The following is a 72,089-nucleotide window of genomic DNA, read 5'->3' on the forward strand; positions in this document are numbered from 1 at the left end:
CACAATTTTGCTGGAGCAAATCTAAATAAGTAAATATTTGCGTTTTAAACCGCAAGTTTTTTATTCAATGTGCCAGTTTACTACTATTTTTAAACTGCAAGTTTTCTGACTTTTTACAAACATGAAATTGCAGATATTTGTTCCAATAATCTCCGAGACGCCATTTGTGTTTTGTTTTAACTTCATAGCAATGAAGTTGGAAATCTGCATGTGATGAAGCCAAAATCATGAATTATACAACAATTATTGAGTCTACGGTATGACCTGTAAAGTCCTTTTCTGAATGTCATATTTATTTTGGTTTGCTAAACAACTTTGCCAAATGCAGGTACAATTTGTTATGAATTGCTTGGTCCGAAACAAGATTCCATCTATACAAGACGTCAAGAATCTGGTGAGAGAGGAGTATATTCCGAAATCAAATATTGGTGATGGAGTTGATTATGGGATTTATCTCATGCGTTTGTTGGAGAAGTACAGAGGCACTAGAAAGGGTTTCCCTTTGGGTCTAAATGATGTAAGTTATGATTTCATATAGTATACATCTAGCTACCTAGATACAATTCAATCAATTTGCTAGTCTATAATGTTTAAGATATATTCCAATTTGTTTCTAGACACATGTAATGCTTAACATATATTCCAATTTGTTTTGTAGCACAACCAAGTTAAGCTTTTTCTTTGCAAGAGTTTGCTCTCGTTTGTTGTTTCGACGGTAATAAATCAAGGATAAACTCTTATCAAAAGCTGGATCTTTGAGTTTTGATACGAGGTATCACTCTATTCCTTTGAGTAAATATAATCATAAATTACTTTCTAATGAAGTTGTAATTTTCTTGATAAATTTAATTTTTTGTTTTGTCCCTTATTTTTTCTAGATTTGAAGCAGTTGACCAAGAGTTCCAAATGAGAAGGCGGTCACAACATCAATGTCAACGTCAACTCACAGGACACGGAACTTCTTGTTTTTGTAATGAAAAGGGTAAAGGCATCGAGTAAGTTGTGAAATCGATAACATATTTGCACAATTAAATTTTGTTGATGCACTTTTATGTTCTAATTATATTCATTTACGTTTAGACGAGACTCTTGTGAATACTTTGAGTGGATGGCGGTGTGTCGAAAAAACGAATGCAAAGTTTGCAAAATCGGCCTTTGGATAATGGATTTGGTAAGTTTTCCTACACCTTTATTAGTATTATTATTATTATTTATACTAATCTTTTTGTGATATTTAGAACATGATCATTTATATGTAGGTGCTTGATATGTATGGTGTGATCTGCACATATGATAGGGTGATATTCTCTACTTGCCAACAACGATCCGGGTAGATAATTAAGATTCAGATTCGAAAATGCAGGTTTTCAGATTCAAAAATGCATTTTTATACATGTTGATTCATATTTGAAAATGCAGTTTTTCATATGTATTAGTCCTCAATATCTAAACAATTTTATAATTTTCAGTTTGTTAAGCCCGCATTAAGGCCTCAGAAAGGGAATATTGTCTGGTTCCCTCATCTTAAGATGCACTACAAGCCTGAAAATGGAGCAACTATTGAAAAGGTAAATTTGTTGGGAATCTACCGGAAAAGTTGTTTTGGCGTTGGGTGGAATGTCATTGTATGACCTTTTCTGCTATGACATTGGTAGGTGTTTTTCACAACTGGCAAAAATGGTAGTCATTGGTTAGCTTGTGTGTCGGACCTCAAGAAACAGGAAAACTATATCTTGGACTCATGCAAGCCAAAGTTAGAAAAAGCAGATGATATTGAGGAGTATAATTCTTATGTGGAGGATATTGTATGGCCCCTACTTTTTTTGTTATATTTTTGCATTTTTATTATCAGTTAGGATGAAATTATTTTATTACTATTTTTGATAAATTGTTGTCATTCAAAGGTGTTCCATGTTGCAAGTCAGTTTGAGGGCCACAAGGGTTACAATCATCTTAAGGGCATCATCTTGTTTACTACTTTGTTGTTATCAATGTACCTCGGAAGAAAACACGTAAGTTTTCTAAAAATCCTTTATTTATTAGTCCGAAAATGGTTGCGAGTTTTTTAGTCTAATAATCTTAACAGTATGTGTAGTTATGATTGCGGACTATTTGTTATGAAGTTTCTGGAGGGTGCAATACACGATAGGAAATTATGGGAGGACCAAAACTATTTCAAAGTAAGCTTGCCAAATTAGCTAAATGTCAGTTTTTCATTTCTCTATTTATCGTATTTTCTTGTTGTTATCAATGTTTTTAATTTGCGAGAATATGATTGCTTATCGTCGACAAATTATGTTGAAACTACTCAAGTGGGAGAAAAATACTGCAAAGGTAATTTTTGAATATGTGGAACTGATAGATACATATATGTAGGTGAGATAGAATACATTAGTAGGGGTACACAATCTTAAATTGCTGGATAGACTTCTTTCAGTGTGTAGATACACACCTTCTGCTGTGTGGATACACTTATCTGGTCCACGAGGTTTTGAGGTTACAGTTCTTGGGGCTGTGCAGATACATCCCAGCTGCTGCTTGGATACACACCTGCAGCTGTCTGCATACACACCTGCAGCTGTCTGCATACACACCGGCAGAATGTGCGGTTACGCATTGTTGGCTGTCTAGATACACATATCAGAATGTGCGGTTACACATCTCTGGCTGCATACACACCTGATAGTAATTTCTGTAGTAGTTTAGAGTTCATTTCCCTTTACCAAATGGCAGATTTTACACAAATTTATTGTAAGACGTTTACATTTTTTCTGTGCCTTCATATATGTTGGGAGGAAAACAAACACAATTATTCGTGTTCGGCGGTTTTACACAAATTTATTGTAAGACGGAATCTTTAAATCACTTTTGTTTAGCTACTAATAGAGTTTGTGTTTAGATCCGTTTTACAACTATATTAGTGTAAAATCATCTTACATAAGACTAACTCCCACTTGCCATTGATTATAATGTCTACTTTCATCAAGTTGGTAATATTAATATAGATATAGAAAGTAGAAGTTTCTGAAACTCCAAATTTAGACACAACCTCGTGGTTATATTCTGTGGATACACACCTGCAACTAGTGTGGATACACATCTCTGGCTGTTTGGATACACACCCGCTGGTTTGTGAATACACAAACCCGCATGCAGATACACATCCCTCTTTTTTGTAGGCACTTATGTCTTGAGATGTTAATTTTATTTTACATATAAAATTATTTTAAACTAACTTAACGTTACTTTTTTCATGTTTTATGACCAGGTGAGTTCGTAGATGGGAGTGTGTTTTGAGGATGTGTTGTGCGTAGTGAAATGTATTTGAATTTAATAGTGTTGTGTTCAAACATTCAAGGAACATTTTTGACTCAATATTTCGAATCGGGTTATTGTGTTCAAACATTTTTTAGTGTTGTGTTCAAACATTCCATGGCTGTAATTGAATCCAAGTATACATTTTAGTGTTCGAATCCAAGTATACATTTTTTAGTGTTCGAATCGGGTTATTGACGTTTACATTTTTTCTGTGCCTTCATAGTGTTGTGTTCAAACATTCCATGGCTGTGTGGATACACACCTGCATCTGTGTGGATACGCATTGTCGGCTGTCTGGATACACATCCCTAGCTTTGTGGATACACATCCCCGGCTGGATACACATATTCTTTTTGCGTTCGCTTTGTTGTTCTTTCATTTAACAAACTGTGGATGTTACTCTTATTCAGTTTAAAGTGTGGAAACTCCTAATATTCTTATCACATTGATTACTCTTATTCACAAATCAAACCGAGAAGAAACTCGGCTGTAATTGAATCCAAGTATGCACCGGTTAAGGAAGCATATGCATGCATCCTGAATTCCTGATCGCTATATTGAAAACACAAATCGTCGGCAATATATGAGGGGGATTTGAACCCATGTGTTGTCATGAATCATGATACCTTTGTTTCAATCACTAGGCTAAAACCTCTTCGCTATATAGAACCGATATTGCAACAAATGGATGATACATAAGGCCATATGGGTTAATATTCATGTGCACCTTGACAGTAGAAACTCGGAACTCAGTTTTAAAACATTGATTAACAATAACTATTATGAAATCCAAGAATAATAATAATATAAGAAATCAAGATATAAGAAATGAATAAACAACTTACATATTCATCAATAGTTTCGGACTTATAATAATACTAAGTTCTTAATTCTATTAACAATTGGTACCCGACAAAGCGAACGGAAATTCTACAATCCAATTTTACCCAAATTCTAACTTGGCCGTACCAAATCCAAGCTGAACAAGACTCAATTTAATCTACTTATTATTCAAAATGTGGATTGTAGCCGATCTTTGAAGTTAATAAAATATAACCAACATAATAAAAAGTACAGTACAAATTAATAATCCGGAAAGTAATTGCGGTTTCAAAACGAATATCACCAAAACATCATTATCACCTTCAACCCAATCCACCGGGTCGTTTTCCCATGCAAGCGGAATTGTCCCGAACTCAAAGGAAGGCCCCTTCGCATACAAATATGCGACCAGTCCCAAATCATCTCTATTAGCAACCCATAAATATGGTCCTGACGGAGGTTTAACGTTTTTAAACCACCACCTCGAAGCTTCATTATTAGAAAAAGCGCGCTCCAGTTTGCGAGCTTGAAGGAAGCATTTGCGCTCATCTCCCGCTCCAAACTCAATCATTGCATGTCCCTTGAACGACCCATTGTCAGTAATAGCCGGGTGGATAGCTTGAACTAAATTTAATCCAGCACCCCGAATAATTTCTAATAATCTGTCAAGATCATATGAGAGAGTTTCCTTTCCAAACCCATCTCGTGTGCTTGGCAAATTATAAAGAATACACATCACAGGTTTGACGTACGATATTTCGGAATGGCGTCCAAAACTTTCTACTGAATCAAAGGATGCATCAGATTCATAGGATGCATCAGATTCATAGGATGCATCAGATTCATAGGATGCATCAGATGCATCAAATGAATTATTAGAAGACATAATGGTTGAGAGGGAATTCAGTATGGATTAAGTTTGAAGTTTTTTGAAACAAAGAGATTGTAAAACCTATTTATATAGAAATAATTAAGGCAGATGCAATGCATAGAGTTGAACGAATGAATGTTTGGTGTGAAACGTTGTAAATAACCACATTCATGGCACTTGCCACGATGTCTAGAAATGTCTAGAAATGTGTAAATGTGTGGTAAATAATTAAGGCAGATGAAATGTCTAGAAATGTGTAAATGACGGTTTAATCCAAAAAGAATTAAAACTCATTCTTCGTTTAATTCCAAGTGAATGACGGTTTCAGATGGGTCCTGTGAATGACGGTTTCGAATACGAAAAAACTACACCAATTCACTATTCCCATGGTTTCATCAATTTTTAAAATAAAGAACTTAATCTTCAATTTGTATTTATATTTTATTTTTAATTATGTGTGTCACACCTTGACTTTTGAGGGTACACAATAAAAGTTAGTATAATAATAGAGAAGCAAAGTGTTTGAACAGTAAATGTGAGACATTAGACAACCAAATAACACTTCGCGACTTGGACAATTCCTACTATCATGATGCGTTAATTAAACATACTTCTTAGAAGTCTTTACTTACTAGAAAGACCACTATTTAAAGTCAAATACAACATACTTCTTAGAAGTCTTTACATACTAGAAAGTTTTAGAATACTTAATACAACTTAAACTTTTTCTAGCTGAAATCAAACTGGACTCACTTTTGAGTGGCTCGACTTGGGCAATTCCTACTATCATGATGAGTCATTTCACCGCAAGCACGACATTTCCTCAAGGGCTTTGCATTTTCTTGTATCTTGCCTTTTCCTTGTTTGAAGTAATCCGTCTTCCTGATCCCTTATTCTTACACTTTTCTGGTGGTAGAACACTAGCTTCAGACGGTATTTTCGAGCCAATAAGCATCTCAATTTCAGCTTTCTTGTTTTTTGACTTCCCACGCTTAACTGAAATCATCAATTTCTCGTTGAAAGCGCGAAGAAGTTCAAGCAGCTCATCACCAAGTTCCTCATTATCTTCAACAAGCGAAACTGAAGTAAATACTTCCGACCACAATTCACTTATCTTACTTTGGTGGTTTTCTATTGACATACAATCAGCTAGGAGGGTTGTCCCAACAACATTAAAAATGGGACAACAAGTTGCATATTTTCCCCATCTGTCTAATAGATATTCCGTAGGGATATCATCAAACCCTCTATCTTTTAACACCCACAGAACATGCTTACAAAGTAACCCAATCCTTTCAAACATCTTACATGAACAAGAAAATTTATTACCACTTAAATCAACTGTGTATACCTTGTCTTTCTCGCGGTCCATTATTGAAATATGCTCATTGTTGTCTTCAGTTGTCCTCGGTGAAAGACCACAAGTAAAACACGCAGCTTGGAGTTCTTCTTGAAATTGATAAAAAACAGTGGTGGTGTAAAATTCAGAGGTTTTTTTTTCTAGAAGGAGAGGTGTTGATAATTTTGGAGAAGAGTTCTTATCATCGGCAGTCACCTTAGCATATTTCCAACGCTGCGCATCCATAGCCGATTGGAAACGCATCCAAAACTCAACAAGAGTGAGGTGCGGGTTTGTGAAATTTCCAAAGAAGCTATTTTCAGATTCTGACCTTGATGTTGTGCGCATAATCCCACCAAGATATATGTCTCTGAAGTAGGCAGGAATCCAACTTGAACGTATGTCAAACATTGACTTCAGCCACTCATGATCAGAAAGCTCATACGAAGAAAGGATTGATTTCCATCTCAATTCGAATTCTTGTGTATCAATCTCTCCATCCCAAACAATAGAATTTATTTCCTTCAAAAAGTTTGTGTTTTGGCAAATTGTCGGCCCGACTTTGTTTGGCAACTTTTTCATTATATGTCACATGCATAATCGGTGTTGTGTTTTGTCACCAAACACATCTTTTACAGCTTGATTGATGCCTTTGCATTGGTCAGTTATAATTGTAGTAGGATAGCAATCACCCATAGCCTTCACAAAATTCTCAAATAACCAGGTAAATGATTCTCCATCTTCTTTTTTTTTTTGGTGAAATGTGAGAGGTATATATATATATATATATATATCAAAAATAAGGAGTTTAAGCAATACAAACGATCAAAACCAGTTACATCAGGCCAATATCCTTAAGCCAATCTAGCTCTAGGATAGTAAAATTTTGTCTGCCTTTACCATGGATTCTCATCTTCATCTCTTCAACAATGTTTGATGCAACCTGCTGTGGCCTTAGGAGAACACCCTCATTCCTGCATTTGTTTCTATGATGCCAAATGTGATATACAGTTCCCACAATCAGTCCTGCTCGTACTCCCCTCTGCATCTTAGTGCCCATATCCTGCATACACCAGTCCAGTGCATTGCAGACTGGTAGCATTAACCCAGTTTCCTGTTGCAATTGCTGAACTACCCTGGTACTGTAATCACATCCAAAAAACAGATGATCCAAATCTTCTGATGCCTGTCCACATAGCCAGCAGCTATCATCAATATCCACCCCATACCTGATCAGCTTAACTTTAGTTTTGAAAGCTCCATGAGCAAGGAGCCAACCCATGATCTAATGTTTAGGGATCACCCATTCATTCCATATTACCCCTTCCCAACTCACCTTAGGACGGGTCCCCATAAGCCATTGATAACAACTAGCTGTAGTGAAACCAGTCTGTATATGCCATGCTCCATTGGTATATGCAGCAGCCAGGTCCTGCTTAACCCTGCAAATTCTCCTCCAAACCCAACTTGTATTAGCACTAGGTTGGTATTGCCACCAGTTCACCCCTTTCAGATGATTGTGTTTAACCCATTTGACCCAAATGGTGTCTTTATCCTCAGCTATCCAGTTGACCAGTTTTCCTATCAAGGCCTTATTCATTAGTTCCAGATTTTTGATCCCTAATCCACCCTCTGCTTTAGACCTGCAAACAGTTTCCCATGCCACCAGAGGAACCCTATGGTATTCAGTACTGTTGTCCCATAGGAAATTCCTGCAGACAGCCTCCACCTTTGCAATTATTCCTTTTGGCAAAACAAACAATGAAGCCCAGTAGGAGTGTAGAGTAGTCAACACAGCTTTTACTAACACAAGTCTCCCAGCATAGGAGAATTTTTTGGCCCCATAACCATGGATTCTACTACAGATCTTCTCAACTAGACACTCACAATCTTGTTTTTGCAATCTGGTAGTTTGAATAGGCATACCAAGGTATTTGAAAGGAAGCTTACCCTCTACAAAACCAGAAACACTCGGGATATCTTGCTTTAACCGATCGTGCACCCTCTCGAAATATGCATTGGATTTAGCAGCACTTATCTTTAGTCCAGTTGCTTTAGAAAAAGTAGAGTAAGACTGAAGAAGTAGCATAATGGACTTGGCATCCCCATGACAAAAGAGTAACACATCATCTGCAAACATCAAGTTGGCCAGCTGTACTTGCTTGCACATAGGGTGAAATCTGAACTCATACTTAGCAGCAGCATACTTGATAGTTCTTGTAAGATATTCCATGCAAAGAGTGAAAACAAGAGGGGAGAGGGGGTCCCCCTGCCTTAGACCTCTCTTGCCATGGAAATATCCAAACATTTCCCCATTGAGAGATAAGGAAAAGGATGCTGTAGTAATACATTGCATCAACATTTCCTGGAACTCCACTGGAAATCTTAATTCTTAAAGTAATTTTGCAACAAAGGACCACTCCACAGTGTCATATGCTTTTTGGAGATCAATTTTGAACAGGCATCTAGGAGAGGCATTAGGTTTCTCATAGCATCTAATTAGATCCTGGCAAATAAGGATGTTCTCCTGAATGCTTCTATTTTGTATAAAGGCTCCCTGATTAGGATCAATGATGAGAGGCAACACCTCAGCCAATCTGGCACATAGCAGCTTGGAGATAACCTTGTATACTACATTGCAACAGGCTATAGGTCGAAACTGAGCAACAGTTTGAGGCCTATCACACTTGGGGATCAAGGTCACATTGGTAGCATTCACCTGTTTCAGTAACTGTCTGGTCCTGAAAAAATCCTGGACTGCACTGATCACCTCCCCTCCAATTGTCGTCCAAGCATCCTTGAAGAATCTGCTTGTATATCCATCTGGCCCTGGTGATTTATTATCAGGGATACTGAAAACAGTAGCTCTAATCTCCTCCCCAGTAACAGGTCTCAATAAGAGTAGCTTGTGTTCATCCCTACATCTTTGTCCTTGATCAATGATTTTCCTGTGTATTTTAGTAGTAGCCTGGCTAGTCCCAAGAAGGTGCTGATAATACTCCAGGAATGCTGACTGAACTAGCTCTGGACTGTCACATATATTTCCCTTCATGTCCTCAATGAAAATCACCCTATTTCCATTCCTTCTTTTTTTGAGAATGCCATGGAAGTAGGCACTGTTGGTGTCTCCCTCTTTCATCCAGAATTGCTTAGCCTTTTGAGCTAGAAAACTATCTCTGGCACTACTCAATTTTTTAACTCCTGAGAAGCCTCAAATTCAGCAGCCAGTAACTGAGCATCAGTGGGATTCTTTCCAATTTGTTCCTGTAACTCATGAACCTTTCTCTGGAGTCTGTTAGTTGAGTGCTCAATATCAGTATATCCTTCTTTGTTCAATCTTTTCAACACTGGTTTCAGATTTTTGAGATTTTTAACTAGTCTGAACATGCTAGTGCCCAGTATCCCCTTATCCTAATTATTGCTGACAGAAGGCAAGAACTCCTTTGCTTCTCCCCACATGTTAAAGTACTTAAAGCATCTTTTTCTCTGGGAAATTTTAGTGCTGCTAATAATACAAGGAGTATGATCCATGAGTCCCTCAGGCAAAAAATGAGCATAAAGATCAGGGAGGTGATCACACCAGTCCTTATTAATCAGGAATCTATCAATCCTACTATAAATCCTCTCCTCAGGCTTTTGTTTGTTATTCCAAGTAAAAAGAGATCCTGTAGCATCACTGTCAATAACTCCACAGTCTGCAACACACTGCCTGAATGGCTCCATCTCACCAGATGGAGTGTTACCTCCCACCCTTTCACCAAAGGATAAAACACGATTAAAATCACCAAAGAATAGCCCAAGGACCACTGACCTGACTTGCTATTCTCCTTAAATGATCCCATAATGGAGCCCTATCAGTAATAGAGTTGAAAGCATAGACCATAGTCATATAGAAAATGCTTCTATTCTCAACAGATTCAACCCTCATATGAATGAATTGTGCATTATACTCTAAGAATTGTATCTTCACAGCTTGAGGTTGCCACAAAATCCAGATCCTCCCTCCATTGTGATGTCCATTATTAGTTGAAATACACCAATTATTGAAATTATTTACAACTTTCTTCAAAGCCCTACTCTTTATTTTTGTTTCTAAAAGACCAAACAGTCTAATATCTTTATTCTGTAAGAAAAAATTTATAGCTTTTTGTTTTCCTACTCTATTCATACCTCTCACATTCCAGAATCCTATCTTATCCATTTGAGATTTTTGGAGGAGGACTGTTACCATTTTCAGCACCACTTCTTCTGGGAGGAGATGAGGCTACCTCCTTGTATGATTGTGCACCAAATGAGTCGAGCTATATCCAAAGACCACTGTAATCATGCCTCTGCAACTGAACTAATTTTTTAATTGGTGTTATGTGCCTAGCTTCAGTATTCTGAGTAGGGTTTTGTACTCTCCCAGTTGGAATGGCAGGGGTAGGCACTGAAGCCTTCTTCACCACAGGTCTCCAAACCAGTTGAGCTTTCTGCCCCTTCTTTTGATCATTTTTCTTGCAATCTGTATCCATATGCCCCATTCCCATACATTTTTTGCACTTAACTGGTCTCCATTCGTATTCTACCTCAATTTGAATCACATTACCAGTCTCATCTTTAAATCTTACCTTTTCAGGCAATTCCTGGTCCACCATAAGGACTGCCATCACTCTAGCATATCCTAGCCTCGTTCGTTCCTCAGTAGCCACATCACTCTTTACGTATTTGCCTACCAAGGAAGTTATTTTAGACAGTCCTTTGCCCCAAAATTTCAGAGGAAGATTATGCATTCGAATCCAAGCAGGAACCGAACTTACCTCCTCCTTTTTCAACTCTAAGTCCCTTGTCCAAGCCTTCACGATCATAGGTTTGTTGTCAAACATATAGTATCCTGAGTTTAAAACCTTGTCCTTCATGTCTGCTGATTTAAACCTAACCAGAAACACACCATTTGGCATAAAAGATATTTTATCAATGTTAAATTTTGTCCAAATTCTACTAATAAATCCTTCAATCACCTCCCATGGAGGATTTGCACCTAGAATAGAGCACACAACAGCCTGCTGCCAATATTCAATCTCCTCCTCGACATCTTCTTGCTCAATCTGCATCAAATCCTCATGCTCTGTTTTAGGATCCTCTTCTGGAACATCATTGCTCTGTTCTATCGTTTCCTGTACTATTTCCTCCTCTTCCTCCTCTACTTCATCTACATCCTCTTCTTCATCCTCAGTTTCTACTTCCAACTCAGGAATTCCTGTTATTTCATTAATGTTCTTAGTCTTCACTGCATTCTCACCATCCGGGCCTGCTGGTTGCTCATTAAGGTTTGTTAAAACATTTGTTTCCTCTATTTCTTCACCAGGCGATGATGATTCTGCAGCTACGTGAATACTACGTCCTCTTAAAGTCACCTCACGCTGCTTCTGATGCACTGATTTCCGAGCCATTAGCTTGAAAACCAGATCAACAATCAAAATTAATGCGCATTAACATCTCATTAGGGTTTTTCCGTTCGCTAGTGAACGGACAAAACACCATTTTATACTCATTGAAGTTATAAGTAGCATCAAAAGAGACGGCTTCCCCAAAAAGGGCATAGTTTTTAATTGAGATTGGATCTGCCCAAAAAACCTTACTTAATCTTTTTTCATCATCCATCTCAAAGTCGAAATAAAATGATGGAGACATAGCCTTTTTTTGCATGAAAGTTTCCAATAACATTTCAGCATCATATTCCTTGATATATTTCTTAACATCCCTTGAAAAGTTTTTGAAATCTTCTAAAGAAGCCCCAACATTTTTGTACCCTTTTACATATTCCTTAAACATTCTAAAGGAATCCACTGGACCATGATTTACTCTTGAATTATCCATGATCATTTTCTTGTGAAAGAGATTCAAATTCCTAGATGGTTTCATATGAACCATTGTAGCTGGGGTAACCCTTGCGTGTGTGTGTACCTCAACAAAATCATAAATTTGGTATTCACCGGTGTCAATTCTCTTAAAACTAACCTTAGCTTCACATCCTGTTCTCGTAATCCCTTCTTTTTTAGTCCCCTTGTTCCTACTTTTGCCTTCTTTATTACACACACAGCGCTTGTGTGTAACAATCCCATTAACCAATTTTGTTGAATCTAACCTTGGAATAAACCCACAAACTTTTGAGTATTTGTTGTAAAAATCTATTCCATCTTCCAAATTTGAAAACATCATACCGTTGATTGGTTTTAGATCTTCCGACACTTGGGAATCCAAAAATTGTGTTTTCAGAACCAACTTGTGGGGTTTCTACAAGACAATTTAACCAAAAGGTTGTTATTTTTAAGGCAAGTACATTATATTAGTTAAATCAAACTTTGTAAATGAACAAACCACAATTTTTTTTACCTGGTGCATTAGTCAATGGAATCATAGGAGGTATATCATTGTTCATTAGACCATCAACATTAGAAGAAACTATACTGTCTGCACAGGAAATGACACACAGTAGGAAACGCATTATGTTCCAGTACCAAAACCAGCAAAAATATATTCCATAGGTACACATTACTATGATATTAGATACATGCTTTCGCTACATTTTTGCGTACCTGTTGCATCTGTCAAGGGAAGTACAACCAGTATATCTGAGGCATGGACATTAGTAGCAGGTGTATACTATCTCGCACAGTACACATCTCATTCAAATTAGATACAATAATTCATATGTCACTATACATCAACAATTTGTGCGAGAGAAAGAAGTTTTCGATTTTCAAATCAAGCTAAACATTCATCCAAAAATTTTCAAATGCTATACTAGCTTAATTTTTTGAAAGACTGCTCTACGGTGCACAAAATCATAATCAGTACGAGTATTTATCACATACGGAGCACAAATTTTCCCACCCAAGCCACATTAGGTACACTATTTTAGCTAGCCAGATACACTGTTTTAGCTAGCCGTATACATTTTTTTCAAAATAGCCGGAATGATGTATCTAACACCAGAGATGTATCTTTGGCTAAGAATTTTATTCTCATCGGAGATATATCTTGTGACCCTCATTAAACCACCCAAAAAAAATACAAAAACAAATCGGAAAAATTATCCACAAATAGAAAAATTATACAGAGGTACACATCTTTGTGATCCTAGATACACTACTTCAGATTTAGTAGATACATGTATCGACATTCCGCAATAAGAAAAAAAAAGCAGAATGTGTACCTATAACTTCTTCATCATTGATTCATCCTCTTTTAAGTTATCACCTACAACACCTTAAGCAATTTCAGAAATGGATCCCAAATTTAATTGAAAAAATAGTTCCCAAAAATGTATTTACAACAATAATTCATACCTGAATCAGTAGAAGATGATGAAATTATAACCATCCTAAAAATAGTATCAAAACACAAACTAAATTACCATCAAAATCTCAAAATACGATTAAAATTGGTAAACCCTAATTTTAAGAATTTCAATTTGTTCAAACCCTAATTTACGATTTAAATTTTGTAAACCCTAATCTGAGTAAAAGCTTACCTCTTAGATTCGCATGGGACAGGAACAATAATGGCGGAAAGTAGGATGATTTGCAGCAATGGAGATCGCGTTTCTTCGATCAATTTTTTTTGTTGTTGTTGGGATGAGTTTTTAGGTGAGGGTGAGTTTTATTACCGCGCTTGAACTTTCCTTTTTAGATGGTTTGTACGGTTCGTACGATAAGGTAGTTCGTACCTGAACCCGCCCCTATATATATATATATATATATATATATATATATATATATATATATATATATATATATATATATATATATATATATATATATATAGTGGTAAAAGTTTAGTTAATGCTCTTTGTCACAATGGTTGGAATGTCACTTTTCAAAGAGAAGAACAAAGCTCAATTCCCACCCTTGCACTTTAACTCTTTTTTATTTGTTAGGACTTATTCTCTTTTATTTTAATTTTAATTTTTATTACTTAATATGTTATTTGGTTTTCTAATTTCTCTTTCTCCGACCAAATAATCTTCTTCCCGTTCCTAATCTTTTTTTTTTGCCTTTTACCTTAAATGCGAAAAGTATTTTAATCACAAATAAATAAATGATTGGGTGACTGGGACGAAGGGAATAAATACCACCCAAATAAAGCAGTTCGTTTAGTATACACGTAATCAAGTATTGTTCATTTAGTATAAAATATTCAGCTAAAATACGAAATTTGTCAAAAAAAAAATTGTCATATTTGGTTAAAATATCATGAAAGTGACACATAAAATATACTTTATAATAATATCAGGTAAAAGCATGTATATTTATAGACTTGTAAATCCTTTTATGTATTTTGAGCCTTGAAAAAAAAAATTTAGCCCTAGATACATATAATTCCTGGTTCTGCCCCTAATTAAGACAGAAAATAAACATTAAATAAGCAAAGTCATTTTGGACACCCTGCAAACTTTGCTGGTGAATCAGTATTAACTGCTCCGAACCTCCGAATTAAGTACTAATCAGGCTAGACCTGGCAAAACTCGATCCGACTCGACAAAACCAATCCGCCCGATATCGAACCCGTCTGGCACCCGAAAATACAAAAAAATCATCACACCTGAAACCGACCCAGTCCGATCTGACATAACCCGATTCTTAATAACATCCGATAACCGATATAACCCGGACCTCGTAACACCGAAACCGACTAAACCCAACAAGGAAAAAACCCGACCCGAGTAAGACTCGACTAACCGATACAAACTAACCCGAATAAGACTCGACTAACCGATACAAATTAAGAGTTTTACTAATTATCATTTCATACGGACTATTTCGTCTGAAGTCTTCAGACGGTCTTATGTGACCATTTTTATGGTATGATGTAACCATTTAAGTTGGGTCATAATTTTTTATTTTAAAATGTTAACTATTAAAGCTGGTGAGTCACATATGTCCCGTCTCAAGCCTTCGGACAAAAATGACTGTCTAAAGGGAGAACTTCTATAAGAGTTTTGTGGTGATTTGTTTTATTGTTTGTCATGTGAATGTCAATGGCTAAATTATACGAGGCCGGCCACTAGAACTTTACAAGTGTTAACACTTAGTTTATTTTAACTCTTAGACCCGGTTCTTTTGGACTAAACGGATCTGATCTGAACTGAACTGAACTTATAGGATCTGAACTGAACTGAACTTATAGGATCTGAACTGAACTTATAGGATTTGAATTGAACTGAACTTATAGGATCTGAATCAATCAAACTTATTGGATCTCGAATCAACTTATAGGATCTCGAATCAATCAACTTATAGGATCTGAACTAAACTTATAGGATCCGATCTGAACTGAACTGAACTTATAGGATCTGAAGTAACTTAAGTTAAGTGACTTTAAGTCTAAAAGAACAGGGTCTTAAATAATTAGATGTATGAGTTTGACTAAATGTATTGCTCAACTTTAATTGTGTATATAAGAGAATTAAAGTTCCCGGGAACTTCAAGTTTACATGAATTTCCAATTCATGTGAATTCCCAAAAAGTGTTTGGTTTGCATGGGGGAAGTTAATTCATGTGGGAAGTTCCAATGACCAAGGGGGGCTTGGTGAGTGACTTCCCACATAATGGAGGAAGTAGATTCATGTGGGAAGTTCTACTTCCCATGATTTTGGCAACCAAACAACATCATGGTTTTACACTTCCTAGGAAGTTTAAGATCCCATGATTTTAATGGGCAACCAAACAAGCCTATACTTTTTTTTCGTTGTATGTGAGAGATAATGTTATTTTCTTGACGATTTATTGAAATTTAGTTGAGATTAGTTATTTGGGCCATTTATCCTTTTTTTTCAAAAATTTCAAACTTTATAGTTGGCACAAATGTTCAAAGGAACGTGAATGAAAAAGACATGGCATACAATCTATCATTCTATCATGGAACTTGTCAAGTGAAAAATAATAATTCAATACAAAACTTGAAAGTTGAAACTGTTAAAATGCTTAGGAATTACAAAGTACAAAACAAATCTACTCAAGCAAAAGAAAGATACATAGATGATAACAGAATATAAGAGTATCCTAACAACTAGAAATATCATGAAATCTAATAAGTAGAATTGATCATCTTCATGATAACGGTGTGCTTCATGCCTGCATGACTGCATAAAATCAAAAGTTAACCATTAAAACAGTCGCAAAAAAGTTTGTCTTATGGAAAAAAAAATACCGGCATTTTAATTTCGCATAGAAAAATTAGGATAAAGTTACCATATTCCCACTAGTCTGATTCCTCATCCGAGTCAACCGAAACAATGTTGCCATCAACGTTAAAATCTAGCAAAATGTTAAAGATATGAAACATATTGATAATGTTTAAATAACAAATACTGATAATTTTTAAATAATAATTCACACTTTACCATCATAACCAGTGAGCCAATGTTTACATGTCACAAGTGCTTAACTTAATTTAAAGTAACTTAATTTTTAAAATATAACTTAAATAAACTTAATTACTTATAAGTTACATTTCAGTTCGGGTCAATTCGAGTTCAACTAACAATAGTTAGTTTAATTCAAATTTAGGTGAATTCAAGGTCAATTGAATTCACAATTGAGTCAAAATATATTTCCTATACGTTCGCATTCAATATTATATAAATGAGATGCTTAGTTCATAAATACATAATCAATCGACCAATGGTAATTGTCTTAAATTAAAAATTTGAATACAATATCTTATATATTTTTTTAGCAACTATCTATGTATACTATCGTATAATATTAAAGAATAACCTAAAAAGGACAAATTGTGAACCGTTAATTTAGAACTGGCAAACAGGTCAATCAGGCCGGGTTGGGTCAATTTTGGATCGGGTCGGAAACGGGTCGACTCAGCTCGGGTCTTGAGTTCAGGTGTCGAGTCGGGTTCAGGTCGGGTCCGGGTCGAGTTCGGGTCAGGTCCGGATCGGGTAAGGTTCGGGTCGGGTCAATTTTGTCAGGCCTACCCGTTATAACTGATAAGAATTAATATTGAATTTTTTTGACCCGATATGAACCGCTACATGATTTTTAACCTAACTGACCCGATCCATAACAACCGTCACCCGACCAAGTGTTCCACATTCCGACCCGATATCCGAGGTAAGTCATAACCCGAAATAATCCGACCAAACCCGATCCGACCCAAAAATATTCATGACTCGAATCAATCCGACATCACAATAACCCGAACCTGAAATAACTCGACTCGAATTCGACTCGACTCACCCAATTGGCACCTCTAAATCAGGCAATGTTTGTTCCAAGATGATGCATACAACTAGTCTATCGGCAAAAAAAAAAAAAAAAAAAAAAAAAACTAGTCTATCGACCGACTATCAGTACAGAATCAGTGCTGTAGGTTATAGAAATGACTTTAGATGGTGAAGCAAACAGAGGGAGGGTTTCATTTTCGCAGGTCGACTGAACAGGTCTGGCATCATAAGGAAGTGTCCCAAGCAGATTAGAGCAAGTCCAATGATAAGCTAGTTGCAACTAGTTTACCATTGCCATCTCACTTTTTAAGCTAATTTATTTTTAGGCTACAAATTTATTTCAATGGTTTAACTTGCATTTTAACTAGCTTGACCCAAATTTTAATAAATCAATTAATTTCTATTGGTTGTATTTTAGTGCTAGGGTCAATTAAGCTACTAGCTTAATGAAGCTAGTTGCTTGGTTTAAGCTATACTACATGGAGTTGTCCAATGGTCTAGCTACTAGCTTGCAATTTCTTAAAATTGCAAGCAAGTCCCTAAGGCAAACCATTGAACTTGCTCTTAGAGCAACTCCAATGGCAAGCTACGAGGTCTTGTAGCTTACTTTGACACATCGTTTTTTCAAGCAACACGGCTTTTAAGCTACAACGTCCTCCAATGGTAAACTACAACAAATTTAGCTTAAAAGGGCCCACATAACAAATAAATATTATAATTTAATTTAATTTTTTTTCTTAAATACTAATTAATTCCAAGCATGTAGCTTGACAAAGCTACACATGCTTACAAGCATGGACGTATTTCGATACTCCAATGGTGAGCATACCGCTTGAATATTTAGAATAATTGCAAGCAAGTCCCTAAATACAACCATTGGAGTTGCTCTTAGTATCCCTATCCAAAATTTGCATAACCCGTCTCATACTCGGCCTTGCTTCAGGCCTTGGATGAGCACAAACCATGCCTAACTTTAGTACTAGCTCAATTTGTTCGACAATCTGCCCTTCTAATCTAGGGTCAATTACCTCACTAATCGCTCCTCTCTTCCGACAATCATACACCCAATCAGCTGGATACTTGTGCCCGTCGCCTTGAGGGGTAGTAGGGCTCGTTGCACTAGCTACTTCAAGGATGAACATCCCAAAAGAGAAAACATCAGTCTTAGTTGTCGCCTTCCCCTTTTTACTAAGCTCAGGAGCAAGATACCCTACTGTCCCAACAACATGGGTCGTTTGAGGGTTAGTACCATGGTCGTATAACCGAGCTATACCAAAGTCACCTAGTCGCGCATTCATGCTCAAGTCCAATAAAACATTACTGGACATAACATCACGATGAATTACTAATTGCTCCCACTCTTCATGAAGGTATACAAGTGCCGAAGCTACACCCCTTATAATCTTAACTCTCTCGAGCCACGAGAGATTCACTTTTCCCTCGTTGTATTGGTATTTGTCAAGACTACCATTCGGCATATAATCATAGACTAACTCTCCTTGCCTCCGGCAATACCCTAGGAGTTGTACCAAGTCACGGTGCCTTAACCTCCCCAAACACCTAATTTCCGCCACAAATTCCCTCATCCCTTGACTCGAACCATGAGACACTTTCTTAATAGCAACTTCGGTTTTAGAAGAAGGTAATGTCCCTTTATAGACCTTCCCAAATCCTCCATATCCTAAAAGCTCTTTCTCTTTGAACCTTTTGGTAGCTTTGTAGAGATCCTTGTATGAAACTCTCTGAACCCGATATTCCTTCTCCCAATCATCAAAGATTTCCTCATATTTCTTCCTCCATCTCATGTAAAACACCAAACCCACCATTACTAGCACAATTGACACAACAATCAACAAATTTTTTGAGCCTAGGCTTAGTCGCCTCCGCTTACCAAAACGAGGAAGCGAAGGAAGTTTTGACAAAACTAGACTCGGAGCTTGGCCTACCCGACCTTGTTTAATGTTCCAACCAAGTACATAATGGCTACTAGCTACTGAACCAGTAGACGAAGCCAAACCAACATACATAGAATCTAAGAAGACTTTGGAAAGATCAATCCGAGACGATAATAGGTTCTTACTAGGTCTAGAGAGACCTAAAGGAGCCATAGCTACCTTAACCTCCACATCTCTATGGTCATAATCAATCCAAATTTGAACTGGCTTAGCACCAATAAGATTTAAGGTTTTATTGATACCTTCAGAGCAAGAGAAATATCCTGCTGATGCTGACGCATTGGATATGAGGTTGTCTGTAACACCCGCGAATTTTTCATTTTGACATTTAAAATTAATTTAACCATTTAATTACTTTATTTTATATTTTTGAATTATTTAATTTAATTAAATTTATTTTTAAACAAGATTTTTATAAAAATAACTAGTTTTAAACTCGTGCAAAATTGCACGGGTATGTATTTGAGCCGGTATTAATGTTTTTGGATGTATTTTTTTTGTTTTTTTGCATTTTTATTGTACTTATCTAGTTGGTCTAAATCAGCGATCTACATAATTAATGTTTAAACTTGTTACAAATACGTGTTCACATGCAATGATTTAAGAGGAAATAACAAAGGATATTTTTTTTAAAAAAATATATCGTACCATCTAGTTTTTAAAAATTATGCATGTAATTTATTCGCATTATATGTAATTCAATCCCGTTATTAACTGTAATTCATTCTCGTAACTATGTAATTTTATTATTATTTAATTATTTTTAAAATTATGTAATTCATTTATTTGTAATTAGTTTCATTTATTCCGATTTGTAATTCATTTCGCTTATATGCCATTAATTTCATTTATTCGAAATGTATAAAATTATTTCATAGTATTATTTCATATTATTTGTTCTAAGACGCAATTTGTCGCATGTTTGTATAGCCGGAATTCTGAAGAAATAAATACATTGCACACTAACGGGTCCCACCATAACATGTATTTCCAAAAAAAAAGGATTGAATTAATGACGTGGTACGCCCTGGATTGAGTATTGTCTTCTGAATTAATAAAGATAAGATATTTTAAGGCCTAATTTGTATGAAAATACGTATTTTAGTCGAATAGCATTAACAGCGACAAATAATAGTTTCATGTCTTAAGTTAATATAGACCCGAGACTTTTTCCCGTCTAGTAAGACTGTCACATTTTCATATGTGAGGTTATTTTAATCTCGACCAATCATAAATCAACACTCACCTATTCTCTTATCTTCTTACTTAAACTTTCATTATTATTATTATTATTATTATTATTATTATTATTATTATTATTATTATTATTATTATTATTATTATTATTATTATTATTATTATTATTATTATTATTATTATTATTATTATTATTATTATTATTATTATTATTATTATTATTATTATTATTATTATTATTATTATTATTATTATTATTATTATTATTATTATTATTATTATATACTCCCTCTCTCACCATACCGTCCCCACTCTTCCCCTTCTCCTCCCTTTTTCGTTCTTACCTGCAACAACAACAAAACCAACAAGCTCCTAATGTAGAGAATGATAAATTGTATATTTGAATAATTAATACTGTGAACAAATACATGAGTTTATATAGTACATCCTAGGGTAAGTTAGGTTAGGGAGAGACTATAATTAAGGAGAGAATATAGGTTACAATATGAACATAATAATAATTTAGCTAGAATAAAGGGAGATAATTAGTTTCCTAATTATCTGGTGTTGACTTCTCAACATCCCCCCGCAAGATGGACGGCCTTCGGGAAAGACCAATCTTGGACATTAGCATTTAGAACCGAGGACGCGCTAGGGGCTTTGTGAGTGCATCGGCCAGTTGGTCGTCGTTGGCAATGGGCGTGACACGGAGCAAGCCAGCTTGGACTTTTTCACGAACAAAGTGATAATCAAGAGCAATGTGCTTCATACGGGAGTGAAAAACGGGATTAGCACTGAGACTCGTAGCACCAATATTATCACAATAAACAACGGGAGTGGACGGGAGCTTTATATGGAGTTCGGTCAGCAGGTTTTCAAGCCACATAAGTTCAGCGGTTGCGTTGGCAACATCGATATTCGATTTCGATCGTGAGACCGAGCAACAAAGTGCGTTGTTTTGGAGCTCCGGGAATCGGGTTTGTGAGATAGACAATATAAGCAGCTGTAGAATGAAGGTTGTCATTGTTGCAACCCCAATCGGAGTCAGAATAAGCATGAAGAGTCAAGGGGGAGTGGCGAAGGATGAAGATGCCGTGAGAAGGTGTACCAGCGAGGTAACGCAGCAGTCGTTTTAGAGCATGCCAGTGACAGGTAGTAGGGGAGTGCATGAACTGGGTAATTTGTTCACGGCAAAGGCGATATCCGGTCGAGTAAGGGACAGGTATTGGAGACCACCCACAAGAGTGCGTAACTGGGTAGGATTGTCATGGAGTGGACCATCGTGAAGACGAAGTTGGGCAGCGGAATCCATGGGTGTGTTTGCAGCTTTGGCATGAGACATGTTAGCACGGGTAAGGAGATCAAGGGTGTACTTTTGTTGATTTAGAAATAGACCCTGTTTGCACGGTTGAACTTCAACACCGAGAAAGTATGAGAGCGAGCCAAGATCCTTGAGTGAAAACCGCTTGGAAAGAGTGGTGATGAAGGCAGCAACCTGCGAGGAGCTCGAACCTGTAATAATTATATCGTCAACATAGACAAGAACGAACAAGGTATGAGTTCCGTGATAAATAAAAAGAGAGGTGTCACTGATTGAATTTATGAAACCCGTGCTGAGGAGGTATGAGCGTAGCTCATGGTACCAGGCCCTCGGGGCTTGCTTCAACCCATAGAGAGCCTTTCGAAGTTTGCAGACATGGGTCGGTGTGGCAGGATCGACAAAACCCGGGGGTTGAGCCATATAAACAGTATCAGTGAGGGTGCCTTGGAGGAAGGCATCGTTGATATCGAGTTGGCGAAGTGTCCAATCATGGGTAACTGCGAGACTGAGTATTAAACGGACGGTGGCGGGTTTTATGACTGGGCTGAAGGTTTCGGAATAGTCGAGACCGGGTCGTTGATGAAACCCTTTCGCGACAAGACGGGCTTTGTGCTTGTGAATTGTTCCATCCGGGTTGTATTTTGTGCGATAGACCCATTTGCAACCGACTATGTTTTGACCCGGGGAGGGGGGAACGAGTTCCCAGGTACCGGTTGGTAGTGAGGGCAGTGAATTAGGTTTCCATGGCGGCTCTCCAGGTCGGGTCAAGGAGAGCTTGTTTCACAGTGGTGGGCTCGGGAGATTTGAGTTGAGCGGTGAGGTTTAGTTTGTTTATAGGTTTAAAGATATTGTGGGAGGCCCGTGTGGCATGAGGGTGAGGATTGGGTGGTGGAGAGGGAGGACGATCAGGGGAGGTGGCTGGGGAGGATGTGGGTGTGGTGGTGGAGGTTTGCGGGGTGGCAGGAGAGGTGTGGGCAGAAGCGTTGGGGACTGTGTGTGGGGTTTGGGGAGTGGTAGAAGTAGCGGAAGTTGTGTCTGGGGTGATTGGGGATGTAGGCGAGGTGGGGGATTGGTCGGGTTGGGTCGGGGAGGCAGGGAGGAGAGGGACGGTGAGGTTGCACCATTCAGTAGAGGTGGGGAGTGGTTCAGAGGGTGACGTGGTGGTGGCAAAGGGGTAAGTGTCCTCGACGAAACGAACGTGGCGAGAGCTATAGACTCGATTTGTGGAAGGGTCAAGACATAAATATGAGTGTTGTGAGGGTGAGTAACCGATGAATACACATGCGATGGACCGGGGGTCGAGTTTATGGTGAGTGTAGGGCCGGAGCCACGGAAAGCGGACTCGCCAAATTGTGGAAATTGTTGTATTTGGGGTGTTGTTTGAAGAGACGAAAATAGGGTGAGTCTTTCTGAAGAGTTTGTGTTGGCATTCGATTAATGAGATAGACAGCTGTCTGAAAGGCATAGGACCAATATTTGAGAGGCATGGAGGCATGAGCGAGAAGAGCGAGGCCGGTGTCCACTATGTGACGATGTCGTCTTTCCGCAAAGCTGTTGTGTTCCGGGGTGTGGGGGGGGGTGAAGTAAGGTGCTGTATTCCGAATTTGTCGAGGTCCGATTTTAATTTTTCAAATTCTCCTCCATTGTCGGAATAGAAGGTAAGGATAGGTCGAGAAAATTGTTTCTCAACAAGAGTTTTAAAGGTTAGGAAAGTGGAGTGGGTGTCGGATTTATTTTTTAACGGAAATAGCCAAGTAAATTTAGTGAAGTGATCAACGAAGATTACGTAATATTTGTAATTATTAATAGAATATATTGGAGATGACCATAAATCACTAAAAATTATTTCAAGTGGATACTGAGATTTTAGAGACGAGGCAGTGAAAGGTAACTTGTGACTTTTATATAAGTGGCAAGATTTGCAATCAATATTATTTGGCATAATAGTCTTGGAATTAAAACAGGAAACAATATTCTTTAAAACAGAAACATGGGGATGGCCAAAACGGTGGTGCATCTCGGTGGAGGTGAGGGAGACGGCATGAGCTTGAGGCGAAGACGACATCGGCCAATGGTAGACTCCGTCTTTCGCTGGTCCCGTAAATAAGATTGCTCCACTAGTTCGGTCCTTCACAACAAAAGAATGAGAACAAAAATCAATTGTTGCATTGTTATCGAGACAAAACTTTGAAACAGATATAATATTCTTGTGCATAGAAGGAACATGAAAAACATTTTGGAGTTTAAAAGAGGAGATGGAGGTGGAACCAGTGTTAAGAATTTGGAGACCGGAGCCATCGCCTATGACAATTTCATCGGTACCGTAGTAAGGTTGATGGAGGGCAAGGTTTTCAAGGTCAGCGGTGACATGGTGGGATGCGCCGCTGTCGAGAAGCCATGGGTTGGGCACGGGTTGCTGTTGAAGGTTGGTGGGGTTAGCTTGGGCCGAGCGGACTGGGGTGCGTAGGTAGGGGGGACTTTGATGTCGGGGTACAAGGATTTGAAGATCGGGCAATAGGAAAGGGTGTGGCCTTGTGTGTGACACCATTGACATTTACCTTTGAACGGGTTTTTGGGGTTTTGGTTGGGAACGGGTGGTGGGGTGATGTTGGCAGCGGAGTGGGGGGTACGATGGTGGGAAGTGGAGTTGTGGCGGGCGTAGGTGGGATGGGCAATAGCGGGGAAGTCAGTGGTAGTGGTGGAGCGAGTGTCGGCTTGGGCTAGGGCGAGCTCTCGATTGATGAGTTTTTCGAGCAACTCAGGGAAGGATATGGAGTTATCGCGAGCGTTAATAGCATCGATGACGGGCTGATATGTAGAGTCGAGGCCTTCCAGAACTTGATCGGTTATATCCTCATTGGGAATAATCGTACCAAGTAGAGCGAGGTCATCGACAATGGTTTTGATGCGGGTCATGTATTCGGAGATGGAAGAGGTGCCTTTGGTTGTATTTTTGAGTTTATGACGGAGTTGTTTGATGTGACCACGGGAGGGACGAGCGTAAGATGTAGCAAGGACATCCCACGCTTCACGGGTGGTGGAGACACGGTTGAGGAGGGGACTGACAGTGGAGGTTATGGTGCTAGCCAGGGCGCTAAAAAGGAGTTTGTCCTGCCTATACCATGTATTGAACGCGGGATTAGGGGTAGGTTATTTATCAGTAGCCGAGGCTATGATTTTTGGTGGTGGTGCAGTTCCGTCAATGTAGGACGATAGGCCATACCCATCAAATAGCGACTCAAGTTGTGTACGCCATTGACGATAATTTAAGCCATCGAATTTTGTGACGGAATGCACATTAAGGAGAATGAATGAGATTTTTGGTTCATCAGGATTTGGGAGGGTGGCACCCGACATGTTTTCGGGAGTGGAAGAAGGGGCGAAAATTTATGATGTCGGGAGAGGAACGAACCTTTCTCCTGATACCATGTAGAGAATGATAAATTGTATATTTGAATAATTAATACTGTGAACAAATACATGAGTTTATATAGTACATCCTAGGGTAAGTTAGGTTAGGGAGAGACTATAATTAAGGAGAGAATATAGGTTACAATATGAACATAATAATAAGTTAGCTAGAATAAAGGGAGATAATTAGTTTCCTAATTATCTGGTGTTGATTTCTCAACACCTAACACCTTCCTCCTTCCGTCACTTCTAAAACCCAGATTTCTCAACCAAATTCCATAATTTTTGTACCTTTAGCTTCCCCTCTCCTTCCTCCTTCATTCTAGGTAAGAAAGTCGAGTTCTTGTCAAGTTTCGTTTAAGACCCGTCTTGTACAAACCGCGGTTCAGCTGAAAACTCATTCTTGTGCTAGGTGAAGGACTCGAGGACCCATACGGGAATTCTGGACGACTCACTCGAAGATTGAAGAAGTTATAAGGTAACGGTGATAGGTTACTCGACAAAAACGTCAAAATTTTCGTCTTATGTGTCGTTTTATATGTCCGTTTAGTTCTTTACGTTTTTTCTTCATTTGTATGGTAAATTTCGTCTCATAGTGGTGTTTGTATTGGACTGTTTTGATCCCCGAACTCTGTTTTGAGTTCCGTGAGTCCAGGTTATGGCTCACATAGACGGATGGTTGTGGTTGAGTTGATGCTGATTTTGGGAATGTTTTGGGCTCGCTTTATTCATGTGAATTTCCGTCTTTTTCATGCTTGAAAATCCGTCTTAAATTCGTCTCAAAATTGGCTGTCCATTGTTGCTGGAAATTCCGTTGTACAGGCTGTCTCGATGGAGCCGTGTTTGGCGCGGTTTCATGTAGTTTAGTGGACTGATGTTGGCTCGGTTTTGGTGGCTGATTGAGTGGTCAGTCCTGGATTTTGTGTCATAGTATATGTAACTATGTGTATGGAATCAATGCTTCCGTGAATTTGGAATTGAATTCTCAATCAATCTAAAATGTTCCTCTGCAGTCGTCATCTTTCATTTCAATGCCATGCTACACTATTTTTTTTTTTTTTTTATGCAGAACTGCAGGTGTAATGTGTATATCATATGCTTTGGGATGTTTCAGTAGTTATTAAAGTTGATTTATATTTGGAGTATAAGTGATTGGATAGAGATGATGGTTTGACGTACCTGTGTCTTTGTATTTGATCATCACTGTCCTATTTGTGCAATTAGTAATTTAGTATATACTTGGTTGATATCATAATTTCGAAATGGCATGGTGTATGTTTGTCGGAGTTTCATGCATTTGTGTTTCGTATTAGTTAATTCATTCATTATCGCTCGTTATATTTTATTTATTTGGCATGTTAATTTATGAAGTGGAATATTTATTAATATAATACATGTATGAAATATTTATTATAAATAGTTACTTGTTAGGGGTCGTATTCTAGATAATGTCTTGTATTGTTCGGTCGTGAGAGTCTTGGTCCTATCGTATACTAGAGGTGAGCTATAAGCCCTCCAGTTGCGATATGATCGTCGGGATTGATATTCCCATCCGTACTTATGGTGAGATGCAAGCCATAAGTATGAATGTGACATTAGTAATCCCGTCCCAGATACTTTATGTGTTGTGCCTCAGACATGTTTTAAAGGTAACCTCTGAGTCCGGCACTTGTTTGTAGTATTTGGACATGTTTTAAAGGTAACCGCTGAGCCAGATACTTTATGTGTTGTGCCTCGGACATGTTTTAAAGGTAACCTCTGAGTCGGGCACTTGTTTGTAGTATTTGGACATGTTTTAAAGGTAACCGAGCGAGCAGGATACTTTAGAGGTTGTGCCTTGGACATGTTTTAAAGGTAACCGCTGAGCCAAGGTACTTAAGGATTTGTGTCTCGGACATGCTTTAAAGGTAGCCTCTGAGCCGGATGCTTTACTTTATATGTGATGTTAGTAGTCCCATTTCGTGTTTTGTATGTTATTTGGCTTTCAAAGTTCATGGCTAAGTTTCCATTCACATGTATTATGATGTTAGTTTTGTTTATTCGTGACATATGATATTCTATCGTATTTATAGTTGTATTATCATTTATGACGTTTTAGTTGGATTGTCTCATATATATGTATCATATGCCTTATCTATGATCGACTACGCATGTTTTGAATGTTAATCTCATGTCTCAGTGCTTCCATTGATTAGTTATATTTATGATGTTCTAATATGTTTCTATTTATCTGTGTTTCGACATTTTGTGGCTGGGAGAACCTTGAGTTACTCCCCACTGACTGTGTCGTTCATGTTTACATGAATGACAGATTGTGAAGATGTTTACGTGGGGAAGACGTGTGGGCTAGCGAGAACTAAACCTTGGACTAGTAGTCGGTTTATTAGGATTGCTTAGACTCACCATTTATCATTTTGTCATTCGAGGGATATATTTTCCCTCACCTTTGACTATCACGTTTGTATAAACTTAACTTTATTTCCGCATTCTTTATTTATGTTTTAGATTTTAATGAATCCGCGCTTTAAACTTTAAAAGTTTCAAAAATTTCCTAAAATTCCGCATTTTATTATTGTATTTCTCTTACCATTTTTTGCGGGGGTTCATATTGTCGACATCAATCCCGACATGATTGCTGTCAATGTCCCCAAATTCAAAGTCTTGGATAGTATCCAACTCAACTGCAAACAGGTGGTTCGACGAGTTCCCAATTGTTGATGCGTTAAATAGCCCAAAATATTTTCCTGGTGTACCCAGGTGAAAATCCATAGACGGAGAAATGAAAAAGACGATTCCATGGCCGCTTATAACTTGAATTTCAGGGAACATGGCGAAAACAAAGGTGATTGAAAAGGAAAAAGATGATGATGATTTGTAGTTGAGAGGGGATGGGAAGAAAGCATGAGTTGTTAGCTGTTTTGAGGTGTTGGTTAACTGTAATAAGCCATTTTTGTGTATTATGGCCCCGCCGTCAAGCCGAAGCTTGGCTTGTTGGAAGCCATTGAAGGTGAAGTGCTGTAAGTTCTGGGCAAAGGATATGAACAAAAATGTGCATAGATAACGTGATAGATAAGATTATAGAGGAGATTATAGAATGCATAAGAGAATCGTATTATTCATAGATATATCTTACCTGATATATATGGTGCACTATTTATATAGCTTACATCTATATTAAACGCTAACCCTAGTTATGCAAACCCTAGTGGGCTTAATATCCTACTCCCCCCATTCAAGTCCACATTACAAGTTTGCCTTTTTCACATTTGCCAACGTGTGTTTTACGCGTTAAATATCTTTAGTTACGTGTTTGCAAAAATTATAAAAGTTAGATATATTCTTAATGTACTCCTAAAGACGAATTAAATAAAATCACACAAGAATATATTTTCACTTATGTATCGAGAAAAAATCGAAATTGAGTGTTCACTCGTGAATAGTGTACAAAAGAGAAACTTGTAATGTGGAGTTGAATGGAGGGAGTAATAGATATAATAAGGTGGGTGTTATTGGCCATGATTGAATAAATGAAACTTGTACACCCTGATATATTTGTGGACTGACTGAAAAATGAGAAATAAATAAAAATGAATAAAGAGCAGGTGTTTGTGGAAGTTTTTAGGTTTTGAAAAGGTTTTTAACATTATCACCTGATATGCTTTTTTTTTTCTTTTTTTTTTTTTATTAGGTAATAAAACTAGATTGATCCTCTAAGGTAGGAATTACCTATCTCATCCTTTCGAATGATGGAGGTAAGTTGAAGCCACCGGGTTTCAAACCACCTCGAAAGGTTTGGACATGAATGTCCAATAGAAGCCATAAAGTCGGCAACTTTGTTGGCTTCACGAAAGCAATATTTAATTATCACTTCATCAAAGAACTGAAGATCTAATTTTACATCCTTGATAATACTAGAAATTTCCCAAGGAATTTGCCAAGTATTACGTATTGAGTTGATAACACATAAATTATCACCTTCTACAATTAACTTCGAGATTCCTAAGTATTTAGCTGCTAAAATGCCTTCTTTTAAAGCGAGAGCTTCAGCAACAAGAATACTATTAGATCCTCACTTTTTTGCTCTTAGCAAAATGACTTTACCATTATGATCTCTTATAGAATATCATAGAGCAGCTTTATTACCATTTATTTTTGATCCGACAAAATTTAGCTTTAGAAACCCATTTTTAGGTTTCTCCCACCAAATTTCTTCCTTACTAGCTAGTAGTATTTCTAACTGACACGTCTTTATCAGGATTGTTAAGATCCTTATGTCTAGCCTCATTCCAAATCTTGATGCTATTATTACATAAAAGGATAATTTTGCTAATATTAAACTTAACATCATTAAAAATAATGTCATTTCTATGGAACCATGCATTCCACCAAATAAATACAATATTAATGAAGTCGGCTTTTGGAATTATAATTTTAAGATGATTAAGTTTCCCTATAAAGCTTTGACTTGCAATATTTTCGTAAAGCTAATGATATTCATCTCTTAGATTACTGATGCAATCAAGGAACACTTGAAAAAGAAATGATCTTTATCTTCAATTGGATGATTTGCACAAAACACATTGAGGTGGGACAATTATATGATTTCTTAGAAGCCTACTTTTCGTAGGGAGATCATCTACACAAGTTTTCCAAAGAAAAATTTTCAATTTTGGAGGAACATTTAGTTTCCAAATCCAGTAAAATTCACATTTGTCAATATTTCTATCGAAAAAGCCTTGGGCTAACCATGTCGCTGTTTTGGTCGAGAAATTTCCATCCACAGACAACCCCCAAAGAAGGGTATCTGGAATATCATTATGCGGCAATGGAATATTAGCTATTTGGTTAACAATATCATTATTTACTATATCTGATAACTTACCAACATCCCATTGTTTATCAGGTGTTATGAAATCTCTAACCAAAAGATTTAAATCAAGGTTACTATGACCATCTATATTTCTAGTAAGAGGATAAGAAAAAACCCAATTGTCAGTCCAAAATTTGATATTGCTACCATTACCTACCTGTTATCTCAACCCCTTTCTAAACATGTCCCGAATACTCATGAGTTTACGCCATTTCCAGGAGCAAACTGAATTAGGCTTATGTTCAAAAAGTGAACAATTTCTCAAATATTTCTTAGTTACCATTTTGACCCATATATTATCCTTTTCCATAAGTATTTTCCATAAAAGTTTCATTTGAAGGACTCTATTAGCTATTTCAGAGGATTTTATCCCTAATCCACCAAGAGACTTTGGTAAACAAACTTTATGCCAACCAATTAAATTAGGAGAGCGACGTGAAGGATTCTTATTTCATAAAAAATCTCTATTAATTTTGTCTAATCTGTTATGGATACTTGAGGGAAGGAGGAAACTTTGCATTTGAAAGGTTCCATTCGCGGCAAGATTAGCATTAACAAGAACCAGTCTACCTGCTTGCGATAAAGAATTCGCTTTTCATTTCGATAATTGAGCGCATGAGGAATTAACAATACTTTCAAACATATTTTTAGTCACTCCGCCGTCAATCAAAGGACAACCTAAGTACTTACCCAAATGAGCTTCTTCGTTCATACGAAGAATACCTCTAAAAGACCCACGAAGTGAGCGGTCAATATTTCTAGTGCACTGGAAAGTCCATTTGTCGAAATTAACAAATTGTCTAGAAATCGTGCAAAATTTATCTAAAATAGATTTAATAGTTCTACAACTCTAATTAGAGGCTTTAGCAAAAATGATAGTGTCATCCGCAAAAGCCAAGAATGGAATTTTTTCCAATCCCGGTCCAATTCTAATACCAATGTCATTAGAACTAAGATCGCTATTTTTTTTGTAGAGATCTTGCTAAAACTTCAGCACACATAATAAAAATATATGGCGAAAGTGGGTCTCCTTGTCTAATACCTCGAGTAGGTGTGAACACGTTCCCCGATCTTCCATTTACAAGGACCGAGAAAGAAACAGTTTTAATACATTCCATAATCCAAGAAATCCAAGTACGATTAAAACCCATTTGCGTAAAAGTCTCTTTAATAAAGTTCCATTCAAGTCCATCATATGCTTTCTCCATATCAAGTTTAATTGCAATCCACCCTCCTTTACCTTTTTTACGCTTAAAGGAGTTAAAGATCTCATAGGCTAGAAGGATATTATCTTGAATAAAGCGATTAGGTGTAAAAGCTCCTTGATACAAATGTATAACCTTATGTAATACACTTCAGAGACGAGTTGCTAAGATTTTCGCAATAATTTTATAAATTGTTGAACAAAGACTAATAGGCCGAAAATGGTTTGCTGATTGAGGGTTATCAATTTTAGGGATTAATGCTATAAAAGTATGATTGATTTCTTTAAGGAGTTTACTAGAATGAAAAAAATGCTAAAACTGCTTTAGTAACCGAATTTCCTACTATATCCCAATATTTTTGAAAAAATTCCACAGGATAGCCATCAGGTCCTGGGCTTTTATCTGCAGCTAAATTGAAAACAGTTTCTTTAACCTCTTCCTTACTAATCTTACTCGTAAGAAAATTGTTATCTTCATCCGTTATTATTCCACTAATAGATTTGAAGTCCTCATTTTTATCAAAATTGCAGTGTTGATTCTTTGTAAACCTCAACTTGAACTCATAAGATATTTCTCGCTCAATGAGATCTTGATCAATAAAAATAGCACCATCCTTATTAATAAATTGTTTAATACCAATTCTATTGTGTTTAATTGTAGCATGATTTTGAAAGTACTTAGTATTATCATCTCCAAAATTAGCTTTGTCAATACGAGTTAGTCAAGGAGGGAATCACGCTTTTTTAGCCATTTCATCTGTGCGACTTCTAAAACTGATGAATGGGATGAACCTAGTTGGTTTTGTATATTCTCTAACTTGGTTTTAGCAATTGAAAGTTGTCTAAAAATATTTCCAAAAGTAAACTGATTCCATTTTTTAGCCTTCTGGTTTAGGAATTTGCCTTTTTGAGAGAGGCAAAACATAAAAGACCAATGAAATTGATATTGCCAATATTTTTTGACGACCTTACTAAAATCATCTCGCAAATTCCACATAATTTCAAATAGATACGGGGCGCGGGGGCTTTCGTATGAATTTGGTTATGGAACTTTACGGAAATAGGACAATGGTCTGAACTAGTGAAAGCATGGTATGCAAATTGTATGTTTGGATATATACTAATCCAATTAGGAGAGGCTAATGCTCTATCAAGGATTTCAAAAATATTTTCAGGGCCAGATTTCTTTTTTCTCCAAGTAAAGAAATCACCGGAAAACGGAAGATCTATACAATTAGTATCACTCAAAAATTTACTTAATCTTAAACAACGCGCATTGCTAACCTTTGCACCCCCTTCTTTTTCACTAGGATTCTTAATCTCGTTAAGATCTCCTAGTAATAAGAAAGGTAAATAAAGATTAACAACAAAACTTTGAAATTCATTCCAAAATTACGTCTTCTCAGACGGTTGCGCTGGGGCATAAACAAAAATGAGGCAAAAAAAAAATACATTATTCGTGAGATCACATACTTCACAAGCAATGAATCGATTCGATTTAAAAGTGACTTTTAACGAAAAAGTCATAGAGCTAGACTCTTTCCAAAATAACCAAATCCCACCTGATAATCCAACACTAGGGATAAAGTCGTAATTATTAAACCCAAAGTTAGCTATCAGATAAGGTTCAGGCTTAGTAGACGACTTAGTGTCACATATAGCTAAGATTTTAATTCCATTTGACGAGCAAAAGAAATTTAGTTCTTGAGCGAAATTTTTTCTTTTGGTACCCCTAACATTGCAAAAAGCAATATTAATGGATAAAAAATAAATACGTAACCAATATGCTAAGACAAAGGTGAAACCAACACAAAACTTGTGAAAATCCCAGGTCAGATGTCGAAGAAGTTTTGTAACGAAACAAAACAAAACAGTAGCTAGATTGCACTTTACTCCAAAAATGCTCAAGTTGGCAAAAAAATTCAACATCATTTCTTAGAAAAAGATTCCAATTAATCCAATTGAAATCACCAAGACAGAGGGAAATAAGGCCGTAGAAGATGAGGTAAAAAGCTAAGATGATAATACCATTCACCTGATATGGTGTTGAATTTTATTCTGCAAGACTTGAGAGGTAGCAAACTTACTCAACAGATTGGAAAAGAAAAAGGGTTAATTGATGAGAATAATCCGAACTATTGCCCTTCTTCTTATAATAATCTGAACAACATTTCAACTCACAATAAACCATATTATTGCTCTTCTCATCTTATACTGCACCTAGCCCATTATTAACCTCTAATTTCCGATAAACTAACAGGTGACCTATTTTTTTTTGTCTAACCTTTCTCTTCCTCCTCCATTAATAACCTCCATCACCACCCACTAATCAGGCAACAAGCATAACAGTCACTACCATAACGACCAACCTAGACCCACAACCACCGATATTCTGCTGTGGACCCCGCCTACGCTGTCGACCACCATCGCTTATCTTAATTACGAGTAAGATTTCCACTTGATTGCCGTGTATTTTCAGTTGAACAGTTGGCTATGTATGCAATTATCTTAATTACCAGTAAGATTTCCACTTTCATCAATTCCTGTACAGCCCATTGGTCTCATTTTAAACATTCTATTTCTTGCAGTTGGCTATAAAACCCATCAGTGGACAATCATAGGAATAGAAGGGGAAAATGAGGATGAATACACTTATTTATATGAAATGATTGGCCAAGACCTATTGGGTTCATGTTTGTTGGTCCAAAAATGTTTAGATGAGGCTATGGATGGGTGGATTTATCGGAGTGCTTGATCCAGTGGTACCGAGTGGCACCAAGATTCGATGCTGAAAGGTTGTGGGTGTGAGTGTGGGCGGTGGTGATGGTGAGTTGTGGGGGATCGATAGTGGTGTTGGTGGTAGGTCTGAAGGTGGTTAGGTTGTGTACTTGTGTTGGTGGTAATTCGTAAAGTTGATGATGGGTGGTGGGTAAATGGAGTACGAGATTAGGTAGATCTGAGTCTTGGGTGGGTTTTTTTTTGTTTGCTAAATTTTAATTTAAAAAAAATGGAAGTAATGACTTGATTGACAGGTATCCGGTTACCCGTTCTAATTTGAGAAGATGATAGTTAAAATTGGGTTTATGGTGAGTTAAAGTGTTGTTCGGATTATTATAAGAAGATAAGCAATAGTTCGGATTATTCCTATCAATTAACCCAAAAAAAAATCAACAACTAAAGACAACAACTTGTGTTTTTATATTTGGTGTTTTTTTTTCCGGAAGATGAGTCTCTATTTTTTTATTGTCCATTTTCTCTCTTAAGGAATATGGAAATATTATATTATATATTTTCATCACTCATTAACCCTTTTTTTTTCTAGTCAAGTTACGACAATCACATTGAATTAATCTGAACCATTAAAAAAAGTAATGGACCATCATTTTTTTTAGAAAGGGTGTTTACTCTTTTTTTCCCCTACAAAGTGATTGAATAAAAAAGGAAATAATAATCCTTGGAATTCAATTTCCTACAACCCATGAGCACCACTTGCATTTCAAGAGGAATAACAACAAATGTTATGGTAAGATTATTGGTAGTCTTGAGATAAGACTTTGGTAAGTCTTAAGATAAGACTCACTCAAGACTACCAATAATCTACCCTAGTCTTGACATAGTCTTAAGTTGAGTTTTGGAAATCAAAGATTCAACTTAAGACTTTGGGTGAGTATTGACCCCACTTTAAAGGGAAATTATCCAATGAGTGGATCACATGTGTCATTTTTTTTTTGTACAAAAAGGAGTGAAGTGGAAAAGTAGAGTTTGAGGTGAGTCTGACGGATAATGTATAAAGTTTGAGATGGGTCTGAACAATAAAGAAATAATAAAAGTTAATGGAAAGGTGATGTGGCAGAGTCTTAAGACTTGGGAGAGTCTGACTGATAATCTCACCCTTAGTCTACAAAATGATTTGTGATAAACAGTATTTCATGCAGTCATCTATATAGTAATATTAAGTCTTTCTTGTGACGGACATATCCGTCACAAGTTTATGACGGGTCAAGTACTACCCATGTGGGTAAGTAAAACAAAACAGATTACTACTCTCTAGACACTCTATTTTTGTCCTATCCAATGTTGTTAGGATCGGGATCCTACTTTCGATTGATGGGCTTCCTAGGATCAAATCAGTAGGATCGGATCGTAGAATCTTAAGATCCTAAAAATTAACTAAAATACATAATTGTGTTATCAAAATATGTTAAAATCTCGTGATTAAATCTCAAAACACTATTCTCTTAGCATGTGCCTACTAATTATTTTTGTTTACATGTAGATTTCTATCCTAAAAGTTATATATAAAATTTTAGTGACTGAAGAAATTGAAATGTTAATAATGTAGGATCGAGTCGTATAATCATAAGATCGTAGGATCGAGTTAAGATTCTACTTTAAAAAATTTTGACCCAAGTTGAATCGTAAGATCCAAGAAAATTAAGATCCTGCCTAGGATCGGGATCGGTCACTACTTTTTGGATCGTAGAATAGTAAGATCTTACGATCCGGGTCGGGAGTTTAACAACAATGGTCTTATCTATCCACATGGATAATACTTGACCCGTCGCAAGCTTGCGACGGATATACCCGTCATAAATGAGAATTACCTATAGTAAATAGAAGAAATTAATACTACTAGTATATAGCCAATAAAGTCTTGGTTACAAAATGATTTGTAATAAACATGTACTCCCTCCACCCATTGCATTTAGATAGTATATTCGAAATATATGAGGAATTTTGAACAAACATATGGAAATGACATAAATGGAGAAAGTAATAGTGAGAGTGGTAAGCCGAGGTTGATCGATAGAAGAAATGAATATTATTCCGTACATAATATCACATAATGATTTATGATAAGCACCTACAATTTCGTAAATAACAAGCGAAAAATGTTGTTGGCAAATCAACAATTACAAGTATATAACCCATGTAGGGAGTATTTTCGCACAGAAACGAGCTAACTACAATACCTACTCGTCTGTAATGAAAAGATCACGAAAACAACACAAGTTCAATTTGAACAATCGGCTATAATCAGTGATGACAAAACTTTTACTCACTCGAGTTAATCGACCACTTAATGAACAAAGTAAAAACGCATTTGGGAAAGATAGTAACCATACCGTCTAGTCTACTAGGAATTTGAGAACTAACAGCATCAAAAAGTACTTGCGCTTTACTACTCCTGCCTTGAAACATCCAAAGATTATCTGACATAATAGTAGAAATCAATGAAAGTTCCAGTCTTTCAGTTAGCTTGCAGAACCCTCCCTTGATTTTCTTCCTCAACTACAATATTGAAAGTTGAAACATGAATGAGATAAAAGCATCCAGAGTGTTATAGGAAAAGTCTACTTGTTTTGGTGCTTCAATGCACATTATTTAATTATTTTCGAAAAATACTTTGATTTAGGCCCAAAAAAGGGGCTATCATGATTTTGCATATTGGCCATGATACTGAAATGTGACAGATTTATCAAGGTTGTGAAGTTTGCGTGGCAGGATATTGAGCAATATTGGTCGCAATCATAGTGAAACAGTTGAATTAGGTTGTGACGACCGATTTCAAGATCAAGTCTGAATTAGGTGATATTGGTCGCATTCAAAACTCGTCATGGGTGACACTAGTACATCTCAACAAAATATATTTTTATGTTGTTGGGAATTAATGCCTTGAATTTGTGTCGAAGACGGATAAAACAAAGACAAAGGAGATTTTTCCGAGTGGAAAGTGGGCCGTGAGCTTTCCCATGCAAGTCGCGTATCTTCCTGTGTTTAGGTACTGAGGTTTTGGGACCTATTAATGTTGTTACGCATGACATTGGTTTAGGAACATAATGTCTAGATTTGACTTTTCCATAATTAGTTTGTCAAGTTGACTTCTTTGTAAAGTCTCATGCCTTTGTTTGTTAGGTGGTTCAAGTCTTATGGGTATATATGTATTGGTTTTAGGAAATTAATTATTTAATTTCCTATAGTTTTTTCTTAATTGGTCTAGATATTTTGTCTTGGGTGAAATAAATATATAAAGACCCAAATTTTATTCTAGGTTAATTAAGAGAGAGATTTGAGAGCACAATAAAGTGGGTCGATTTGTGAGGTTCCTTCTGAAGAAGAAAACTCAGTTTGTTTCGGGCTCCATTATTGGTGTTCATCTGTCTTTGAAGATCGGAGGAGTTTGTTCAGATCTTGGTAGACCTCAAGATTATTTGTCCTTCGTCTTATTGGGTAGTCTATTTTGTTTCTTTGAGACTACTATATTTGTTGGTAGAATAGGGTATACTTTTGGCTCATATTGAGCGCGTGTGTCTTCTCTTCTGCTTGTCTTATTTTCTCCACTATAGTGAAATTTGATCTCCTCGCAGGGTGATCGCAGCCAGTTATTTTACTGGTGAACCACGTAAATCTTTGTGTCAACTTTATTTACATTCGTTATTTATTGTTCTTATCGCCTTATCAATTAACTGTTTGGGTAACGGGACGCCTCCGTTACAACAATTGGCACCAGAGCTAAGGTTCTGATTTGAGATCTGCTTCCGCGTTAGTTGTCTTTTAGGCGTTATTTGGGTTTCTTGATTTTCAGGTGAAAAGATGTCGGGAACGAATGTTTTGAATGTTGAGAAGTTCACTGGGAGAAATAGTTTTGGGTTGTGACAGTTAAAGATGAGAGCTTTGCTTAGACAGCAAGGCGTCTGGTCTGTTATCTCAAAGGCAAAGTCAGCAGGTAGTTCGTCTGATGCAGAAAAGAAAGCAAAGACAGATGCAGAGGTGGTCTTGGAGGAGAAGGCTCATTCTTTAATTCTGTTATGTTTATCTGATGATGTTATGGTTGAGGTTGCCGATGAGAAAACTGCTATATGTTTGTGGTTGAAGTTGGAATCTTTGTATATGACAAAGACTCTAACCAACAAGTTGCTTCTTAAGCAGCGTTTGTTTGGTCTTCGTATGCAAGAAGGTACGTCTCTCAAGGACCATCTAGACCGTCTTAACTCTATTTTACTTGATCTTCGTAATTTAGATGTTAAGGTAGATGATGAGGATGCTGCCTTAATTTTGTTAGTTTCTTTACCAAATTCGTTTGAGACTTTTGTGGAGTCGTTTGTTGTTGGTAAAGATTCTTTGACTCTAGAGGAAGTGAGGTCAGCGCTTCACACTAGGGATTTGCGCCGAGTAACGTCAGGTGGTGTTGTAGACAGTAGTCCTGTAGGGCTTGTTGTTAATTCGGAGGGTTCTAGTAAGGGGAAAGCCAAGTCTAAGGGTCCTCGTCAAAATGTCAGCAATTACTGCAAGGAACCAGGTCATTGGAAATCAGTGTCTTAAGTTGAAGGAAGCTGGTGTTTCTGCTGTTGCACAAAAGGTTGCCAAATACGATTCTGAGGAAGATTATGCTCTCGTTGTTGATGTTGTTCCACGTTCTTTGGATAGTTGGATTTTGGATACGGGATGCGTTTATCATATGTGTCCTTTTAGGGAATGGTTTACTTCTTATGAAGCTTCACATGAGGTCATTGTTGCTGAGGTGCTTGGAGTTGGGACTATTCGGGTTAGGACATGTGATGGTGTTGTTGTCTTCCTAGAAGGTGTTAGGCATGTTCCACGTTTGAAGAGAAATCTTGTATCACTTGGGATGTTAGTTGATAAGGGCTACAGTTTTCAAGGTGATGGTGGATCGTTGTGCGTTGGTAAGGGTTCTTCTGTTGCTTGGAGGGGTGTTAAGGAAGGAACTGTTTATGTTCTTCAAGGCACTGTGCTGACTGTTAGAGCATCAGGTAATCGTTCTTCTGTCTCTCTCGAGTCTAAGTTGGGGCATATGCAACTTGGATATGTGAACGATACTTTGAAGCACATCCAGTTTGGGTCACTTGGTGATATTCTGGATAATTCGGGTTTGGATAGCTTTAGTGAGAATGGTAGTGTTGACAGTAAGGTGGAGTCTATTCCAGTACAGGTCAAGTTACAAGGCTCTCAAGACAAGTTATCTACTTTTGTCTCTTCGCCTCAATGAGGCGGTCTACGCTCCAAGAGGTAGGGCGGTTTGGGGCTCCAGGTGGAGCTATTTGTGGCTCTTGAAAGAGAGCCGTTTGGGACCTCGTAAGGGGTCATTTTGAAACTTCGACGGGAGTTTATTCTTTGGAGCTTTTGGGTTGGACTTGCTAGTCTAACAATCTGTACCTTTGATGGAGGTAAATTTGTGCTCACTTAGAATGTTTGCTTTTGTTTGGTTTCGACTTGAGTTTTGTTGCCTTGGTGTAGGCATTTTTGTGGTGGTCATGACACCTAGTATACTCAAGTGAGACTTTTGTTTTGTTCGTGGCATTTGTGTTCTTTTTGGGACAGCTTGGTACGACGGTACATTTGGCCATGTAATTTGGAGGAGATTTTGTCTTGGAGATCTTGTATGTGTTGTTTTGGTACACCGTTCCATCATAGTGACATTTGGGTATCTCATATATTTCTGTTGGCGTTTGGTAGCTTTTGTCCTCTTCGGAGTTTGCTACATTTGGCCTTCCTATTGGTATGAAGATATGTTGGGTACTTAGTACAATTGGTAGTTTCAGCTTGCTACATTGGGTACTTCGTATATTGGTCACATTTGTTGCACACTTAGTTCGCTTGTCCATTTTGTGGGTTGTGTTCAAGTTAGTGGAGACTATTGGGACAGGTAGTGACTTGAGAATCGACTCTGTTAAAGCTGGTTTGGATTTGGTTCGTTTTTTGGGTAATTCAAGTCAAGGTGGAGATTTGTTAGGAATTAATGCCTTGAATTTGTGTCGAAGACGGATAAAACAAAGACAAAGGGGATTTTTCCGAGTGGAAAGTGGGTCGTGAGTTTTCCTATGCAAGTCGCGTATCTTCCTGTGTTTAGGTACTGAGGTTTTGGGACCTATTAATGTTGTTACGCATGACATTGGTTTAGGAACATAATGGCTAGATTTGACTTTTCCATAATTAGTTTGTCAAGTTGACTTCTTTGTAAAGTCTCATGCCTTTGTTTGTTAGGTGGTTCAAGTCTTATGGGTATATATCGGTTTTAGGAAATTAATTATTTAATTTCCTATAGTTTATTCTTAATTAGTCTAGATATTTTATCTTGGGTGAAATAAATATATAAAGACCCAAGTTTTGTTCTAGGTTAATTAAGAGAGAGATTTGAGAGCACAATAAGGAGGGTCGATTTGTGAGGTTCCTTCTGAAAAAGAAAACTCAATTTGTTCCGCGCTCTATTATTGGTGTTCATCTGTCTTTGAAGATCAGAGGAGTTTGTTCAGATCTTGGTAGGCCTCAAGATTATTTGTCCTTTGTCTTATTGGGGTAGTCTCTTTTGTTCCTTTGAGACTACTATATTTGTTGGTAGAATAGGGTATACTTTTGGCTCATATTGAGGGTACTATTTTCTCCACTATAGTGAAATTTGATCTCCTCGCAGGGTGGACGTAGCCAGTTATTTTACTGGTGAACCACGTAAATATTTGTGTCAACTTTATTTACATTCGTTATTTATTGTTCTTATCGCCTTATCAATTAACTGTTTGGGTAACGGGACACCTCCGTTACAACATATGTTCATAAAAATCGTCAAGTCCCTCACTTGGACATAGATGATAACAATGTCCTAGAGTTATATCCATGACGAGTTTTGAGTGTCGGACACGGATACGCGAGGGAATAAGAAGAGCTGGAGTAACGTAGGTTGTCACAGTTATCTCCCACACTATTTCATAAAGACGAGTTTTGAGCGTCGAATACATGTATGCGAGGGAATAAGAAGAGCCGGAGTAACATAGGTTATCACAAGTATCTCCCACACTATTTCATAAATTTAATATTAGCAGCATGAACTGGTAAAAGCTACCGACTGTCTGATTAGTCAGTATGAGGGAAACCAAGGGAAAATTGATACCTTCATGAGCATTGATGGAAAGTGGAATGTTCGAGGAAGAATCAGAAGTCTTCAATGACGAAGAGGTAGACGGCTCCTTACTATGAAGCAACAGAGTCACAGCAGTTTTCATTTTCTGGACAACACCCTTTTCAGTTGGACTCCTCCTTGGACTAATCACCTCGGAAATGACTTGAGATAGCGCCCTCTCATCTTCCCCAGGTTCCAGCTTGCATTTAAGGTACTCTGTCATTGAAACCCCTTTGTCCCATTTCCATGCCTCCCCATTGCTTTTAGGACTTGATATGGACAATCCTTGGATCTTGGAAGTAGCTTGTGACATTTCTTCACTTATTGCCTTCATTTTTTCACAAATTCTTTGTAAGACGGTTATACAATAAAGTATTGTAAGACGACTTTACTCAAAGTTTGAAGTGACCCATATATACCACCAGTGAGTCAGTGACCATCTCACGACTTCTTAGAGACTCTTACACTGAAATGATCTCAACCTAACTTATAGTAAGACCGTCTTATAAGAGACTTTCTGTCCCTTTTGTTGGAGATTTCTGCTCTAATTCTTCCATGGTTGCCATGAAACTGGGTTACCCAGATTCGCTTAATTGCATAACGAATCGCAAGTCAATTCGCGGATACATCGAATTATGGTGTTTGGTTATAATTTTATCGAATTATGATCTATTTTGACCGTATTCGTATTACAAGTTCGAATATTACGAACCTCGTTAGTCTGGCCGCCCTCAGTTAAAGGTGTCTTCTTGGGACTGTGAGCTGGCTTTTCCGTCTCCTGATCAGCCTTCCTTAAACTATGAGGTGAACTATCTCTCTCCTTGTTGTCAACTGCAGTCTTACTGTCGCTAGAATGCCCCACTTTGTCCCCAGAAATTTTGGGTCCAAGTAATACAGGTTCCACTGTCATTTCAGAAAACAGAAGCTTATCTTTCTGCTTATCATCACTCTTTTTCATGATCAGAGCTTCTGATATGATTTCACTTGGACTTGGACTAGGAACTTTTTCTCTATCAAGATTGCGAAAGCTTTTGACTTGACGAGTCTCATCTACTGTCAATTTAGAGATGGAAGAAGTCCCTGCTTCATGGTTGCAGTGGCTTTTAACCAGAGGACGCCCAACGTTGGTTTTCCTTCTTGGAGAAATCGGGTCTAGGTTACCAGGATGAAGGTTGGTAATGTTGCTGGTGTTATGCTTATCATGGAACATTATTGGGTTAGATACTGGATTATGCCTTTCATTGTCTTTGGAACTCTTGCCTGCATGGTGCGGTTGATGCACTGAAATATTAAAGTGCACTTCCATTAAGTTTGTCTGTGTTACATGCCTAGAACATTTCCCAAACAGTCTCAAGCGAACAAAAAAATAGACAGACATGTTCTGTACAACAACATTACCCCAATAATGCCTAAAAAGCTCCTATATATGGCAAGATAAGAAGTCTAATGTACTTTACCCCTGAGATGAAAACACATATACCCTTCCCAAATGACTCAAAATCTTGATAGAATAATTTATCCTACAAAACTTCAGCATGAAGAATTAGGAGCCAGACGAGAGGCTGCAGAAAATTAAACTCGAACATTCAACTTTAAATTCAAGCTTTCAAAGAATGATCCGTGTTTCTACAGGACTCTTACAAATATCATCTTATGTGAGTCTGTGAGATCCTTGCATCATGGACATGATGCATCCGACAAGCTATAGATGGAGTTAAAGTTACGTCATAAGCAATTTGAAACCTATCCACAAACATACATGAGACACGCAGAAAGAAGATGCATCCGACAAGCTAGAGATGGAGTTAAAGTTACGTCATAAGCAATTTGAAGCCTATCCACAAACATACAAGAGATTCGCAGCAACATTTCTTAGACTTGGGATTTCTCCTTAAGCGAAGAGTTCAGATTAACAGGAAAAGCCACTGAAAGCAATAATGACGAAGTTAAATTACTTGGATTTCCATGAGGTTCAGTATCGTCATCAACTTCATAATCTTCCAAGGCAACGCCCCATGAAGGTGTGTGATTGGCATCACGTCCATGTCTCTTTCTCGCAATAAAATGTCGCCATTTTTTGGCGCTATCCTTCACTCTAGCAAGAATAGATAGTTTTTTGCTATGGTGTAAATGGTCCTCTTCATGGTCATGTATCCTTCCTAATCCTGACGAGTCATTCCACCCTGTTGGGTTGTCAGCTGTATCAAACATGTAATTACAATTTAAACATAATTAACTTAGGAAATAACTTAAACATAATTCAAACAGGTAACAACAACAACAAAACATAATTTAAACAAGTAACGACTAAAATGTATTAGTCATTTAGTCCCATTTCCATTGGATTTGGCGATCCGATGATACCAACTCCGACCATCATTTTGTCACAATGTACACACACTACAAATATCTTAAAGTTGTTGACATGAATATAGGTGTTTTGATAAACCAAACTCAGACAAATTTCACATTCGAATTGTACATATATTTTGGAAAATTAATAGTCGATATTGAAATCGTTTGACCACCGAAACTCAGCAAGCACATCAATAGAGGTAACCACAATTTGCAACATGAATCAACATGAAGAAGAACTAGCAAACCACTCATTGTCATAAGTCATAACACGAAGCAAACAGTTATCATTACAATGAAAAAAAAGTTCCACATTTTTGTCTGCTCCTCTCTTTCGTGGCACGCCATCCAATGCCATGTTCGGAGTAGTAACCGATGAAAATTTTTATATCCTTGGGTTAATATGTTAGTACTCAAGAGTTACATTAATGAATTGCTAGATGTTCTTAGAGGGACAGTAAATCAGACCCAAGTTAGTTTTAGAAACACAAGGCAGAAAATGTGGAAGCATTCTCTTTTCATCTGCCAGATGAAAGGCCAAGAATGATAAATATCAGATAACCGTACTTTTAATAATCATCTTCCTTAACATCAGCATTAAGAAATGGAAGAAAAACTTATTTGTCTCTTTATTTTCCTTTTCTGCTATTTTTATCATTCCCTTTAACTAACAAAATACCTTGTGGATCATACTCATACTTAAAAACTGATATTTTGTTAGAGACGATCTCATCTATATAAAATAATAAAACAAGAACCACCTAATATTAACTTTCCCGCTCAACCAAAAATACTTCTTTTACTCTATCTTTAAAGAAAACCTAAAACCATTTTTCTTGCCGTCATTTTGGTCATGCATACTCAAATCACAAATATAACCGTCTACCTTACTCATATCAAATTATCAATTACGGACTCTTTCATTTCTACTCCTCTATCGTCTTTAGCACCTATTAATTAAACAATTTCTTTTGGCACACTAACCCTAATGCTCCTCTTAGGTTCAATAGACTCTCTGCTCTTGGAATGAAAGTTACTATTTTTTAGGTATTTTTTCCGAACTCGCTTTTAAGTTATTGATCTTTAGATTTTTACTTTGATGGATTAGTGGATTATTCCTATTCTCCCATATGTTTTTGGAAAATTATTGAGGACCGTAGTTGAACAGCTATTTCTCCATATTTTACATAGTTTCTTTTCAATTGAATGGAAGAAATAAGGAATATACACTTGATCAAGTTATTTTATGATTTACTGTAGTTTTTTTAATAAGCCTTAATCATTTGAGATTTTTATTTTTGTATTAATAGAGAGTGTTAGATTGTATTTGAAATTTCAATTATGATTCCTGTTTAGTAATCTTGATTGAGAAATTCTTTAGAATGCAATAATATTAGAACTGTAGTGCTAACTTATCTGAAAAGTTTCAATGCTATGATGACACTTGATTGAATTTTTTTGCACATTCTGTAAAGACTCTTAATTTTTCTGTACATTGGGTCTGCAAAAGTAGTAGTAGTATTAGAGGGTTTAGAACTTGCAATAGAGTCATACGTAGTACACAGTATTACTTTGCCTTTTCTTATGCACCTATTGTATCAGAGATTTTGATATGGGTATAATATTTTTTCAGTAAATATGGATAATTTCATGTAAGGAAATCTAAGAAAGGAGATGAAGGGTTGTTGAATTAAGGGGTTAATTATATACCTTTATGCCTGATTATATAAGCTATATTACCTTGCTTGATCTTGGTCAGTTATTGAAGTGGAGTATTTGTTTTCCCCACCTCTTATCACAACATGTAAACATTAGTATGAATACAAAGTATCAAATATTCTTTTTTTTTAAGATAAAAATAAAATTCTAAAATAGCCGTTCCATATCTCTTTGAAATAGTTTAGCATGTTATGTCCCACTCCCTTCTCTTATGTTCTCCTAAACATTTTAATTTCATGTATTATCATATTGTGAATGCTTGCGCTACATGAATACATTCAATATGCTTGCTCTTTTTTTGGTGCGCGAGAACTCTCACGAAGAGGATAACGGCTGGCCAAAGAGTTTGTTCCATTTCCACGAGCAAGGATCGAACCACTGACCTCATATGGTTAAAGATGAGGTGAGCAACCATCACACCAAACCCATTTGGTTCAACATGCTTTTTTTCAATATGCTTCTCTTAAAAATGTAATCATTGGGACGTTTAGGTAAGCCTAATACTTACGCTGATATCAAGTCATAATTTAATCTTTTATGACTTAAGAGAAGTATATTTAACTTTGTAGTTTGGGTATTAATTGGATGAAGCCGATAGAGGAAATAAATATGATAATTAGCTACTTAAAAGGAATAAAATGAATTAGAGGTGTGTTGGAAATTTACACTCAAAAAGTATCTTTGATACCTGAATTTGATTATTATGATAAAATGACAAGGCTGGGAGTGTTTTCCTAATTTTATTTCACTATTAAGGGTTCATTTACACAAATAAATGACAATTAAAATTCTTAGTTTGCCTCATTTTTGAAAAAAATAAAATTGTGACTTCTTATTAATACGAATCCTTAATTTCTCACGTATGCTGTGTTTATGTTAGTGGAGATACAAGAACTTGACTAACATGAGAATATTGCGATAAAGTGTTGGAGCTACTTGATGCATACTACAACTTTCTATCTGGATGTGAAGCTCATGTCAAGTACTCAAGTGTGTTAGTAATGTATACATGCTGAGTAGAGTCGGTACTCCTAGACGGAATCTCTTGGTGCATGGGTTTGGACAAATTATAATTATGGTGTATGCTATGACTAGAAAATGTTGTGAAGAGAGTCGTTTTCTGTGGCCTTGATAGACTTTTATCACCGAATACTTATTTGGAAGCAGTTTCTTCAACAATGGTTGCCAACTTATATCATCAAAACAAATGCCAAAGGATTTGACTTGAAGTTGGTTGTCAAGCGAGCTACATATGTTATAGTCAAAGAGTCCTTTTTTTTTCCGGCAGATTAGTCAAGAGTCTTATAGTACTATCTTGGCATCTACATGACTGGTATAAACCCAACGATATTAGTTTATTTTTGAGGTCTTTTACACAAATTCGACATGAATTAACTATTTAATTAAAATTATTGGTATAAATTCGACACGATAACAACTTATTTAGAGTGGTTGTGCTCGGGAAACATTCTCTCTTAAATGAAGTAATAGATGTTCATTTTATCATCAATTAAAAGAAGAGTGAGTTGGACAAAAATAAGCAACTAAGGTGAGGTAGATCAAAATTATCAACATACTAGGTCGCAATTTTGTCTTTCACTTGGAGCTGCTCTTCAAAACAGGTTTTTTAGAAATGAAATTTGATCATTATGTGGTTCTAAACCATGAAGAGTTTTCGAAACGAAATTTTGCCATTAGTCGCAATTTTGTCTTTCCCTTATTTTCATATTCACGTGAAGCTACTCTTTGGCGATTAATCTCATTATATACTTTTATGCCATGATGAACTGAGATACGGAAGAGAAGATACAATTTGGAATGAACAACAAATGTAGAATCACTACTACAAATCCCTTACATTGATGACACTTTCATATTGATGCTTTTATAAAGCGTCAACCTCATAAAATAACCCTCTAATTTTTTTATTTGGAAAACCGCCATATACTATGTAAAAAGGCGCAATTTTCCTAAAATTTACTCAATAATCCCGCTTATACCCATTATTAGTCTATTATCCCCTATTGAGATCAGCGCAGCGCACTACTTTAATCTATGTCATTCTCTTAAGAATAAAAAACCCTAACCTTTAAACTTCTTCAATCGATCATCAGCAAAATCAACGATTCAATCCGCCGATCACTTCTAATTTTCCAAATCGGTCACAAATATACAATCATCTGCCTATTACATATTCAGGTACGGTTCTACTTCTCATTCATTTTCAATTTCTTGTATGTTATTGATGGTAATCTTAATTGATTTAATCGAATTATGGGCGTGCTTCATAATTTCGATCATCAGCAAAGACGATTAAGTTATTGTTTGATAATTCCAATTACTCGTAAGTCACAAAGTTGTGATTTTTATTCATATGTTTGGGATTTGATCGTCTATTTTCTTATTTGAAGCGAGCTTTTATTTTTGTTTGCGACCTGATTTACATACAAAACTATGAACTCGTGGTGGCGGTGGATGAATTCAATTTCCTTCTTTGTTTAATTTTGATTCTAATTTAACTGATTTCGAGTACTACATTTCGAATGCTTTTGGGGCTTTCTCATTTTGTGTGTATAATTGTTTAAGGTGTTTGGAGATGTTTTTGATTTTAGGAATGCTTTTTCTCTGTTCATGGAAGCATTTATGGTTTTTGCTTGGGTAATATGGTGCTGGACTGATTTGGGATATTTTGTAGAGCTATTATGTTTTGTTTTTAGTTTGTTGAGTTGCTTAATTTGTGGTTTCTTTTGAGATGGGTGATTATTATGTGGACTTTGTGCTTGTGAGCATGGTGACTGTAGGCAGGGTGAACCTAATGTCTACAATTTACTACCTTCTTGCAAAAGTGCCATCTACTTTGTACGTTCAGTGTAAATTTCTAAAATTCTAGTTCCTGCGAACGATCCTCAAGATTAAAAACACATGTAGAAAGTAGTATCTCCAAAGTACAAGATGACATATTGACAGAAATTCTCAAAAAAAAAAATGGAATATTTACTGCACCATAAGCCTTAACATCAAAGTTACAATTCACAAGATGGGTTGAATAAAAATTTTGGGGAGCACTATTTAGACTAATGCTCTAAGCCTCCAAACATCATTTTTTTTTTTTTTTTTTTTTTGTAAATCACACAGTACAGTGAAGATGTTCTTGTGAACTTGCCATCTCTTTCTATTCTTATTTGTCTACTACTGTGAAAAAGAGTGTAAGAATGAACGGAAAGGGTGAGAGTTGGTTTTAGCTATTGGCTTGTTGGAGTTGACGGGAAGAGCTTGGTGGTGGGATTGGTGGAGGTTAGAGGTTTTTTGTGGTGGTTTATTTGGTGGTATTAATGGAGAGAAGAATTTGGTGTTGTGAATTAAAGTGGGTGATTTTAGGAACTAATGGAATAATGGTGGAAGTGATTATATGAGTATAAAAAAAAGAAAAAAAAATCCTGAGTAGTAGGTATTCGGTTACTTAGTTTATTTTAAGAAGAGGATACCTATATATTTGGGATTATTGTGAGAGTTAAACGTTAATATGGATTAATATAAGAAGGGGAGGAATAGTTTGGATTATTTCCATAAAATAACCCTTTTTTGAGTTTTTTTACGTCTTTTACTTATTTTTAATTTAGATTGGAGCATGAGGGAAGATCTTGTCAACTATACTGATTGTCAATCTTGTTCCACTCCATTTGATCATTGGAAACAAGCCTATTGCCAATGGAGTCTTACTTTGGATCTATGGATCAGAGGTGTAAGTGACGGGGTAGTCGTTGTGGTACACACGTTTATTATCGACCTATTTGCTCCATACAAACAATTTGCTACAATTTTTGCTGGAACATCTCTGACATACCAAAAATTAAACCATAACTGAATTTTTAGCAACGTCGTACCTTCCCTCTAATTCAATCCCACATTTATTATTAATTTTGTTTAGTTATCATTTTTTTCGTCTAACAATTTGGTCAGTGTTTTTCCATTTTGAATGGCAGGGCTACTTTGGCACTATTGCTGCTAACTGAAATTGTTGATTTCGTATCAAAGTTTCCGAATCATTAATTTTGAGATATCAGATAACAATAAATCAAATAATTCTCTCTTAGTTGATTTTTTTTTGTTTGTGATCAAGGTCAGTCTTTCTTGTTTGTTGTCTATATATTCATGAAGATGGTGGTGGCTGATTGAGTGATGGGATATTTTTGACATTAGTAGCAGCTCTAGTTGATTTTTTGATTGTAGAGATGACGTAAAGTATACCGTAACGAATAATATTCTACAATTAGCATTTCAATTCCTTTTTTTTTAAAAAAGCTGGTTACATGATTTACTTCATAAGCAATCAGGACAAAGTTTTCTCCATTTTATTCCAGAATATAATGATAGCTTTTGAAGCATTAGTGTAACCGAAAGAATATTGCATCTACGCATAGCATCATGCTCTTGCCCTCTAATTGAAAGCTCAGTACAAATAAATGAAATGGTCTTGCACATTGCTCTTAGGCCCTAGAATTTGGAGTACCATTATTATGTCAAGAATTTAATGCGGTAATTAAGTTTCTGGTTTATGTTGAGTAAATGAGTAGCAGAGGCGAAAAGTATAAACAATATCTTTCTGCATCTTTAATAATCAGACTTCTTACATGGACTTGGTTTTGGGTGTAAGACGTGCGTGTGTTTGAAGAAAGAATTTTTTAATTTTAAATGGCTAGAGTTTTGGAATAGGTTGAATGTTTCTGAGTTATTTGTACTTGTTATTGTTGTTGTTTTTCAGATTTAAACTTTGTCTTAATTTTAAGGAATTCTAATGCAAAAACTGGATGAAAGATTATAGACCTTAATTTACATTCTGAAAATATTCAATCTTGTCATTGATAAAGTGATAAAGTTTTTCCATTTTGAATCACAGGGCTGCTGTGGATGCTGTGGATATTTCTGCTAACTTAAATTGTTGGTTTCGTTTCAAAATTTCTAAATCAATTTTGGGATATCAGGTAACAATAAATCAAATAATTCTCACTTTGTCAAAGTAGGTTTTTTATTTTTTGTGATCAATGTCACTCATTCTTGTTTATTTGTGTCATCTATTGCTATTTTCCTGTATGATGTTGGTTTCTTAAGCAAGGATTATTTATATTAGTAACGGGGTTAATTTTGCTGGTTTTCTGGCTGAGTTAATTTGAACACTTGCTATTTTTAATTAGAGCCTAGAGTCTTGGACTTACTCTCTTGTCTCTATTCTGTAATATACATTCTGTAATATGCTTCGTCTTCGTCTTGGGTTCTTGACTTCTCTCACGTTTGTGTCTCCTTTTTTATTTCCTAGAGCATGAATTCAGGTCTGTGTTTTGTTAACTTATAGTGGGTTAGAGGAGGCGGTTGGGGAGATTGGATTACTTGGTTTACTTTTTTTTTTTTTTTTACTATTATTTTATTTTTTGAAGGATGAGTTTAGATAACGGTTAATATAAGGAGTGCTCTCTATTCTTTTATTACATAACGCTTATTTAAGACAAGCATTCTCTTTACTGCAAGGGAACGGTTATTTAACTTAACCGTTCTCTATTAGGTGTTACTTATTCTTTTTTTTTTAGTAGTAGTGTATGTTAGAAAGAAAAATCCTACTATTTATATCTAGGGACGTTAGTAATTTTTTTTTCTACAATAGGACACTATATTATACACGTCTAATCAATATGGATGTGTATTTTTTTTATTTTTGTAGACATGGATACAAGTTGGATTAAATTGCCAAACGACCATTCCAACTACATAGATGGTTGTTTGCAATTACGATTGAAGTTATAGACATGGCAAAATCAGTCTTGAACATGAACATGGGCAGTACACAGGTATGCGTAATTTTTTTTACTTCTCCTTATATTTTTTTTTGCCATGGCCGAGAGCCTTGCTTTGTTTATTAGTGTGAATGCCGCTTAATATGTGGAATTCACCCTACTCGCTACTCATTCCCGACGTATTTTGGTGTTGATGAATCCCTCATTGAATTGGGCTTGGTGAATCCCTCGTTGAATCTGCATTCATGTGTAATTTTGCTTCTTTTGTTGATAGCTTGGTCATAATGCAATTTAGAAGGTGCTTTTCCCCTGAATCAGTGACTTAGGGTAGAATGCCGGTGCTTTTCCCCTCCTACAATATATTGTGACTAAAACTGGGCAGTTGGATTGGATTTTCAGTTGCAGCAGTTGCATTGGGTTCTTGACTTCTGGTAGTATACTTGCATAACAATACATCCCACTATTCCAGTGTTCGAACATGAAGGTTTGTGTCGGTCTGCATACGGCTGACAGTAACTGCACAATGCTACTGATCTACTTGCCTTTCAGTTAGTATCTCACTTTCATTTCATCAAAATTTTTTAAATATTTTATGTAATCGTGGGCAACAAGTGAAAGACTTTTTATAAGTCAAGAAGACTGGTTTTTCTTCCTTATTCCCAACAGTTTACGCAAAAGAATTGTTCAAGCAGCCGAATTATATAACGCTCAAGTTGGGATAGAATCATCAGACATACAACCTCCCCACTAAGTTTTATGTTCTTCCAGGAATGAGTCTGCCTTGAGAAAGTCTTATAACAGACCTCTCTACCGTCAAGTTTTAACTAAAATATATTCGGAAATTTTATAAAAATCAACTAGTGTATATTTTTTAACTCGCCATCTATTATCTGACTAGAATGTTTTATAATGCATAGTGATGATACAAGGTAGAAAATTCCCAACACCTAGGAAGAAATTACTTTGTAATAGTCTTCCGATGTTATCAGAATGGAAAGTTTCATGATGTTAATTTTCACTATGCACATTTAGCCTTTTAGTGTAAATGCCGCTTAATATGTGGAATTCACCCTCCTCGCTACTCATTCCTGACCCAAATAAATGCTGTGAGTAGGTCATGTTTCTTCTCCATTGAGTTTCGCAGTTTGCTTGTGCCTCGTAGGTGCTGTTTGTGTTGTAATTGGCTGGAGTTTGTGCTGCCACTCTAACTTATTTCTATTATTGGGAGTTCTAACTATATTTAGTTAATTGTCCTGTAATCAAGTTTTTCTTGCTCTATAATTTTCCGAGATTGTGATTGTTTTTGTGCTTTATTGAGCTGAATCTAAATATTGTTTAGTAGTCTCATCCTCTCGCTAATTTTCTCTCTTCTTACCGTTCGATGGGTAATTCTATTCAGCACAATTTTGAAACATTTTTGTGAAGTGTATATGTACTAATCAAATATATTCATATAAATTATATTTTCTTTGCCCGTTATAGGTTTCAGATTCATCAGATGGTGATGATGCCCCTTCAAATGTTGATTGAAGATGCCCCTTCATATGTTGATTTAAGTCTCTTTGACATTGCGCCTACATGATTGAAGCCCCTACCACATTCAAACTATACTCAGTGTGTCCTTGTCTAGCTAGTTACGTAGAATTTTTTACGATTTTTTGGACTTCTACTATCTTCCGGATCCCTTTTGATATTTTTGATTTTGTTGTACTATAAATTACGTCCTAGTTTATATTAGTTAAATTGTCAATGCTAGCTAGCTATAGTAGTTGTGACGGAGACGGTATATGTATCAAACGTATGATTATTTATAAAAGTACATGGGTACGTTATTAATTATATACGGAGTATATTGCATTATGTTTTTTTATGATTTAGTAATGATAGCTAGTAGTACTATATTATTTATAGGTGTATTTAATTAATCTCTACGTATAATAAAAGAAATCAAAAAGCCGAAATTATACCGTGACAAGAATAAGTGTCAATATATAAATAGTTGACGCCTAATTCCGTCTCATCGAGTGACACATAAAACCATCAATAGTCGCTGAAGACGCTTAAAAACGTCAAATTTGTCGACAATTAAAAGCGTCAATAGTCCATAAAGACGTTTAAAAGCGTCAAATTTGTTGACAAAAAAAAACGTCAATAGCCACCAAAGACGCTTAAAAGCGTCAATTTTGTTGACAATTAAAAGCGTCAGTAGTCCATGAAGACGTTTAAAAGCGTCACATTTGTTGACAATTAAAAGCGTCAATAGTCCATGAAGACGCTAAAAAGCATCATAACTATTGACTAAAAAAGCGTCAAAAAATACCGACGGCCCAAAAATTGACGCTTTTATAAAGCATCGATAAAAAAAAACTGACGCTTTAAAGCGTCGAAAAACGCCTGAAAAAGCGTCACCAATGCAAGGTATGTGTAGTAGTGAATGGAGGGGTACTACTTATTATTCAAAATTTATTAAAAATAACTTGTGACCAGAATTTAAAAATGTTCTTATATATACCCGTGCAACTGCACGGGTTTTAAACTAGTTTTAGTATAATGTCATACACTTCTAACTAACAAAATAGTTTGAGGATCATACTCATACAAACACAATCTCTTAGAAACGATCTCATTTTAATATGTTAGGATTATGATATTGTATTCCGCATTGGCCCATAGAAGCCCACCTATGTAACTATATAAGCGATTGGCTAACATGATAATAAATAGAACGTTCTCCTAATATCTTAACATGGTATCAGGGATCTTTCACAAAAAAACCCTAATTTTAACCTAAAACAGCCAAAACGAAAATCATCCAACACGCCTCCATGTCTGGCGACGAACAACCCCTCAAGCCACCGAAGCTCGATTTTTCGAACCCTTACTATGTCGTCTCTCACGATGTTCCCAGTGCCAAGATTTCTAACGTCGTTTTACGATGCGATAATTACGATGATTGGAGAAACTCGATGAAGATGTCGCTCAAATCTCGTCGAAAATTCGGATTTGTTGATGGCTCAATCAAAAAGATGATGAGTCACGAGCGAGAACACCTAAGAGGGGTAGGGGGTGAATTAAGTGTCTATTTAAAAATTTAAGCTTAATGAAAGCTTCTTTTAAAACTCTTAAACACTTTAAACAATGCTTAGATGAAAGGAGAAGTTGATACTTAGAACTAGAGAGTTAGAATTAATCAACAACGATTCACCAAGCAGAAGTTACAGTTTACTCAACTGTTGATTCTGAAGATATAAACATGAGTTTAGAGTGGCAGTGGAAATAAAACGAAATAGACACGACAAACGATGTTTTTAAAACTGGTTCGGTCACTACTCCGCGACCTACGTCCAACGCTATTTTATTAAACGTCTTAGAAGTAAACTCATACAAACTAAGACCACCCCGAATAATAAAACAACTCCCCAACCTACTCCGGTTGCTAATGTTTAAAAGCTATTCCGCTTCCAAGACTTTTGCTTTAGGCTACTCTGCCGAAAGATTCTGTGCTTAAAGCTACTTCGCAATAAAGCTTTTGCTTTGGGCTACTCCGCCGAAAGACTTCGTGCTCAAAAGCTACTCCGCTTCTAAGACTTCATGCTTAAGGATAACTCTATCCTAAGACTTTGGTTTGGTTTTACCCGGTTGTTACAAGACTCCACTTATCTCAATGTTGTTCACTTAATTGAACGGAGGAGATAAAGTTTAAGTACAAAATACGGGATCCTCGAACTCGATTAAACGACTAGGTGCAACACAACAAACTTATTAAAAGACTCAAAGAGAAGAAAAATACTTGCAAAATGTAACTCAATATATATTGTTAAGTGATAAATGATTTTGCAAAGTTAATTTACTCGATAAAGCATAAGTCTTTTTCATTTTAAAACTCATTTGTTGCACACTTATAAAAATGAATTATGCAAGGTATTTATAATGTCCAAGTGTAGTATACTTTACACATTAACTTACACTCATAAGCACAAGTGATTAAAAATATTGTAAATAGTTTGGTTGGGCAACATGCACAAGTCAACCGAATTCTTCATCAAGCAGCCGAGTATTCTTCCTCAAGAAATCGGTGCCTAAGAATGCAAGAAATCAGATTGTACACAGACAAATATGGGTTGAGTTTTTCATCAAGAAACAAGCATAAATGGTTGTGTTTATGGGAACCATAAACATCTCCATAAATGTAAAAAGCAAACAACCCATTTATAGAAAGTGTCTTATTGTGCAAGCAAACTCTTTAGCAAGACATTGAAAGCTCTATTTTCTTCAAAGATATCAAAACATTTTCAGAAAACTATTTGTGAACATTGAAAACATTTTAACAATAGCTCAAATATTTTCGAAATAATTCTTTGAAGAATGAGTCAGAAGTAATAGTTGACTGAACTGTTGTTTTTGCACCTAAACGTAAATTCGAGTTAAAGATCTCCTTACAACACATGACTTAAACACAATTGACAATCTTCATCTTTGATCTTCATAATGACTTTCTTGATAACCTTGAATTGATAATTGAAGCTTCTTGATACATGGTTAAAACTTAAGAGGCACACAATTAAATAAACAATGAGATTAATTTGTCTTAAGGCATCATCAACATTAACTAATCAAATTGGGTTTCTTCAATTTCCCCCTTTGATGATGGCAAGACAAATAAAATTAAGTGTGTCATTCCCCCTTAATCCATGGTCAAGGTTAACAAGTCAAAACATGATCAAAATAAGATGCATAAATACATGGTCATTGAAAATTAGTCAAATTTTTAATTAACCTAAGTAGAACATTTAATCGTCAAGTTAACATAATTACGGTGTACGCAAGCCTAAGAGTTATTGAATCACCACCTGCAATTTTAAACAACTACCCCCTCTTGACATCATCAAGTAGGAAGAACACAGTTTAAATAAGGATTAGAGTTATACAAAACAAATTATTCAACAACTAACAACATAACCAACATTAACAAATAATATCACAAACATAAAGCCAAGGCAAAAAGAGATTATAAATGCTTTTGTTTTGATTATTTGGCATTAGACATGGTTATGGCAAAAGGCTTGGCACGATATAGGTTAGGCACGGTTTTGAGCAAGAGATTAATCATCCACTTCTTCATCTACCAACCCGTGAACCATCTACACAAGCTCTTCATTTTGACCCTTAACCTCCTTTAGTTCCTTACGCAAACCCTTCACTTCCAAACGAAGACCCGCAATCTCACCCATTTGAGCATGTTGGAGATCCAACAAGGCTTTACATCCTTGGTGAGACGTGTCAAAGAGGACGAGTGCATAGAGGAGGAGGTAACATCCGTAGCCTTCATACCCGACCAAATACGAGCAAGTTTATCACCGTCAATTTTCAAGTACATTTGTGATAAAACTCCCGAGGTCATAGTGTCACACATGTGATCAACACCGAAACTTTTTGAGTCAACAAAGTCCATTTTCTCAAGAATGACCGATAACCACATCCTATAGGCCAACACGGTGGTACTATCAACCTTACGCTTTTCAACAATTTTAGCAAGATGATCAATGTGAAAGAACATCAAAGCGGGTAGGTTAATGTGAAGGTGTTTAGCAAGATAAAAGATCAATCACATGTCTAGCACACCACACACACCTCGGCTCTCATTGCATGGTATCAAGGTTCTAAAAATGAAATTGAAAAAGAACCGATGGTTTATTTTGATTTCTTTCGGCTTAAGTGTGATGGGGGATGAGGCTTTGGGACATAGAAACTTTGTGACGGTCAAGGAACTTACACCATCTATAGTCGGCCAACCACCCTTCGGAAATGAGGACAACCCGGTTGTAGGAATACCGAGCAACTTTCCGACATTCTCAACATTTAGGAACAAGGGTTTGTTATTGATCACGGTGGTAAGACTACCCGATTGGACATCGACTTTGACCGTGGTATAAAATTGAACAATATCCGCTAAATAAACTCAACTATAGAGATTAAGAAGGTTCTCCCACATTTGTGCATGAATTGCATCTTTAAAGAACTGAAAAGCGGGGGATGAATCATACCATTCGAGTTCATAGCAACAGCCTGACTTAAAGTTTCCTTGAATGACATGCTTGTAACAATCAAAGATCACCTTTGGAAAGCGATAACCATGAAGAATATTGAGTGCCTTGGACTTGTTCTCATCAAGAGGTTGCTCAATAGCAATTATAGCACTATTCGATTCATCATCAACTTCCTTTGCCATATCCTCCACTTTCCTTTTCCTTGAGGTCAACCGAGTGGACACTTTCTTAGCTTTGCCTTTTGGTTTGGGAACGGATTCCTCCTTGAATAAGTCGTCATCCTCAAAGACGGCATTCAATTGTTCCTTATCAACCCCCGTTTCCACATGTAACACCCCCATATTCAGATGAGCCTTAACTAGGCCTTCCTTTGCATATAAGGGCGTTACCATCTCGGTTGCCCGAGGTAAGTAATCATCAAAAGTAGATAAAAGAACATTTATAGTTATATTACAAGCGTTACAACCAACTTAACAAAATAAAGATACAACTCGTGAGCTACACACTATCCCTATCAAAACTCGTGAGGACTCATCCAGCCAGAACTCCAGCTATCAACACCCTGCTAAGACTGACTGCTCACCATAAGGGATCACGGCAGACACATAAAACAACAAGACAACCACACAAGGTCAGTACTGAGATAAGACATGCCAAAACTAACATCATCTATCAACACAACACAGCACAATCGGTCACACACACAATCACACCCACTCCAATCAACCTCCGTCACCGACGGTCCACTGGACCAGCCCTGCCAGTGGGGGACCGCAGCCGTACCCACCAAATCCCCGCTCATCAAACCGAGCAATGACCCTGTCCCATTAATGTGCACATCCCCTCCCGTGGCGGGTTCCACGGAGGGCGAAACTAGGGTGTGAAGCCACTCCCGCAAGTGACTCCACTCAGCCGAGGACGCACCTCGAGAACCAGAGACAACCAATCATAGACAGCTGCAATACAACGACAACCAACAAACTGTAAACACCAACCGATTACCGCATATACGCTGCCACACAAACACAACTACAACACAACAACCACAACACAACAATCGACACACTAGACCATCCACAGAAAATGAGTAGGCGAACCTACCTTTAAGCAACTGCAACCATTCCATGTCCACACATGCAAAACCCAGCAATCAAGTAACACCTATACACACAATACAACCATCTATCACCACCAAGCAAACCCTAACTAAAAACACAAGGCACAGATGATGATGACGACGTATCTACAAGAGGAAAACTGGCAAAGGACCGCTACCCGACTCAAGTTATGCACTCCTAAGGCAGAAGGACCTTCAAAGGCTTCCATGGAGGTTATATGGTGAAGGGAAGGGAAGGAGGCGACCTAAGGATCTGAAGAAATGAGGCGGAAAATGATTTGCGGATTTAACAAAACACGATTATAAACCCTCGCTGAAAACCCGTTACTCGATCGAGTGTCCCACCTACTCGATCGAGTGGCCCCTACTCGATCGAGTAACTAAGCTACTCGATCGAGTAGCCTCTACTCTATCGAGTACCACCCATAACTCAAAGCACATGATGACTTTGGTACGCACTCCTAAGGACTATTACCGCTCCCAAGGTCAGTCAACGCTGGTCAACGGGTCCCTAAAAGGGCGGGTATTACATTCTTCCCCCCTTAAAAAGAACTTCGTCCCCGAAGTTCAACTGACCTATCTCAAAGCACAAGACACGGGAACACAATGACATCACTACTCTTTCGACACAGGTCACTACTCCCCGGAAATACCATCCCCCATGTCATCATCATCAATTGTCTAACGCTCCATATAGATCGACCTCGACAAACTACTACTTGAAATACCAACCTCACAGCACGAACCGACACAACTAACGATTACCCAACACATTAAGAGATTACACTTTCATTAACAACAACCATCAACACGAAATAAATCACATTAACATCACTATGTTATCCAACGATACGATTCTATTCCAACACATGACATTATAACTTGTCCCTTTATGACCGTCTTTTAAAGCACACTATCAATTTTACTTCAACACACAAATTGCCCAACGAAGAAATGCAAACAATTATAACTTCATACAAGAAATGTAACCAAAGTAATAGAAAACCTTATAAACAAACAACAAAATAATTGCAATATCGGCCTTTTTATTTTGCGACATTACTCTTCCCCTCTAAAAAGGAACTTCGTCCCCGAAGTTCACCACCAAGTCACTACACATGTTATGTACTACCTACGTCTTGACACATATATCTAACCCATAGCATTCATTATGGACATTACTCATTAATCAGACAACCCTTAAACCATAAAACACACGCAATCATATTCGAATAACTAGCCGCCGTCAAGAATGCATGTATATATCAATTGTACATTTAGATAGGAAATACACCATTCCGGTGAATTATAAATAGCAGACATTACGGATGTAAAATGAATGCAATAAGAAACAATTACTACTTCACTATTTATTGCAAATACGCATCTAAAATCTAAACACGACCTCCAACATATGAAATTAACGGTTCCAATATGTTACTAATCATCAATAACCATGTTAAACACCAAACATGTAATTATAGAACCATTAAACAATTTTAATTTTACGAAAAGTTCCTGTAACAGTGCTACTCGATCGAGTATATAAAGTACTCGATCGAGTGCCTGCTACTCGATCGAGTGTCTTGGCTACTCGATCGAGTAGCCCTGAGATCAGACTACCTCATTTCTGTCACACCTGTAGCTACTCGACCGAGTATGGGGTACTCTGTCGAGTACCTACAAGTCAAAATCTTGAAAATTCCTGTCATAACACCGTATATATACATAAAACGTCACTGAAACACGAGTCGAAATGACAACCGACCCCCAAAATCCTGCAAATAAGGTCAAACTAGCAAATCCGGCCTTATGGCCATCCATACAAACCAAAATAAAAAGTTCTAACTAACAACGGTTACTATCGTCCAACACCATCAACCATAAACAAGGATAAAGAATAGGAGTATCACTCCTGCTGCTGCTGCTGCTCATCTATCATCTCATCTCCACCACCCTCTCCTCCCGAGGTGCCTGCTCCCGACGACCTAATACCCGCATCAACCCCTGCTCCAGCTCCAGGACTCACATACCATGGGGTCAAGCCACCATAAGCAAAGGACTGAGGTGTCCCCCAGGCTGACTGATCCACCCCGTAAGAGTGGAAAACCCCACTATAGTCCCCAACTCCGCTCCACCACACTGGATGAGGTCCCTCGGTCCCAATACCCTGAGTGTACGCCATCTCATGCATGTTCCGGAGTGTCAAAGTAGATGACACTCTCTCTGCCAAGTAGCTCGATTGCGTCTCCGGGGTGTCGAGGTAGGGGTAACAAGGAAAAGGGTGTTCGCTGGGTGGTGTCTTTGCCGGCCGTGGTCTAGTCTCAACTGTCCTCTCCCTCACCCGACGAGGTCCTCTCCCCAACCTGGGTCTCTCCTCCACCACTGTCACATTCTCCCCCTTCTTCGGCTCGGGCATCACCTGAAGGATCGTGTCATCGATGAGGTATGTCTGCAACTGCCGGGGCACATCATCATCCTCCTCCTGCTCCTCATTGGAGTCAACAGCTACCACCACCGGGTCTAACGGCTCTGTCGGTGGGAGGTGCTCAGGAGCCGGGATCCTCATACAGCTCATACCCCACACCCTCCAAGCTAGGCCACCATCAGCTAAAGTTCTCAACCATTTCAGGTCGAGGTAATACTCTCTGTCCATCGTAGGCACCGGTGTAGATAGAGGCAAGTACTCCGAAGAAGCCTCAAAGGAGGTTAGCTTTTCAGCTAGCCGAGTGGCGATAGCGCCATAACTCAGGTACCGGGTGGTAGAAGTAGCCATCAAAGCAAGGCTAGCACACACCATGGCGGGAGCATTAAAGACCACCTTCTCGGTCCGCTCCGGGTTCAGATAAGACATCAAAAGCAACAGTTCATGATTGTACAACTTAGTCATATCCGGCCTCTCATAAAGAAGGTTTGACAAAGAACGAAGGAAGATCCTCAAGGTAACATGTTGAACATCATTAATTAACATGTTGCTGGAGGTGGGAGCTGGCTTTCTGTAAAGACAAGGCATGAGGCGACAAACACCACACTCGGAAGGAATTTCACTGATGGAATCCTTGGGAGGCTTGGCCAACCCAAGGTGAGAAGCAAAAAGGTCCATGGTCAACATGAAGCTTGTGTTCATCAAATGGAACTCAACCGTTTGTGCAGTTGGCTCGTAATTAAACGAGCTCAGAAACTCTAAAGTCATAAAAGGGTAAGAATGCTTCCTCAGCCGATACAACCCCATAAACCGCAAGGTTTCAAAGATGTGACGGACATCCGTCTCAATTCCCAAGTCCTCAAGAAGTGTGGTATCCACACAACGGGTAGGCCTCATTTTGCGTTTCTACAACGCCACAAATCTCTCCCTTTGTTTAAAGTCCACAAACACCACCGAAGGGTACTCCGGTACAGCGGGTACTACGGGTCCACTACCTTCCCCAACCTCGGGCTGTAAAGCCCTCCCCCTCTTACTCTGACGGGTCCCTATGTTTAGTCTCGACATCTGTTTCAGCATACGATTTAAACACACTTGCATAGGCACGTAAAGCATATAATTCACACAATTGAATCTTGAGTAATCAGCTAGGTACACACTTTCTCCAACAAATCCCAATTGATACATAAATTCAGTTTACAGTAACTCAGACGATCTCTATAGCTGTAAAAAGTTTAACATGATAAACATAATCTACTCGGTCAATTCGGATATCATGGCGTGGCTCAAATGTTACTCTATATATATAGACCTGATAATCATGTGAAATATTCATATATGTTCAGAGAAAGGCAACTTAAAACACGTCATTATCAACCTTCAACATTAGAAGCAAACAACTCAATTAGACTAGTCAAACGGTCTCTACAGCTGTGACGATTTTGACACATTCTTCAACAATTAACATCACCATTACCATATTAAAAGTTTAACTCTTGCATATGCATTCATATCCAACACAAAATCTCAATTATAGAAAACGAATTTCAACTTGGGGCACTTTTAAGACGGAGTTTTAAGGCAAGTTTTAAGGTGAAAATTACAAAAATCCAACTTTCAACATGGTATATACAACATTTAGTACTAAATTTCACCATCCAACATGTACAAAACAACCAAAATCAATTTTGATTTTTGAAAACCCTAGAAAATTCGTCCCCAATTTGGTAATTTCTATTCTATTTTTGGAGCAATTAATCATCAACAATCATGAAAGGGAAGCATATGAATCACATTACAACTATTAAAAGCAATGATTCGTCCATATGAATCGAAATTTCAGTTAATTCTACCATTATAATAAGTTTAAAGTGATAAAACATGAAAATAGGGAAGAAATTAATACCTTGATTAGATAGGAAAGTAGGAGGACGAAATTAAACAAAGCAAACAACCCAAACTAATCACCACCAACACAAGAATAGGAGAGTTTTGAGAGATTTAGGGCTTAGGGTTCGAATAGAAGAAGAAAGAATAAGAAGAATGAGAAGAAATAAGGGTTTTAAGAAACCCGCAAGAACCTCTGCACTGTAGCCTACTCGATCGAGTAGGTGCTATTTCGTCGAGTATCTGCAGAAAATTTCCACATCCCGACTTCATAGCTTCCTAACTAGATCGAGTGAGGTCTACTTGGTCTAGTAAGCACTCGCACTCGGTCAAGTAAGGTTGAGTACTCGGTCTGAAATACGAAGTAAATTGAAGATTCCTGCAAAAACAACATCGCGTGTCGATTCCAAACTATGTTCGGAATTCGTCACTAGTTATCATACTCACTCATTTATTACCATTACTACTCAAGCATACCATACCGTCTTATCAGATAAGATTTATATCATGTTACGCCACAACAAATTCACACAACACGGTTTACCTGTTACCGAGTCATTCATATACACAATTACGTCTTTGTATCATATCTAAACTCGTCTTACCACATGGCTATCAACTTATTCTCATGTTAATGCAAAACATATAATTAATGACAATTATTCTTCCATATGTCATTCAAATGTATTACTATCATGTTCCAATTTCAATCATAAGCAAATTATTCTACACAAATTGATCATTACACAGCGGAAACTTTCAACCATTAAACATTGCTCAAAAGCATCATTACCTGCTATTTCTCATATTATGACTCAACACTTCTTTAACTATCATCACTATAGCTACCGTAGGACTTATAAACTCATATGGGATCACCATTACCAACAATCTTATGCAAACACCAACATGATCACTTTTCATATTACAGCATACACTTCCACACTTTTCACGCATTTCTATTAAATAAAACCCTTTTACGTTTCTCATAAACATCGCATAAGCTCACTAATTCTACCAAAACTTCACCACACACAATCCAAATGCAACTATCATGCCCATACCAACTTTAACAAAGACTCAACCACGGATAGTTCTGACGCAGTCAACATACACATTACATATTTGCACACGGACTCCACATTCCCATACCCAGTGACTGGCTTAAGTACAATGAGGCCAAGATTTTGAAATGAGGGCGCCTACTCACCCAAAACCTAGCATCAGTTGGGGCTCTCATCATACATACACCAGGTTCATTTTATTAGACTCAATACGTTCATTATTTTCATTGGTTACAGATTCCAAAATCGTCGCTCTGATACCACTTTGTAACACCCCCATATTCAAAGAAGCCTTAACTAGGTCTTCCTTAGCATATAAGGGCGTTACCATCTCGGTTGCCCGAGGTAAGTAATCATCAAAAGTCGATAAAAGAACATTTATAGTTATATTACAAGCGTTACAACAAACTTAACAAAATAAAGATACAACTCGTGAGCTACATACTATCCCTATCAAAACTCGTGAGGACTCATCCAGCCAGAACTCCAGCTATCAACGCTATCAACACCTACTAAGACTGACTGCTCACCATAAGGGATCACGGCAGACACATAAAACAACAAGACAACCACACAAGGTCAGTACTGAGACAAGACATGACAAAACCAACATCATCTATCAACACAACACAGCACAATCGGTCACACACACAATCACACCCACTCCAATCAACCTCCGTCACCGACTGTCCACTGGACCAGCCCTGCCAGTGGGGGACCGCAGCCGTACCCACCAAATCTCCGCTCATCAAACCGAGCAATAACCCTGTCCCATTAATATGCACATCCCCTCCCGTGGCGGGTTCCACGGAGGGCGAAACTAGGGTGTGAAGCCACTCCCGCAAGTGACTCCACTCAGTCGAGGACGCACCTCGAGAACCAAAGACAACCAATCACAGACAGCTGCAATACAACGACAACCAACAAACTGTAAACACCAACCGATTACCGCATATACGCTGCCACACAAACACAACTACAACACAACAACCACGACATAACAATCGACACACTAGACCATCCACAGAAACTGAGTAGGCGAACCTACCTTTAAGCAACTGCAACCATTCCATGTCCACACATGCAAAACCCAGCAATCAAGTAACACCTATACACACAATACAACCATCTATCACCACCAAGCAAACCCTATCTGAAAACACAAGGCACAGATGATGATGACGACATACCTACAAGAGGAAAACTGGCAAAGGACCGCTACCCGACTCAAGTTATGCACTCCTAAGGCACAAGGACCTTCAAAGGCTTCCATGGAGGTTATATGGTGAAGGGAAGGGAAGGAGGCGACCTAAGGATCTGAAGAAATGAGGCGGAAAATGATTTGCGGATTTAACAAAACACGATTATAAACCCTCGCTGAAAACCCGTTACTCGATCGAGTGGCCCACCTACTCGATCGAGTGGCCCCTACTCGATCGAGTATCTAAGCTACTCGATCGAGTAGCCTCTACTCTATCGAGTACCACCCTTAACTCAAAGCAGAAGATGACTTTGGTACGCACTCCTAAGGACTATTACCGCTCCCAAGGTCAGTCAACGCTGGTCAACGGGTCCCTAAAAGGGCGGGTATTACACCACAACCTTTGCCTCACTCACGGTTTTCCCTCTTTCTTTTCGCCTTCTAGTAACTACCATATCCTTTAACATCACATCACAACTCACACTCTCTTTTGATTTTGATTTTGATTTCCCATCACTCTTCTCAACCGATTTCTCAACACTCTTTTCTTTTTCCTCACCTATTTCAATTGATTTTTCAACACTCTTTTCTTTTTCTTTTTCCATATTTTTCTCATTTTCCTCTCCTTTTTTTTCTTTCTCTCAAGTTTGTTTGTCTCTCCTTCAATCCCGACATCCTCCTTTTCTTTTTCCTTTTCCTTATCAATAACAACATCAACTTCCTCAACTTCTTGAATAATTGGAGTACCATCATCATCAACTTCACCAACAACCTTTGAGCTACCGTCTTCACCCTCAGTTTCGGTTGTATGCGGTATATTCAAATCGAGTTTCTGATTGAAAACTCGACTTGAAAGTCTCCTAGTTTCGGACGCTGTTTTCGGACGATTAGTAACTGATTTCCTTCTCGGCATTGGGGCTTTTGGTACAAAGACTCTAGGTTTCTTTGGTGGTTTTTTATTTTGGACAAATTGGGAACCAAGACTTTCAGTATGTGATTCAACCGATGAAGCTTTTGGTCTATATGAGTCTCGGATTTCCTTCAAAGTTTTGGGTTGAGTCGATTTTGGAGGCATTACTTTTATAGTGAAGGTAAAAGTAACGGTTGGGAGGGGTAGACTTTTGACGGTTTTGGAGAATATTTGGGAAAGATGGAGTTTTTTGAATATTTTGAAAGTAAAAATTCGAAGTCATCATATAAGAGTTGAAAAAATTACATGTAGTAAATAAAGTGGAGGTGAATAGTGTTTTACATTTATTGGATTGGTTGAGAGGTGGAGTGTGTAGCCGGTTTGGTGGTAGTAGGTGGCTAGTTGCACGGGTAATGGGTAAAGTAGGATATGATGGATTGATGGTAATTGAGTGGCTCCATGTGAATAATATACTTACCCATTGGATTTACATGCAAATTAATCATCTAACTCATTGAGTAATATTAACACATAATTACTTATATTAAAAAATGTAAACATCAACTTTAGTCAATCATTGAGGGCAAGTCGTGATAAATTTTATGCGGAATCCAACAAACCAATTTCCAACCGAAGTTTTACGAAGTCTTCTCTTTGAAGCGGTTTTGTAAAAATGTCGGCTATTTGATTTTCCGTTCTGCAAAATTTAAGACGAATTTGACCTTTTTCCACATGATCACGTAAGAAATGATGTCTTATGTCAATATGCTTAGTACTTGAGTGTTGTATTGGGTTCTTTGAAATGTTAATGGCACAGTATTATCACATAAAATAGGAGTTGAATCAAAGATAATACCATAGTCCCTTAGTTTTTGTCGAACCCAAAGAACTTGCACGCAACACAATGCGGCACTTACGTACTCGCTTTCGGCGGTGGAAAGAGCAACAATGTTTTGTTTCTTAGACGCCCATGAGATCAAACACGGACCTAAGAAAGTAGCAGTCCCGAATGTACTCTTTCGATCAACAACGTTTTCGGCATAATCCGCATCCGAGTATCCTAAAAGCTCAAAAGGACAATGTGAGGGATACCAAAGATACAAATTGTTGGTCTTGCAAGGTCGATAGGTCAGCTTTATTTTTGAACATCTTATAACTCGTTTGCGTATTGACTGCTGTAGCTGTAACTGTTGATTTATGTTGCATTAAATTGGTTCAAGCAGACAAGTTATAGCTAGCTCCGAGTTATCATTTCCGTTCCATTAGTTTGCATTTAGTTTACTCAAGGACGAGCAAAGGTTCGGTTTGGGGATATTTGATATGTGCATTTTATATAGTCTTTTTAGCTTTATTTTGCACGTATTTCTATGTACTTTTGTACCGTTTTGTATCGCATTATGCCCCGAATTGGCTACTTTGGTTCGTTTTGTCTGTTTTGCAGGGATGAACCTGAAAGTAGTGGAATCGTACCCTTTTCGTCCTGTTTGGCATGCATTTTGAGGAGACGGGAACTTTAGAGCGAGAGCACTGCATTGGGATGCGTGAAGGAATGGTCAACGAAGTAGTTGGCAACGAGTTTGGAGCTGCTTTGGAGGAAGAACACTCGATCAAAGGATTTTCTTGGTCGATCGAGTGGTTTCACGTGCTGAGGAGGTCGATCGAGTACTTTATTTTACTCGATCGAAATGCTGGAAATCAGGTTTACTCGATCGAGTAACATTTCTGCTAGATCGAGTGTTTTATATGCTGAAGTTCTCGATCGAGTTGTCTCAAACTACTCGATCGGGAGGATTGGTGTTTCACGGGCCTTAATTAACCCGTCATTGCTTATTTTAGTTATGGACTGTTATTTTCTATTTAAGCGTGAACTAATTAGGTCATTAGTACTTCTTATCTATCTTTTTACTTCTTAATACTCTTTGACGCCACTTTCTGTTCTCTTAATCTCTCTCTTAAAACTCTTCACTGTAAATTTGCTTTTGGGATTATTTTTGCTCGGTTCTTGTGTTCTTTACGCCGGAATTCTTGCTATTGTAATCTTTTCCTCCTTTTAATCTTAATCTTCCCTTTGTTTGCTTTAATTCTCTTGTTTAATTCTCTTAATTTCTGCCCTAGTTTGTTTATGCGATTTCATTATTGTTTCATCATGCCTTATATTAGTTATTTCATCATTATTAATATTGACAACATTAATAGCATGAGTAGCTAATTTCTTTCATGTTAGGATTAGGGGATCTATGGTAGAAATGTGACGATGTAGCGAATAGGCTAGATGACTTATTTGTGAGAATCTGTACCCATGGCAATTTAATTATAATACCGACTTAGTTAAGTGCACGCTTCTAAGTTACCCTTTAATGTGGTTAAATTTATTCCTGGATCGGAAGATTGGACTAAATAGACCTGCTATGAACAGTAGACTACCCTAATAAGGACGGAAGTTAAGTTAGTGGAAATCTAGGATAGAAAGTGGACCGGAAGGACCTTTCAACATTTGTCTCACAGTAAATTATCTAGACTATTTGCAGTTGAGTCATTAGACTACCGTAGTGAACCGAAATCCCGACATGTTCCCTCTTTATTGATCACTCTTATTCATATTTTCTTGCTTTTACTGCTCTTTCTTTACTACTCTTTCCCTTAAGCCTTTTTAGTTTAGAAAACCAAATTCAAACCCCCATTTGTGACCAAATAGACAAACCTTTAACAGATATCTTGCCTCCCTGTGGAGATCGACCCGACTTCCCTAGCTATATTAGTTAGTGCTAGTTGGTTATTTTTGGTAGGTACACGACTAGCCTGTCACACACTTTCTTCCATTTTCATGGTTCGTTCATTATACACTTTATAAGCCTTGCTACGATCTGAGTAACGGACAAATACGGCCTCATCACTACGAGCATCGAATTTACCCAAATTATCCTTTCCATTGTTGTGAATAAAGCATTTGCTTCCAAAGCATTTCAAATAGGATAAATTAGGCTTTTTTCCTTTAAGCAACTCGTAGGGTATTTTGTTAAGCATTTTTCAGATCATGACACGGTTATAAATGTGACATGATTTGTTGATGGCTTCGGCCCAAAAATTCTTTGGCAAGTTACTACTAATGATCATAGTCCTAGCCGTGTTTTCAAGTGTACGGTTCATACGCTCTACAACCCCGTTTTGTTGAGGTGTAGCATGCGCGGAAAAGTTATGGCTAATACCATGCTCATCACAATAAGAGATAAATGAGGAATTTTCAAATTCGATTCCATGGTCGGATCTCAAAGATATGAGCTTTTTATCAAACTTGTTTTGGACCATTTTCAACCAAATTAAAAATTCGTCAAATACTTCCATCTTTAGAACTCAAGTAGAGAAGCCAAACAAATCGTGAAAAATCATCAACAATCACACATAATAAACGACTACCTCCTTTACTTCTAACACACATTGGACCACATAAATCAATGTGAAGTAACTCAAGAGGTTTAGATGTACTAACGAACTTTTTGGATTTAAAGGAGCTTCTTGTTTTCCTTTAGCACAATCATCACACAAGCTATTAAAGTCGAATTTTATATTAGGAATGCCGTCGACTAAGTCAAGTCGCTTAAGGGTGTTCAATGTTCTAGCATTTACGTAACCTAATCTTTTATGCCAAAGCCATTGGCCGTTCTTTTTCAAAGCACTCATACAAGACATGGTACGACTAGACAATGCAAAAATATTAGTCAAGTAAACATCTTTAACACGTTTTCCTTCTAAAATAATTTCCCTTGTATTACCATCTAGGAAACGACATTCACTAGCACAAAATTCAACGATATTACCATTATCACACAATTGAGTTATGCTAAGGAGATTATGCTTCAAACCTTTGATAAGCAACACTTTGTCAACACATTGTGACGAAAACTTACCAACCTTCCCGATTGCTATAATTTCACCTTTCTTATTGTCACCAAACGTCACGGTGCCACCATTGTAGGCTTCTAGTGAGAGAAATTGGTTTTTATCTCCCGTCATATGCGTGAACATCCACTGTCCAAGTACCAATTGCTGATGCCTCTCACTAATGCCTATAAGAAATCAAGAGGTTAGTTTAGGAATCCAAACGAATTTGGATCCCTTTTTGTGAGTTGCATTGTTAATCAAATCTTTGCGAACCCACGCTTTTTTAGCAACCTTGATTTTCTTGTTTAAGTCATTTAATCTTTCAGGACAACCATTGAATTCATGACCGGTCTTACCACAAAAGTTGCAAACAATATACTCGGGAAGGCCTGCATATTTTCTCCTTCGAAAATCAGTCTTGCTTGGTTCCTGGTTTCGAAAGTTACAGTTCACTGAACTGTTGCTTTTGAAACCAAGTCCAGCTTTCTCTTCAGATTTTAGGGACTCATTTATGAGGGAGTCTAAAGTGTTTTGGCTACCTTCCCATTTCTTGTAAAACTCTTTTGCATCATGCAACGTTTTGGTCAATGTTTCAATTTTAGCAAGATGGTCAAGATGTAGTTGTACTATATTGTCAAAAGTGGATTTAGCATGACTACATTCATCACTAAGCAACAAAGCAGTTTGTTCGAGTTGCTTATTATCATTTCGACACGAGGTAAGGTCAGCTAGCAATGAGTCTCATTCTTTAGTCAAAATATCAACTTGAATAATCAAAGACTCGTTTTCTTTTTCAACATCAGAATCAACAGTAGAGGTTACTGTTGCTTTTGACGAGCTAGCAATATTCGTGAGAAGAAGGTTTTCTTTTTTCAATTTTTTAATTTCCTTTCTGAGTGATGGAATGATGTTACTTTCTTTTATCTCGTCTAGACATTCTCTAAGACCAAAATTTTCTTCGGCAATCTCCTCAATTTGAGTTTGCAAGTCATAGAGTTTATCATTTTTAGCTAGACTCTTATCAAGTACGTCATCAAACATTAAGCAAAGCTTATATTTAGAAAGAGTTTAACCTTGTTCTTGAGATTAATTACCTCGGTGTCGGAGTCATCACGGGAGTCATCGGAGTGAGCCATAAGACAGAGTGCGGATTCTTTCTTTGAAGACTTGGGTTCGTCAAGATCAAGATGAGTTATGTAACACCCCCGCACACTAGTATGCCTTACCAAGGACCATTCCAGTGTATGAAGGTGTCACCATCTCGGTTTCCCGAGGAAGTATATCAAATAGGACAATAAAAGAACAAATATAAAGCATTGATGTATCTTGTACAACTTAACTCGGTATATATCCCTCTATAAAGATAAGAACTACTACACTCGTGTTACAACACTTCTAGACCGGTAGCGTGATGACTCGATCCCTCCAATCCTAGCAGCCAAAAGCAACAGTACCTGCTAAGCCAACTGCTTACCATCCCCGAATGGATCACCGCAGATACCACAAAACAACACGGGGTCAGTACTGAGTAAAATAAAAGTAAAACAAATAAACAATGTAACCAGCTGATCATCCTTTAACCCAGTCTCCCGATCTCGCACAGTAACCGACTACACACTGACGTGTGTAGCCCTGCCAGATTACCCATCGCAACAGGTAATCCTCGCCGCCAGTGGGTGACCGCAGTCCATCCCACCTAGTCCAGCTCATCAACGAGCGACTAACAATCCCTATCCCTTAATGTCCACATCCCCTCCCGTGGCGGGTTCCACGGAGGGTGAACTAGGGTGTGAAGCCACTCCCGCAAGTGACTCCACCATAATCACGCACACAGCATCACAGCTGTCACAAAATCTTAACCGTCACAACACAACCACACCAACACCGTCACCACAACACCCAACCTCCGATGATCAGCAGATAACAACAATTATAAAACATATGCAATCTCATTCAATTAACAGTACTGAGTAGGGGAAACCCTATCTCGTCACAAACCATGAGAGACATCCATATACAGCCAAGCAGGACTCCAATACGCATCTTACAACGATAACCATTTCCTATTATACAACTATCCTCAATGAACTACCCAAAAAAAACACAAGGCAGAGACTTACCTAACAAAACGCATCGACGGTGACATAGACGACCACCACGCACGCCATCCTTCCTACGCGAATCCCGTCCTTCCCATGGTGGAGGTTTAGGCTATATGTATGAGAGTGTGTAGAGATGGAGTGATAGGAGAGGGAGG

General features: G+C 37.4%; 5 protein-coding genes and 1 long non-coding RNA gene across 7 annotated transcripts; 1 reads left to right on the top strand and 5 right to left on the bottom strand.

Annotated features, from left to right (window-relative positions):
* Positions 1-5,834: 5,834 nt before the first annotated feature.
* LOC141629386 (protein FAR1-RELATED SEQUENCE 5-like) lies at positions 5,835-6,932 on the bottom strand. The gene has a single exon (XM_074442400.1). It carries the CDS (start codon positions 6,930-6,932, stop codon positions 5,835-5,837), a length of 1,098 nt encoding a protein of 365 aa, XP_074298501.1.
* A 253-nt stretch (positions 6,933-7,185) lies between these two features.
* LOC141629387 (uncharacterized) lies at positions 7,186-7,632 on the bottom strand. The gene has a single exon (XM_074442401.1). It carries the CDS (start codon positions 7,630-7,632, stop codon positions 7,186-7,188), a length of 447 nt encoding a protein of 148 aa, XP_074298502.1.
* A 1,904-nt stretch (positions 7,633-9,536) lies between these two features.
* On the bottom strand, positions 9,537-10,581 carry LOC141629388 (uncharacterized). The gene is made up of 3 exons (XM_074442402.1): positions 10,162-10,581; positions 9,866-10,055; positions 9,537-9,697 (listed from the first exon to the last, which is right to left on the bottom strand). The coding sequence occupies exons 1-3, from the start codon at positions 10,579-10,581 to the stop codon at positions 9,537-9,539; spliced, it is 771 nt and encodes a 256-aa protein (XP_074298503.1).
* A 1,217-nt stretch (positions 10,582-11,798) lies between these two features.
* On the bottom strand, positions 11,799-32,917 carry LOC141629390 (L-type lectin-domain containing receptor kinase IV.2-like). Its single transcript, XM_074442403.1, has 10 exons — positions 32,886-32,917; positions 28,075-28,516; positions 20,052-20,055; positions 18,449-19,825; positions 17,705-17,844; positions 16,586-16,651; positions 16,369-16,476; positions 12,929-12,995; positions 12,726-12,803; positions 11,799-12,580 (listed from the first exon to the last, which is right to left on the bottom strand). Exons 1-10 carry the CDS (start codon positions 32,915-32,917, stop codon positions 11,799-11,801), a joined length of 3,096 nt encoding a protein of 1,031 aa, XP_074298504.1.
* A 3,417-nt stretch (positions 32,918-36,334) lies between these two features.
* On the bottom strand, positions 36,335-44,216 carry LOC141634040 (uncharacterized). 2 transcript variants are annotated; one of them, XM_074446359.1, is made up of 5 exons: positions 44,095-44,216; positions 43,401-43,643; positions 42,158-42,726; positions 41,437-41,773; positions 36,335-36,824 (listed from the first exon to the last, which is right to left on the bottom strand). In XM_074446359.1, the coding sequence occupies exons 1-5, from the start codon at positions 44,156-44,158 to the stop codon at positions 36,784-36,786; spliced, it is 1,254 nt and encodes a 417-aa protein (XP_074302460.1). In that variant the 5' UTR covers positions 44,159-44,216; the 3' UTR covers positions 36,335-36,783. The 2 variants fall into 2 exon arrangements, with proteins under 2 accessions (XP_074302460.1, XP_074302461.1); XM_074446360.1 differs by lacking the exon at positions 41,437-41,773.
* A 6,193-nt stretch (positions 44,217-50,409) lies between these two features.
* LOC141627191 (uncharacterized) lies at positions 50,410-53,079 on the top strand. Its single transcript, XR_012536742.1, has 3 exons — positions 50,410-50,501; positions 51,233-51,359; positions 52,788-53,079. It is a non-coding gene; the product is annotated as an uncharacterized LOC141627191 (long non-coding RNA).
* Positions 53,080-72,089: the final 19,010 nt, after the last annotated feature.

The sequence above is a fragment of the Silene latifolia genome, chromosome Y (genome assembly GCF_048544455.1).
Source record: "Silene latifolia isolate original U9 population chromosome Y, ASM4854445v1, whole genome shotgun sequence".
NCBI lineage: Eukaryota > Viridiplantae > Streptophyta > Magnoliopsida > Caryophyllales > Caryophyllaceae > Silene > Silene latifolia.

What these genes read in the sequence shown, in the direction of transcription:
- LOC141629386 (XM_074442400.1), bottom strand. Translation starts at nt 6,932, where the DNA reads ATGAAAAAGTTGCCAAACAAAGTCGGGCCGACAATTTGCCAAAACACA.
- LOC141629387 (XM_074442401.1), bottom strand. Translation starts at nt 7,632, where the DNA reads ATGGGTTGGCTCCTTGCTCATGGAGCTTTCAAAACTAAAGTTAAGCTG.
- LOC141629388 (XM_074442402.1), bottom strand. Translation starts at nt 10,581, where the DNA reads ATGGTAACAGTCCTCCTCCAAAAATCTCAAATGGATAAGATAGGATTC. An exon ending in TAAGGAGAATAGCAAGTCAG is followed by an intron (nt 10,056 to 10,161) that starts GTCAGTGGTCCT and finishes CCATTCAGGCAG; the next exon opens with TGTGTTGCAGACTGTGGAGT. An exon ending in ACTCATGGATCATACTCCTT is followed by an intron (nt 9,698 to 9,865) that starts GTATTATTAGCA and finishes ATCTGAAACCAG; the next exon opens with TGTTGAAAAGATTGAACAAA.
- LOC141629390 (XM_074442403.1), bottom strand. Translation starts at nt 32,917, where the DNA reads ATGAATTTCAAAGTTTTGTTGTTAATCTTTAT. An exon ending in GTTTTGTTGTTAATCTTTAT is followed by an intron (nt 28,517 to 32,885) that starts TTACCTTTCTTA and finishes TCTATCACGTTA; the next exon opens with TCTATGCACATTTTTGTTCA. An exon ending in TATATTCTGTTATCATCTAT is followed by an intron (nt 12,996 to 16,368) that starts GTATCTTTCTTT and finishes TGTGCGAGATAG; the next exon opens with TATACACCTGCTACTAATGT.
- LOC141634040 (XM_074446359.1), bottom strand. Translation starts at nt 44,158, where the DNA reads ATGGCATTGGATGGCGTGCCACGAAAGAGAGGAGCAGACAAAAATGTG. An exon ending in TGTGGAACTTTTTTTTCATT is followed by an intron (nt 43,644 to 44,094) that starts GTAATGATAACT and finishes TGTTTGATACAG; the next exon opens with CTGACAACCCAACAGGGTGG. An exon ending in TGAACCTCATGGAAATCCAA is followed by an intron (nt 42,727 to 43,400) that starts GTAATTTAACTT and finishes TTAATATTTCAG; the next exon opens with TGCATCAACCGCACCATGCA.